The sequence below is a fragment of the Lolium rigidum genome, chromosome 2 (assembly GCF_022539505.1).
Source record: "Lolium rigidum isolate FL_2022 chromosome 2, APGP_CSIRO_Lrig_0.1, whole genome shotgun sequence".
Classification (NCBI taxonomy): Eukaryota; Viridiplantae; Streptophyta; class Magnoliopsida; order Poales; family Poaceae; genus Lolium; species Lolium rigidum.
The window spans coordinates 56,971,016-57,043,104 of record NC_061509.1 but is presented as its reverse complement, the minus strand read 5'-3'; the positions used below and the strand labels follow the sequence as shown (position 1 = coordinate 57,043,104).

At 44.0% G+C, this 72,089-nt stretch overlaps 1 protein-coding gene and 3 long non-coding RNA genes across 5 annotated transcripts; 2 read left to right on the top strand and 2 right to left on the bottom strand.

The window, feature by feature from the left end:
- The first annotated feature begins 36,212 nt into the window (after window positions 1-36,212).
- On the top strand, window positions 36,213-38,492 carry LOC124691782. Of its 2 annotated transcripts, none has more exons than XR_006999154.1 (3): window positions 36,213-36,329; window positions 37,573-37,836; window positions 38,106-38,492. It is a non-coding gene; the product is annotated as an uncharacterized LOC124691782 (long non-coding RNA). The 2 variants fall into 2 exon arrangements; XR_006999153.1 differs by lacking the exon at window positions 36,213-36,329 and adding an exon at window positions 36,744-37,108.
- Window positions 38,493-46,738: 8,246 nt separating this feature from the next.
- Window positions 46,739-49,759, bottom strand: LOC124689777 (CMP-sialic acid transporter 2-like). Its single transcript, XM_047223246.1, has 11 exons — window positions 49,735-49,759; window positions 48,667-48,786; window positions 48,516-48,579; window positions 48,317-48,427; window positions 48,128-48,208; window positions 47,956-48,031; window positions 47,766-47,866; window positions 47,268-47,339; window positions 47,115-47,163; window positions 46,825-46,895; window positions 46,739-46,745 (listed from the first exon to the last, which is right to left on the bottom strand). Exons 1-11 carry the CDS (start codon window positions 49,757-49,759, stop codon window positions 46,739-46,741), a joined length of 777 nt encoding a protein of 258 aa, XP_047079202.1.
- Window positions 49,760-49,842: 83 nt separating this feature from the next.
- Window positions 49,843-50,817, bottom strand: LOC124691784. The gene is made up of 4 exons (XR_006999155.1): window positions 50,552-50,817; window positions 50,390-50,432; window positions 50,188-50,305; window positions 49,843-49,895 (listed from the first exon to the last, which is right to left on the bottom strand). It is a non-coding gene; the product is annotated as an uncharacterized LOC124691784 (long non-coding RNA).
- Window positions 50,818-51,335: 518 nt separating this feature from the next.
- Window positions 51,336-52,038, top strand: LOC124691785. The gene is made up of 2 exons (XR_006999156.1): window positions 51,336-51,841; window positions 51,947-52,038. It is a non-coding gene; the product is annotated as an uncharacterized LOC124691785 (long non-coding RNA).
- The last annotated feature ends 20,051 nt before the right edge of the window (window positions 52,039-72,089 follow it).

Below are 72,089 nucleotides of genomic sequence, written 5' to 3'. Positions count from 1 at the left end.
TTATAACCAGAGTATGCATCCAAAAAGGAAAGACGTTCACAGCTCTGCCGTGGAGTCGATGATTTGATCGATCCTTGGGAGGGGAAAGTGATCCTTAGGGCAATGTTTGTTGAGACACGTGAAGTCGACGCACATGCGAAGGACTCGTCGTGTTTTTCTTTGGCACCATCACCGGGTTAGCTACCCATGTGGCTTACGTAGATATCTCTCCGATAAAACCAGCTTCCTCTAGTCGATTTATTTCGATAGCATGGATTTGCGGTTTGGTTCCGAAAAACGCCGCAAAGGTTGTCCGATTGGTTTCGCTTGTTGGATCCAAATTTAGGTGGTGCTCGGCAAGTTCCCCGGGTACTCCTGGCATGTCGGCTGGACACCATGCGAAGATTTTCCAGTTCTCACGGAGGAACTCGACGAGCGCGCTTTCCTATGCGATATCCATGTTGTTTGCAATAGATGTCGTCTTTTTTGGATCCGTCGGGTGAATCGCACCTCCTTAGAATTTTTCTCTGCGTTGAAAGTTGATTCTTTGTTTGGCCTTCCGACGTCTGGCAGTACGTCGTAATCAGTCATGCTTTTTGACGCCAAGTATTCAGCTTGCATCCCGAAGGTTTCTGATAACCGATGGAAATCCTTGTCGCACTTATCAGCTAAGGCGAAACTCCCTTTGACCGTGATTGGTCCCTTGGGTCCAGGCAATCTCCATAACAGGTAGGTATAGTGTGGTACTGCCATAAATCTAGCGTATGCTGGTCGTCCCAGCAAAGCGTGGTACTGCGATGGAAAATCCACGACTTCGAACTCCAGTTTCTCGATTCTATAATTTTCTCGGGTTCCAAACTGAACGTCGAGGTTGATCTTCCCCAATGGGTAACTTGGTTTTTCTGGTGTGATGCCGTGAAACCTTGTGTCCGTTGGCTTCAAGTTTGCTAAGGATATGTTCATCTTTCTCAACGTATCTGCATACATAAGGTTTAAGCTGCTGCCACCATCTATGAATACTCGAGAAACATCAAATCCTGCGATAACTGCTGGCAGTATAAGTGCTGACTGCCCTGGTCGAGGAACTTGCTGCGGATGATCTGCTATTGTGAAACCGATATCTTGTCCTGACCAATTAAGGTACTCAATTGTTGGTGGAGGCATTTTCTCTGCCATAAACACCTGTCGCGAGATTACTTTTTGAGCTCTATTAGATGGCCTTCCCTTCTGAATCATCGACACTGCTCCGTTGGAGTTAGGATCAACATAGGGTGGTGGTGCAGGTGCTGCCGCTATTCTGAGCTGGTGTTGATTGCCTTCTGTAATCGCGGGAGGTGGCGGTAGATGAACTTCGCTCCTAGGCTCCCGAGGGTTTCTCTCGTGTCTGCTCGTGCGTGAGCGTTTTACGCACATCTGAACATTGCTTGAAAATTTCGACAATCTTTCTGCAGGTGTCCTGACTGTCTTTTCCCATTGCTATCGAGGAAGAAATGCATCTGGCACGGTCCGTTCAGCATTTCTTCGGGAGACACAAAAGGTCGTGGAAACCTTGGCCCACTATTTTGCCTGTTGCGGGAGTCGTCCCTATTATCGCCTCGCTGCTCATTGCTTCTCCGATAATCGTCTCTATTGCTTCCTCCTGTATTTGACCGAAATCCTGCCGAAATTTGCCCCGGGGCGTCATAATTCGGATACCGCCGAGGAAATCGTCGCCTCGTCCGATAATTTCGACCACGGTCCTCCTCCGGCGACTGTGTCGTTTATTGTGGACAGCGTCTTCTCCGTCTGCCCATCTGTTTGCTATCTCCATCAATGCGGATACTGTTTTTGGATTGGTCCTCCCCAAATCCTCAACAAAATCTCCGCGCCTGATTCCTGCGACAAACGCATCTATTGCTCTCTCGTCAGATATATTTTCTGCCGAGTTTTTTATGATGTTCCACCTTTGGATGTATTTTCTCATTGACTCATCCGGCTTTTGTCGACACGCCCTCAGCTCTTCCAACGATGCGAGGCTTCTTGCATGTGGACCTGAAGTTCTTGACGAATACGTCCTCGAAACTTTCCCGGCTGTCGATGGATCCTGGCGGGAGTTTTTTGATCCAAGATCTTGCAGCTCCACTTAAGTGCACCCGAATACTTTGCATCGCGAGTTGCTCTAGTTCCTCCGGTTAGCTTCACCGTTTCGAGGTAATCAATTAACCAGTCCTCCGGATCTTGCAAGCCGTCGAACTTTTTGAAGTGATCGGGTAACTTGAATCCTGAGGGGACTCGAGTTTTTCGGACTCTTCTCGTGAAGCACGGTAGACCGCACATATCCTCATCATCAAGCTCCGGGGACTGCCGATGATCTCTTCTGCTTTGCCTTGCTCTATCGACCCTCGCTTGTACTCCTGTGTCTCTTGCTCCACTTGGTCCTTCCGGAGCTGCCGCCGTTGCTGCCGCAGGTCGTGGACTATTTTGCCTTGCTCGCTCCTTCGGGAGGCGTTGCTACGAACGCTGTCCCCATAGCTCCAACTCCTGCCAATGCCATGTTGTATAATGTTTCCCTTGGATCTCCTGGGGGTGGCACGGATGCGAGGATGTAAGCTTGTGTCGCCATATACCCAGCTTCTGGTGTCTTAGGGATAATATTTCCCCTTGTGTCTATCGACATAAAGGACATGTCGAGGTTTTGAACCAAGAACTCTCTTTACGCTTCGGGTATGTGTTGTAACCTTGATCTTCCTCTCGTTCCGAGCCTCCCTGTGGCTATCACCCGAAACTCTAGATTGTCCACTTAGATCTGCCCTTCTCCTCGCTGGATGCGAAGCTGCCTCCTTTCTCCTGTTCAACTCAGCTCGTCTGTTTTTCTATTTCTCTGGCAGTTCGTGCGAGCCTATATTGATAAGCCTGCAGTTCTTGAGTCCGTAGCTGTTGTCGTCATTGGTTCCGAACCATCTATGGCTTTTGCCGCTCTATCCCAGGCTGCCTGTGAAAGTTGGACTCTGACGCGTGGTGTGGGCCCGACATATTTAGTGCCCATACCTCTCCTTAGATCTGAGGGATCGACAAAAGGATTTCCCAACTCGTCGAAGGCCTCCGATGTTTCCTCTTGATCTTCGATAGCATAAATCTGATGATATTTTGTACTCGGATCTATGTTGGGTTCGGTGACATCATTGTTGAGATTGATGAAGACCTTGCCCACTGTGAGAGATTTGTCGATGAAGTCGTAACTGTCGACATCGCTTGAGCCATCGCTTATATATGAGTCCGCAGATGACTCAAACGATGCGTTGCTGAAGGTCTTGGCGAGTTTCTCTCTTGCTCTGATGCTGACGTAACGTGTTGTCGAAGTTTCTTCTTCTGACTCAGTTGACGATGCATAGCTTGAAAAATCAGAATCGACCGCCGACGATCCCGACGAAATCGGAATTTCGATACGATACGATCCTTCCTTCTCGACGCGAAAGTGGAACCTTCCGAACGTCATCTCCAAGGGCTCCGCCAGATATGCATATGCATCCAAACGGGAGGGTGGGTGAGGAACAAAATCAACAAGATCGGCAGCGATCCGTTTACCTCGATCCATGGTGTTGCTTCCGGTTGACGATGTCGAAGATCTTGAACGTGCCATCGAGATCAGCTCCTTACGCCTCTAATTCCCACGAGACGGCGCCAATTGACAAGGGATTAACTTGTCAATGCCTATGGATTGTAGGCTAGGGTTTAGTTAGAAGTAGAGGGCAAGTAGATCTCGAAGGTTTCAGCCGAAAAGTACTCGACGAATATGAAAACTAGGGTTTGCAGACAATGATTCGATCCTCTTCTCGTCCCTCGACCCCCCCTTTATATAGGTGGAGCCGAGGGATTCGTGCTATACAAGGATTACAGAGTCCGGGATGGTTTCTAACTCATCCCGCCAGATTACAAATAACACTTCCTATTACAACTCTATCTTTTCCTTAAATACATCTTGGGCTCTCGAGTCTTCTTATTCTTCGGGTAGTGGGCCTTCAATAAACCCCGGGTACTATATTCGGCAGGCCCATTTGGGATGCCTATGTCACTCTGCTCTAGATCATTCTCTTCATTGATCTCCACAGGATACAGGTTTGTGCGTACAAGGTTTCTTACTCGATTGATCGTCCCGTGTACGGGTGTGCTCCCTCTCCTTATATAGGGGAGAGGGTGGCTTACAGAGGAAGAAACCCTAATGGCATCTTTGACTAGACAAACTACTTTACAAAGTTACTTTAATCATAAGTGACGCCGGGGTCTTCTTTAATCAAGGAGGCTGACGTCCTCCGGCTTCTTTCAGCGTCACCTTCCTCTTTAGCGCCAGGGCTTCGTTTGAAGCTACTTTGTTTAGCTCATCTTTGTCCTTTAGCTCTGGAGAGAATCTTTGGCCAGTCTTGCCGACGTGCTACAGGGCACTTCTTACCGGTAGCCCGGTATCTTCTTTATCTGGTTCCGGTATACCCCTCTTGGGGATACCGGCTTAGCTTTACTTAGCCAAACTCTTAACTTTGTGCTCCGGTATAAACATTAAACCGGTATCTTGATGGCTCAAACCATCCGGTTTGGCATGCCTTTGGCATACCGGGGGTCATCCCCCCAACACCTATTTCCCTCCATCTTAAGCAAGCAATTGAGTTGTTGTGATCCAACCATCTATATTGTGATATACTTAATCATGCCTTTTATTCTTCCTTGTTCAGTACAAGTTTTATCTGAATGAATATAGCTTTGAAGATTATCGATGATTATGAGGAGATTATTATGATTGAGTATGCAAGTTTTGCTATAAGCTTTAATATAAGAGCGCTGCTCGATCAATAAGTACAATCTGTTAACTGTCCTTTGACCAAGAACGAAGTTTGCCATCACCAATTATGATTTCCTATGCACCTTTATTTGTGATTTCCTTCTACTTGTTTCAAGTTGAATTATATGAGGAAGTTGTTCACTAGAATGTCTTGTGTGAATCAATATGATGCTTCTTGTCCGTATTTTATTTTTATCGACTCTTCACTCCATAAACATGTGGTCTTGTTTACTGAGTTCAGTTTCGCTTGGGGACAAGCGAAGTCTAAGCTTGGGGGGAGTTGATACGTCCATTTTGCATCACTATCTTATATCATAATTTATCGTAATTCATTGATATATTTCATATTTAGAGATGATACTTATGTTATTTCATCTATTTTGCATGTTTCATGATTATTGGAGGATCATTCACCGGAGTCAGGATTCTGCTGGAAAAAGCACCGTCAGAATGCAATATTTCGGAAGATCAACAATTGACGGCAATTACACTGAAGATCTTATTTTTCCAGAAGACGAAGCCAGCCAAAAGGAGGGAACGAGGAGGGCCGCCATGGGCCCCCCCATAGGTCGGCGCGGGCCCTGGCCTGGCGCGCCGCCTTGTGGGGAGGGGCCCCATAGCCCCCTTCGGCCGCCTCTCCTTCGCGTACTTCTTCATCCCAAAAACCTAAGCTCCAGGGGATAATCGCGAAGAGTCACAGCCGCCTCTGCGGGGCGGAAAACACCAGAGAGAAAAGAGCTCTCCGGCAGGCTGAAATCCGCCGGGGAAATTCCCTCCCGGAGGGGGAAATCGACGCCATCGTCACCGTCATCGAGCTGGCATCATTGGGATCATCATCTCCATCATCATCACCGCCATCTCCACCGCTGCACCTCGTCACCGCCGTAACATCTAGGGTGGAATCTTGATTGTTTGGTAGGGGGAAACTCTCCCGGTATTGATTACTCCTTGTTATTGATGCTATTGAGTGAAACTATTGAACCAAGGTTTATGTTCAGATTGTTATTCATCATCATATCACCTCTGATCATGTTCCGTATGATGTCTCGTGAGTAGTTCGTTTAGTTCTTGAGGACATGGGTGAAGTCTAAATGCTAGTAGTGAATTATGTTGGGTAATATTCATTGTTATGATATTTAAGTTGTGGTGTTATTCTTCTAGTGGTGTCATGTGAACGTCGACTACATGATACTTCACCTTTATGGGCCTAGGGGAATACATCTTGTATTCGTTTGCTAATTGTGGGGTTGCCGGAGTGACGAAACCTAAACCCCGTTGGTATATCTATGCGGGAGGGATCGCAGGATCTCGCAGTTTAAAGGTCGTGGTTAGATTTATCTTAATTACTTTCTTGTATTTGCGGATGCTTGCAAGGGGTATAATCACAAGTATGTATTAGTCCTAGGAAGGGCGGTGCATTAGCATAGGTTCACCCACACATCACTTATCAAAACAATGAAGATTAATCAGCTATATGAAGCGAAAGCACTAGAATAAATTCCCGTGTGTCCTCAAGAACGTTTGGTCATTATAAGTAAACAAACCGGCTTGTCCTTTGTGCTAAAAAGGATTGGGCCACTCGCTGCAATTATTACTCTCGCATTTTACTTACTTGTACTTTATTTATCTGCTATATCAAAACCCCCGAATACTTGTCTGTGAGCATTTACAAGTGAATCCTTCATCGAAACTGCTTGTCAACACCTTCTGCTCCTCGTTGGGTTCGACACTCTTATTTATCGAAAATACTACGATACACCCCCTATACTTGTGGGTCAACAGTAGTTAGTCCATGGGTAGGGCAATTCTTTACCAAAGATTTCATTCTCTCCCATGCTTGAGCAACATGTTCATTATCCAATTGCTTAAAATTCATTATGCTACTTCTCAAAGATATAATTTTAGCGGGAGGATAATATCTACCAATGAAAGCATCCTTACATTTAGTCCATGAATCAATACTATTCTTAGGCAAAGATAGCAATCAATCTTTAGCTCTTCCTCTTAAGGAGAAAGGAAACAATTTTAATTTTATAATGTCACCATCTACATCCTTATACTTTTGCATTTCACAAAGTTCAACAAAATTATTAAGATGGGCAGCGAGCATCATCGAACTAAAACCAGAAAATTGCTCTCTCATAACAAGATTTAGTAAAGCAGGTTTAATTTCAAAAAATTCTGCTGTAGTAGCAGGTGGAACAATAGGTGTGCATAGGAAATCATTATTATTTGTGCTAGTGAAATCACACAACTTAGTGTTCTCAGGGGTATTCATTTTAACAGTAGTAAATAAAGCAAACTAAATAAAGTAGAGTAAATGCAAGTGATACGTCTCCGACGTATCGATAATTTCTTATGATCCATGCCATATTATTGATGATACCTACATGTTTTATGCACACTTTATGTCATATTCGTGCATTTTCTGGAACTAACCTATTAACAAGATGCCGAAGAGCCGCTTGCTCGTTTTCTGCTGTTTTTGGTTTCGAAATCCTAGTAACGAAATATTCTCGGAATTGGACGAAATCAAGACCCATGGGTCCTATTTTGCCACGAACCTTCCAGAAGACCGAAAGGGATACGAAGTGGGGCGACGAGGCGCCGCCACCATAGGGCCGCGCGGCCACAGGGGGGCCCGCGCCGCCCTATGGTGTGGGCCCCTCGTCGGCCCTCCGACTCGCCCTTCCGCCTACTTAAAGCCTCCGTTGCGAAACCCCCGAGGCGAAAAACCACGATACGGAAAACCTTCCGGAGACGCCGCCGCCGCCAATCCCATCTCGGGGGATTCGGAGATCTCCTCCGGCACCCTCGCCGGAGAGGGGATTCATCTCCCGGAGGACTCTACACCGCCATGGTCGCCTCCGGAGTGATGAGTGAGTAGTTCACCCCTGGACTATGGGTCCATAGCAGTAGCTAGATGGTTGTCTTCTCCTCATTGTGCTTCATTGTTGGATCTTGTGAGCTGCCTAACATGATCAAGATCATCTATCCGTAATACTCTATGTTGTGTTTGTCGGGATCCGATGGATAGAGAATACCATGTTATGTTAATTATCAAGTTATTACATATGTGTTGTTTATGATCTTGCATGCTCTCTCGTTATTAGTAGAGGCTCGGCCAAGTTTTTGCTCTTAACTCCAAGAGGGAGTATTTATGCTCGATAGTGGGTTCATGCCTGCATTGACACCTGGGACAGTGACAGAAAGTTCTAAGGTTGTGTTGTGCTATTGCCACTAGGGATAAAACATTGTCGCTATGTCCGAGGATGTAGTTGTTGATTACATTACGCACCATACTTAATGCAATTGTCTGTTGTTAGCAACTTAATACCGGAGGGGGTTCGGACGATAACCTGAAGGTGGACTTTTTAGGCATAGATGCAGTTGGATGGCGGTCTATGTACTTTGTCGTAATGCCCAATTAAATCTCACTATACTTATCATGACATGTATGTGCATTGTTATGCCCTCTCTATTTGTCAATTGCCCGACTGTAATTTGTTCACCCAACATGCTTTTATCTTATGGGAGAGACACCTCTAGTGAACTCGTGGACCCCGGTCCATTCTTTAATACTCGAAATACAAATCTGTCTGCAATACTTGTTTTTACTATTTTCGCTGCAAACAATCATCTTCCACACAATACGGTTAATCCTTTGTTACAAGCAAGCCTGGTGAGATTGACAACCTCACTCGTTTCGTTGGGGCAAAGTACTTTGGTTGTGTTGTGCAGGTTCCACGTTGGCGCCGGAATCTCCGGTGTTGCGCCGCACTACATCCCGCCGCCATCAATCTTCAACGTGCTTCTTGGCTCCTCCCGGTTCGATAAACCTTGGTTTCTTTCTCGAAGGAAAACTTGTCGCTGTGCGCATCATACCTTCCTCTTGGGGTTCCCAACGAACGTGTGAAATACACGCCATCAAGCATATTTTCTCGGCGCCGTTGTCGGGAGATCAAGACACGCTGCAAGGGGAGTCTCCACTTCTCAATCTCTTTACTTTGTTTTTGTCTTGCTTAATTTTATTTACTACTTTGTTTGCTGCATTATATCAAAACACAAAAAAAAATTAGTTGCTAGCTTTACTTTATTTACTGTCTTGTTTGCTATATCAAAAACACAAAAAAAATAGTTACCGGCATTTACTTTACTTGATTCATCATGTTTCCTTTTAATTTTAGCACAAAAAACATACCGGTAGGACGCGGGTCTATCATTGGGAGAAACAATATAGAAGAATTCTTCAGTCATGTTAGTACCGTTGAAGATTTTGAAGATAGACACTTGGTAGAACTTGCTCCTACTTATGAAATTGCTGCTGTCTGCTTTAGTTCGCATGTTGGAAACTAAATTTGTTAATCTCAATCCTATAATCCAACACATGTTTCTTACACTTGGTGATATGGAAGAGGGGAAAAGAAAGATTTTGTTTTAGAAACCCTTCTTAGAGAATTTGGTGGTCTAGCAAGAGAGGCTAGAAAGGTCTTCGCTAAATTTAATATGCTTGGTTCTCATACTAATTTTGTTAGTCTCCTTGAAAAAATGGACATGGATAGAATAAGGTACACTAATAATATTAATGATGGTGGGGAGATCAAAGCACCAATACCATGTAAACTCCTAGCTATGAATGATGCACTAGAACATAACTATGCTTGGCTTGTTCTTGAAAATTTGTTCGATGAGAGTATCAAGCCCAAGACTAATGAAAAGGGAGACGCTGAAACTTATGTATCCAATATACTATGCATGGTTGAGAAAACTCCAAACCCCGCTGTAGGTGCACCACCCTTCGATAACACTTGATATACACTTTTTGCGCCTAGCTGAAAGGCGTTAAAGAAAAGCGCTTATGGGAGACAACCCATGTTTTTACTACAGTATTTTTGTTTTATATTTGAGTCTTGGAAGTTGTTTACTACTGTAGCAACCTCTCCTTATCTTAGTTTTGAGTTTTGTTGTGCCAAGTAAAGTCTTTGATAGTAAAGTAAGTACTAGATTTGGATTACTGCGCAGTTCCAGATTTCTTTGCTGTCACGAATCTGGGTCTACCTCCCTGTAGGTAGCTCAGAAAATTAAGCCAATTTACGTGCATGATCCTCAGATATGTACGCAACTTTCATTCAATTTGGGAATTTTCATTTGAGCAAGTCTGGTGGCCTAATAAAATCCATCTTTACGGACTGTTCTGTTTTGACAGATTCTGCCTTTTATTTTGCATTGCCTCTTTTGCTATGTTGGATGAATTTCTTTGATCCATTAATGTCCAGTAGCTTTATGCAATGTCCAGAAGTGTTAAGAATGATTGTGTCACCTCTGAACATGTGAATTTTTATTATGCACTAACCCTCTAATGAGTTGTTTCGAGTTCGGTGTGGAGGAAGTTTTCAAGGATCAAGAGAGGAGTATGATGCAATATGATCAAGGAGAGTGAAAGCTCTAAGCTTGGGGATGCCCCGGTGGTTCACCCCTGCATATTCTAAGAAGACTCAAGCGTCTAAGCTTGGGGATGCCCAAGGCATCCCCTTCTTCATCGACAACATTATCAGGTTCCTCCCCTGAAACTATATTTTTATTTCGTCACATCTTATGCACTTTGCTTGGAGCGTAGGTTTGTTTTTGTTTTTGTTTTGTTTGAATAAAATGGATCCTAGCATTCACTTTATGGGAGAGAGACACGCTCCGCTGTATCATATGGACAAGTATGTCCTTAGGCTCTACTCATAGTATTCATGGCGAAGTTTCTTCTTCGTTAAATTGTTATATGGTTGGAATTGGAAAATGCTACATGTAGTAACTCTAAAATGTCTTGGATAATTTGATACTTGGCAATTGTTGTGCTCATGTTTAAGCTCTTGCATCATATACTTTGCACCCATTAATGAAGAAACACTTAGAGCTTGCTAATTTGGTTTGCATATTTGGTTTCTCTAGAGTCTAGATAACATCCAGTATTGAGTTTTGAACAACAAGGAAGACGGTATAGAATCTTATAATGTTTACAATATGTCTTTTATGTGAGTTTTGCTGCACAGTTCATCCTTGTGTTTGTTTCAAATAACCTTGCTAGCCTAAACCTTGTATCGAGAGGGAATACTTCTCATGCATCCCAAATCCTTGAGCCAACCACTATGCCATTTGTGTCCACCATACCTACCTACTACATGGTATTTATCCGCCATTCCAAAGTAAATTTCTTGAGTGCTACCTTTAAAAATCCATCATTCACCTTTGCAATATATAGCTCATGGGACAAATAGCTTAAAAACTATTGTGGTATTGAATATGTACTTATGCACTTTATCTCTTATTAAGTTGCTTGTTGTGCGATAACCATGCTTCTGGGGACGCCATCAACTATTCTTTGTTGAATATCATGTGAGTTGCTATGCATGTCCGTCTTGTCCGAAGTAAGAGAGATCTACCACCTTTATGGTTGGAGCATGCATATTGTTAGAGAAGAACATTGGGCCGCTAACTAAAGCCATGATTCATGGTGGAAGTTTCAGCTTTGGACATATATCCTCAATCTCATATGAGAATAATAATTGTTGCCACATGCTTATGCATTAAAGAGGAGTCCATTATCTCGTTGTCCATGTTGTCCCTGAGTATGGATGTCTAAGTTGAGAATAATCAAAAGCGAGAAATCCAAAATGCGAGCTTTCTCCTTAGACCTTTGTACAGAGCGGCATGGAGGTACCCCATTGTGACACTTGGTTAAAACATGTGCATTGCAAAGATCCGGTAGTCCAAGCTAATTAGGACAAGGTGCGGGCACTATTAGTATACTATGCATGAGACTTGCAACTTGTAAGATATAATTTACATAACTCATATGCTTTATTACTACCGTTGACAAAATTGTTTCATGTTTTCAAAACCAAAGCTCTAGCACAAATATAGCAATCGATGCTTTCCTCTTTGAAGGACCATTCTCTTTACTTTTATGTTGAGTCAGCTTCACCTATCTCTCTCCACCTCAAGAAGCAAACACTTGTGTGAACTCGTGCATTGATTCCTACATACTTGCATATTGCACTTGTTATATTACTCTATGTTGACAATTATCCATGAGATATACATGTTACAAGTTGAAAGCAACCGCTGAAACTTAATCTTCCTTTGTGTTGCTTCAATACCTTTACTTTGATTTATTGCTTTATGAGTTAACTCTTATGCAAGACTTATTGATGCTTGTCTTGAAGTACTATTCATGAAAAGTCTTTGCTTTATGATTCACTTGTTTACTCATGTCATTACCATTGTTTTGATCGCTCGCATCCACTACATATGTTTACAAATAGTATGATCAAGGTTATGATGGCATGTCACTTCGGAAATTATCTTTGTTATCGTTTTACCTGCTCGGGACGAAGCGTAACTAAGCTTAGGGATGCCGATACGTCTCCGACGTATCGATAATTTCTTATGATCCATGCCATATTATTGATGATACCTACATGTTTTATGCACACTTTATGTCATATTCGTGCATTTTCTCGGAACTAACCTATTAACAAGATGCCGAAGAGCCAGTTGCTCGGTTTCTGCTGTTTTTGGTTTCGTAAATCCTAGTAACGAAATATTCTCGAATTGGACGAAACCAAGACCCGGGGTCCTATTTTGCCACGAACCTTCCAGAAGACCGAAAGGGATACGAAGTGGGGCGACGAGGCGCCGCCACCATAGGGCCGCGCGGCCACAGGGGGGCCCGCGCCGCCCTATGGTGTGGGCCCCTCGTCAGCCCTCCGACTCTGCCCTTCCACCTACTTAAAGCCTCCGTTGCGAAACCCCTGAGGCGAAAAACCACGATACGGAAAACCTTCCGGAGACGCCGCCGCCGCCAATCCCATCTCGGGGGATTCTGGAGATCTCCTCCGGCACCCTGCCGGAGAGGGGATTCATCTCCCGGAGGACTCTACACCGCCATGGTCGCCTCCGGAGTGATGAGTGAGTAGTTCACCCCTGGACTATGGGTCCATAGCAGTAGCTAGATGGTTGTCTTCTCCTCATCGTGCTTCATTGTTGGATCTTGTGAGCTGCCTAACATGATCAAGATCATCTATCTGTAATACTCTATGTTGTGTTTGTCGGGATCCGATGGATAGAGAATACCATGTTATGTTAATTATCAAGTTATTACATATGTGTTGTTTATGATCTTGCATGCTCTCCGTTATTAGTAGAGGCTCGGCCAAGTTTTTGCTCTTAACTCCAAGAGGGAGTATTTATGCTCGATAGTGGGTTCATGCCCGCATTGACACCTGGGACAAGTGACGAGAAAGTTCTAAGGTTGTGTTGTGTCTGTTGCCACTAGGGATAAAACATTGGCGCTATGTCCGAGGATGTAGTTGTTGATTACATTACGCACCATACTTAATGCAATTGTCTCGTTGTTAGCAACTTAATACCGGAGGGGGTTCGGACGATAACCCGAAGGTGGACTTTTTAGGCATAGATGCAGTTGGATGGCGGTCTATGTACTTTGTCGTAATGCCCAATTAAATCTCACTATACTTATCATGACATGTATGTGCATTGTTATGCCCTCTCTATTTGTCAATTGCCCGACTGTAATTTGTTCACCCAACATGCTTTTATCTTATGGGAGAGACACCTCTAGTGAACTGTGGACCCCGCCTTTAATACTGAAATACAAATCTGCTGCAATACTTGTTTTTACTGTTTTCGCTGCAAACAATCATCTTCCACACAATACGGTTAATCCTTTGTTACAGCAAGCCGGTGAGATTGACAACCTCACTGTTTCGTTGGGGCAAAGTACTTTGGTTGTGTTGTGCATGTTCCACGTTGGCGCCGGAATCTCTGGTGTTGCGCCGCACTACATCCCGCCGCCATCAACCTTCAACGTTCTTCTTGGCTCCTCCTGGTTCGATAAACCTTGGTTTCTTTCTGAGGGAAAACTTGCTGCTGTACGCATCATACCTTCCTCTTGGGGTTCCCAACGAACGTGTGAAATACACGCCATCAAGCATATTTTCTGGCGCCGTTGCCGGGGAGATCAAGACACGCTGCAAGGGGAGTCTCCACTTCTCAATCTCTTTACTTTGTTTTTGTCTTGCTTAATTTTATTTACTACTTTGTTTGCTGCATTATATCAAAACACAAAAAAAATTAGTTGCTAGCTTTACTTTATTTACTGTCTTGTTTGCTATATCAAAAACACAAAAAAATTAGTTACCGGCATTTACTTTACTTGATTCATCATGTTTCCTTTTAATTTTACCACAAAAAACATACCGGTAGGACGCGGGTCTATCATTGGGAGAAACAATATAGAAGAATTCTTCAGTCATGTTAGTACCGTTGAAGATTTTGAAGATAGACACTTGGTAGAACTTGCTCCTACTTATGAAATTGCTGCTGTCTGCTTTAGTTCGCATGTTGGAAACTAAATTTGTTAATCTCAATCCTATAATCCAACACATGTTTCTTACACTTGGTGATATGGAAGAGGGGGAAAAGAAAGATTTTGTTTTAGAAACCCTTCTTAGAGAATTTGGTGGTCTAGCAAGAGAGGCTAGAAAGGTCTTCGCTAAATTTAATATGCTTGGTTCTCATACTAATTTTTGTTAGTCTCCTTGAAAAAATGGACATGGATAGAATAATGTACACTAATAATATTAATGATGGTGGGGAGATCAAAGCACCAATACCATGTAAACTCCTAGCTATGAATGATGCACTAGAACATAACTATGCTTGGCTTGTTCCTGAAAATTTGTTCGATGAGAGTAGCAAGCCCAAGACTAATAAAAAGGGAGACGCTGAAACTTATGTATCCAATATACTATGCATGGTTGAGAAAACTCCAAACCCCGCTGTAGGTGCACCACCCTTCGATAACACTTGATATACACTTTCTGCGCCTAGCTGAAAGGCGTTAAAGAAAAGCGCTTATGGGAGACAACCCATGTTTTTACTACAGTATTTTTGTTTTATATTTGAGTCTTGGGAGAGCATGCAAGAACATAGACAACACATATATGATAGATTGATAATCAACTTGACATAGTATTCCATATTCATCGGATCCCAACAAACACAACATGTAGCATTACAAATAGATGATCTTGATCATGATAGGGACCTCACAAGATCTAACATGATAGCACAATGAGGAGAAGACAACCATCTAGCTACTGCTATGGACCCATAGTCCAGGGGTGAACTACTCACACATCAATCCGGAGGCGATCATGGTGATGAAGTGTCCTCCGGGAGATGATTCCCCTCTCCGGCAGGGTGCCGGAGGCGATCTCCGAATCCCCGAGATGGGATTGGCGGCGGCGGCGTCTCTGGAAGGTTTTCCGTATCGTGGCTCTCGGTACTAGGGTTTTCGCGACGAAGGCTATCAGTAGGCGGAAGGGCAGCGTCGGAGGGCTGACGAGGGGCCCACACCATAGGCCGGCGCGGGCCCCCCTCTGGCCGCGCGGCCCTATGGTGGCGGCGCCTCGTCGCCCCACTTCGTATCCCTTTCGGTCTTCTGGAAGCTTCGTGGAAAAATAAGACCCTGGGCGTTGATTTCGTCCAATTCCGAGAATATTTCTTTTGTAGGATTTCTGAAACCAAAAACAGCAGAAAACAACAACTAGCTCTTCGGCATCTCGGCAATAGGTTAGTGCCGGAAAATGCATAATAATGACATAAAGTGTGTATAAAACATGTGAGTATCATCATAAAAGTAGCATGGAACATAATAAATTATAGATACGTTTGAGACGTATCAGACGTTCAGAAGCGTCCACCTCAACATCAGCGATGGTGGCGTTCTGTGGCTCCCGGACCCGATCACTTCGGGTCCTGCAGCGGCCGTGACTTCATTGACTGCTACGTACCACTTCATCACCAAACGTTGCCAATTTATCGGCAGCTACTTCAACAACCATTGCGCCACGATCGTCATCGTCACGCCACCCCATGTCCACCATGTCTGTCGGGTCTGATGATTCTGAGTCACCGGATATGACGTCGTTCTACTGCCTCGACTGCGACACCAGACACGATCTCGGTTCGGACGCTCCTCCCTTCGTGTGCGGTATCAAGTACTCCCCTAACAAGGAAAGCATCGGCAAGCGCAACATCCCTCTGCTCGCGGCACGACCGACGCAATACCATGTCTACGTTACCTTTGACTCAGAGGCCGGAACCGAAACTACTGCGGCCGACAACATTGCGCACGACGGGAACAATCAACAACATGATGTAAGAGCTAGCGATAGCAACGCCAACACTCTCAGACGTAGTGGGATGCAACGAAAATGTGGGTTCGACTAGTCAGAGAGCAATCAGAGCTCAATCGACGTCGGCTGGCAGCTAATCTATCGAAATCCATCACCAAACTGACGGAGACCACCAATAGCTGGGCTGATGGCGAAGACCACACGCGAAAACCCCGCCCACACAACAACGACAATGAGAGCAATCAAAGGTGCCCGAATAACTTCGGGAGCCGGCAGGAGCGCCGAAAGAGGAGAAGAGGTCTCGGCTACGAAGCGACCGATTGCACCAACATGGTCACCACCGATCACACTGATTAGCGTAGTGACCAATGCAGCGAACAATATAATGATCGACGGGATAACAGGGGACCTAGAAGCAGCTGACAGAACCATCTTTCACGGACACCCCACCAGCCAGCCATGGAGTAGCTAAATGCTACCTGTTATCTGCACGCCTACGTCGACTCGAAAGACAATATTAAGAAAGCATCTCACTTGCTCAAAGATTGTCGGCAGATCCTCGAGCTTCAAAAGATGTGCGACACATTGAGATCTGGCTCCAGTACACAAGCGCACCCGACGACACGAGATGCACCCGCAACCATTGAACCACCCACGCTGCAGCAGGATCGAAAAGCCTCTTCACACACACACCATATCTCCTAGCTTTGCATAGAAAGCCATATAAGTGGGTTATAGGGCTTTAGCGAATAGATAGTTTACCATCATCTCGTCGTGGCTTAGACACTCAAATACTTATCACATTGTACTGCGTTGATCCCCTGCACTTGGGGGTTATCAGTCGACATGCCGTATTAATGGTGCGGGCCATCCAAGTTGGGCCGAAGTTCGTTACGAACTAAATATTTATGGGCCTGATAGGAGGGATGTTAATTTGGCTCTCTCTTAGCATTGTGATCTCTCGGCCTAGTAAAAGTAATCTTAGTAGGGCCGCTTTTAACATTACGCTCTTTAGGGCCAATAAAAATGATCTTAATTGGGCCACGTTTTCTCTAATATTTACGGTCCTGATAGAAGGAATCTTGATTGGGATGGATTTTGCATTAATATCCACGGGCCTCATAGAAGGGATTTTAATTGGGCCGAATTCGTCATGCCACGTGCCGCACTTTCATTGGCGCTACAGGCACCTCTTATTGCCACGTGTCGCTTTTTCAATGGCCCATCTACACACATATTACTATTCCATTGGGTGAGAAAAATTATGACATGTGGCAACCCGCAACAGGGACACGAGGCGATATAGTAAACTCTCGAGTCTTACTCTGATTGACCCATTTTGCTAATCTTGGTTAGTCCATGACTGACATCATTGTAAACAATAAATGTGATGTCACCCGACAGACCGAACACCTCAATCATTAGCCTGCCACACCTGACGCAATTGTCACTGAACGAGGGAACCGACACCATGACGGTGTTTTTACGTCACGACGATATGAGTGGGCTTCAGTCTTAGGCGAATCATCACGGATCCATGATGGGATGCTCAAACCGTCAGCCTGGTCATCTGTGATGCGAGGTTGTCCATGAATTTCCAAACCATCAGCATCATGTGTCCATGACGGTTTTTTGACTTTCGCTGTCGAATTGAAATCGTTAGGGAACCCGAACTGGTTGTAGTGCCTCTCATGTTCTTTGCATCCTCGTGCCCCGCTGCATCTGTTCCCCGCTCCCCAAGTCGTCGGCCGTCGAGGTACGAACGTGCAGCCTGGAACTCGATAGGCCGCCGAGCTGCCTCTTAGGAGCTTGCCTTCCCGTCGGTAACCACCACTATCCTAGAAGGTCACTCGATCTCCGCCATGTCCCCGCTCTAAGCCGAATCAATCGAGAGAGCTTCTGAAATTGTTCATGCTGCTACTTCTCGCACGCGAGATGCGGTTCTGCTGGAGCTATCTCTCTCGTGCACTACTACTGCAGCTGCTATGTTCCTGTAGTGCTCTCGCTGCACTGGTTCTACATTGCTGGCTTAGCACAAAGTGCACAACACATGTTCGATATAATAGCCGGCTAGAGAAAAGATAGACTAGCTTAGTCATTGGAACCTTTCCATATTCATATATCATCATTTGTAGTTTCTTTTATCTATGTATATGATTTTTCATCCACTTATTTTGTTGCATGTCATTGCTCATTGTCACCTTAATTTTATTTAGCCAACTAGATGGTTATATTTACAAGACAAGTCACATGAGAGATTCAGGGGCAATATAGATATTACAGATATGATAAGCAAAAACCCATAAGCCTAAAAGAAGGGTCCCAACAATTTTTAGGAGCTTCTCCCTACCGCAGCTTATTCTCACTGAAATCCATAAGCCTGCTTCTTCATAAAGGGGTCTAATATGCGTGCCACAAATTGTTTTGCCGACATGGAAATTTTGAAGTCACTGACCATGTTGGTTGGCATTCCCTTGTATACAAGGTATGCCTTTATAATTTCCTTTTTTGTTTTACATAGCTACAACCATTGATGTATGCTATCTTGTAGTACATGTCAAGTATCAAGTCACTGAGAACTAACCTGTGGTTGGACGGTTAGGAGGGCAGTGGCACCCCAGCCCATTAGAGTTCAAATCCCAGATTTGACGTTTTGGTGTCTCATAAAAGGCGGGATTTTCTTCAGTGGGAGGCAGCATTCCCGTCGACAGTGAGGTGCGTGTGGTGACTTCGTCAATCTCAATACCCGTCAGATCAATTTCTTGGATGTAGTATCTTGGAGGTGCTCAAAGGGGTAGAGTATGTGTACGTGCGTTCATAGGGGTGAGTGCATGTACATATGTGCGAGCGTCCATTATTGTACCGTGTTTCGCAAAAATAATATCAAGTCACTAAGAATGTACATTAAAATTTCTATCTTGTTCATACTAAGACTAGAAAAGCATTCTCTGCTCTGTAAATTCTCAAGAAATGTCACTATAATATCTATCTAATTTGTCCTAATGTTAGAACAGTAAGTGCATGCTACGTAATTCATCAAAAAAATTAGAAAACCTACATGTTTGTTTACTTTTCTTGTTCACAAGTGACAGGTTGTGTGCAAGGACCATAACCGTCTTCTATTTTGTTGTTCATCATTGTTTTATATTCCACGATTCTCTGATCTTCCATGCATGTTCACAAGGTTTTACATTATAATTTCCCTCTGTTTTGTTGTAAACAATGACGGTAAATGCCAACTACTATTTCCTTTCTGCTATCCTTTTTCATCATGTAGTATGTTTGAACACATTGGTCTGGTACATTTATATTTCTGTTGTTGTTCTTCAAGAGCTGCAACACTAACTATTTTCTATTATTTCATGTTGCACTCTCACATGGAACACAATAAATCATGGAGTGAATCGACCCTATAATTTAGTAAGGTGCCTTTCATTTTTGTATTTAATTTGTACGCTCATCGTCCCGTAATCTTTTTGTGTTTAACACATTTAGTCTCCATATACATAGGATAACAGGTTCAAAATAAATCCTACTATTTATATACATCTTCGTTCATTTTCCTGCTAGGTTCTCAAAGTGGTTCTATTTCATATCTATTCTTTTTTAGTTGGATCATGATTAAACCAAATTAATGTTCTGCTTAAATGACCTGACACTTTATTCTAGTCACATAATGTTTGATTGCGTATGCACTTCCTCATACCGTCATGTCTTCTGGATTTCATCCATACATGATAAGACTGTTTTGCTAGGTGAATATGACTAAGATAATGATTCAATTGGTTATTAGTTCTTGCTTCATCGAGTTGAATGATGATTAAAACAAATAAACCTTGCGACTTTCTGACATGCTTGTTGTGGGATATAATAAGTATATTTATTTTCTTGTAAGAATTTTTCTGATTTTATTGTTGATTAATCGAATACCACCTTCACTAGTAGGAAATCCACCTTGAGTGGGCATCATAAATAAGATTTTTTGTTACTTTTTGGCTGACCCATCTATTATCTTTAGACACAAAATGGTTCATTTATTTATTTCTCCTCTGCTTCTTAAATTGGGCTCATGGGTTAAACATTGAAATAATATGGCAGTTTATACTAATCCAGAATGTTTGGTATCTAGTCTACCTTAATTGTTCCTGCTCGTATATTTGGCACCAAATGGATATATTTCTCGTTTATCTGAGGTATTCCCATAGGTGGCCGATAATTAAAAATAACGAAAACTTAAGGGGTTGGAGAATCTCCAACTGCACAATGTCTGGCTTGTTTTGTCAAGTTGACCAGTTTTCTAGAACTTAAAGGAACGCATGCATCCCTTCCAAACGTCAATTGTAGTTGATATACTTCTGTTGTGCAGTTTTCTGACTATTTTATGAGGCACAGACTGTCTAGTTAATTGATTTATTTTATTCATGTTTGCCAATTGGTTGGTCTGCCTATTGCATTGGGGTGTATAGCTCGCTTTGTAATAGCCTTGATGATTTGCGAAAATCTGTGACAACGAATATGGTTGTCTTGTATGCTTCTCTAACTTTCTCTGTCTTGTTTTCATCCCCTGAATAAAACAAAGGAAGACAGATGGCAGGGCATCTACATCAAGTGTCCATGCCTTCCACAACACAGTCGCGGAAATGCCAATTCATCTGATTGGCACAAGATATCTACTGACCCAGCCATTATAGAACAAACGATGGCTGCATTTGCACACCAATCAATTGATATAAAAAATAGAAAAGAGATGCAAAAATCATCATAACAATCATAACAGTTAGTGAGATACAGGAATTGAAAAATAGGAAAACTTGAACTAAGAAGATCCTTAATAATCTACTTAGTAGATCTAATGGTAAGCCAGGTGTTACTTGCGCTCCGACTTAACAGAAATGCAGCTTAAACAGGTATGCTGATGCGAGTTTGCAGCTTAAACCTAACCCACGCGACCTAACCCACGCGAGACGCGACCCTGGCGGCGGCGGCGCCGCGCCGCCCAGGGATCCGACGAAGCCTCTCCACAGCCCTCCCCATCGTCCTCTCTTCCCTTCGCCGCCGCCAAAGGCGTCGCCGGCCAAAGGCTGCACGGCGTGGCGGCGGCGGGGCGCCCGCTGGGAGCAGCCAGGGGTGAGAGGCGGCGTCCTCCACACCTCTGTATCTGCTGTGATGCGAGGCGTGACGTCAGCCAGAGCTGCGGTCGCGGTGGCGAGGTCTCGACCTCCTCTTTTCGACGGCGACGACGGCCGGCGGCGGCCGTCGCATCATCTGGGCGTCGGGGCGGCGGCCCCGGGCATGGCTGTGGCGCCTTTCTCCTTCGGAGTAGGATGGCCAAGATGGGATCGAGTGTGGTGGATCTTGGGATCCAACACTGATCTCCGGCGGTGAGGATCCTGACGGGGATGAGCTTGGAGTGACGGGGCAGCCGGTGAGAACCGCACCTGGACCTCGGTCTTGGTGGATGATGGCGGCGTCGCTTGACGTCGTTACCTTGCCGGAGGCATCATCTTTGCGTGTCTCGTCATTTCTCTCGGCTTGGCATGAATAATGGTGGATGTCCTAAGATTTCTCTCGCGCCAAGTGAAGATCAGTCGGATGCTTCTTCCTGCCGGGTTGGCTAGATTGTCATGTTCCGGAAGGCCCTGCCAGCGAAATTCATTGTGTGATCAATGCCTGAAGATTGTTGGATTGGGTGCTTTCGGTCGTGCGCTCCCATGTTTTTTATCTGACCGTTTGGTTTCAGAGGGAGCGTTTTGAAGCTCTGCTGGCTGTTAATATCATGGAGTTTTCTTTCCATGGTGCTGGCGGAGAAGGTCATGAAAGCCAAGATCGGTGGAAGAGCAACGGTGGTCGGATCTTGGTGGTGAGGTGAAATTGGCTTGGAGGTTCGTGACTTCGAACATCGACTTGTATGTGGGGGCGACTGCACAAGAGAAGTTCAGAGTTCTATCTTTCAGGGTGAAAATCCAAGGTCTGGCCTTAACTGGTTGTGCCTGACAATGTTCTTGTTGAAGGCATTGTTTTGAGAGAGAGGACCTTCTTCAGGGTGAAAACCTAAGATCTGTGATCGGGCGACGACAGTGTTTGTGCACTGTTTTCTTCTTGGAGGCGTCGCTTATGGAAGCTGATCTTCTGGTGTTGTCTTGGTGGTGTCAGAGTTGCTGTTTAGAGTTTTCGATCTCTGTAGCGGGGCTTTTCTTTTTTGTAATTCTTCTATCTTTTTTGGCCGTGTGCATCCTTTATGCCATTAGGGTATGATGTTGTTGCAGAGGCTGGGTGTAATTGGTATCTACATGATATTAATATATGCTCTTTATCGAAAAATATATGCAAAATTTCCTAGTTATAAGGGACTGGACAAAGAGCTTGTTAAATTAAAACTGTGTTGTATGGTAGTCCCATGTTCAAGCAGTAAAGGACGTAACATGGGTCCTGCAACTAATAAATTGGTTAGTCGATGGAATAAGTGGGCTTGCTTTAAAAACCAAATTAGCTGAAATCATGTATTTAAATAGTTGGTCAACGACATTTGAGAGGCCGGGGGTACCACTAGAAAAAGACCAACCTTTGCAAAGGGAAGTATCTCTCCACTCTTTGTATGACAGCTTAACACCGTGTCTCACTTTCCGTGCGGCAAACCCACGCGGCCTCACAGCGAGCGCGCATATTTCGCATCAAGTACGGCCCCCGCGCGGGTACGGCCAGGGAGCGAGTACGCGGCCAGCGACAAGTGCACCCACGCGCGCGTACACATCCTCCTCCTGGGTACGTATGCATGCATCTTAATTCAAAAGAACATTAGCATATCAAAGACACTTCTCTGTATGCAAGTACCGATATATTGAATACACGAGCACGAGTACTGTTTATGTATAGTATGAGCACAATGAAGGATTAGTATAGGTGTATGTAATATACGAGTCGCGTACAACACACGAGTACAATCACACAAACGAGCAGGTACAGTCACGCACAACACACGAGTACGGATTGAACACACATGCGAAGTACGAGTACAGATCACGCACACGGGCAGGTACGGTCGTGCACACGAGCGAGTACGATCACGCACAACACACGAGTACGATTGAACACACAGAGCGAGTACAATTACGATCACGCACACGAGCGAGTACAGTCGTGCACACGAGCAGATACAGTCGTGCACACGAGCAGGTACAGTCGTGAACATGAGCAAGTACATGTACAGAAGTACAGTGACGCACACGAGCAGGTACAGTTGCGCGTAAGTACAGGTACAGTCCCGCACACGAGCGAGTACGGCTAGCGAGTAAAGGAAAAAATTGCACCAAATACACTAAAAACAGAAGTACTTATCAGTTGAAACACGAGTACAGTTAGGTACACACGCAAGTGTACAATCGTAATATTATTGGAAGTACGAAAAAAAAGTATCTCCAAACCTATCAACATGGGATCTAGTTTTGAAGATCTCGACGCGAGGATCTCAAAAGTGAAAACGGTTCGCAATTTGGACTTACGGTTCTCAAGATATTTCATTTTGAAAAAACGAATCTAGAAGAAAAAGGGAAAACTGATACAACCTAGTCTTCTCTCTCCTCCCCCATCCCCACCTTGCTTCCCCTTGCGACACGTGGCAAGCAGAGAGACCACTTTACAGGGATTTTCTGGCACCACAGCGCACCACTTGTCGCGTGCGGAGCGAGTTGCCTTCCCTTCGCAAAGGTCGGCCTTTTTTTAACGATTTCGGCCAAAATAGGATAGTCGACTGCAATTACTACACATATTGACGCAATCTATTGGGCCAGCTTGCGTATCTTAAATGGATGGCCCACTCTACTAATGGGCATGTATGTTAACTAAATGACACTTCAATCTGCATTAATGGGCTGACATGCTTCTACGAACGGGCGGTCGTACATCTAAGTTCTCCGGGCCGGCCTTTTGAGTATTTGGCCGGTCACAGCGGGATATTTGCCCCATCCCGCGTGCTAAATGGACGGCCTAGACAACAAGTTGACTTTTCAAAATAGCCTAACTGGCCTGGCCTGCGACTTAAATGGGATGAACAAGGTAACAAGTTGACTTGTCAAACCAAGCCAACCGGCTCGGCCCGTGACCAAGATGGGCCGGTCTAGTTATTTTGTTGAATAGTCAAACCTTGTCACGCGGCCCGACCCATTCTGTCTCAAAAGAAGTTGGCTCAGGCCACAAACTAAATGGGCTGGCCCAGTATTTCCAATTGGGCCGGCCTGCTTGGCAGGCCTTGTATAGGCCTACCATCTACCACAGGTTTTTAGCCGGTTGACGGCGTTACCGGTCAGTTAACGACGTCTGCCATGTATCAGTTAACATGACGTCAACAGTCAACGGCCTCCCAAAAATCTTTTGCAAGGGATTTTTCATGGCCAAAGGGCACCTACACGCGACGAACCGAAAAATATGTGGTGCATCCTTAGGTGACACGATATGCACCACAGAACCCATATCGTCGGCTTAGGCTCGTAGGCAACGAAAAACACCCCTTAGAGTATCTCTAACAGAACCCGTAAACCCCGATTGAACTGAAGTTTTTCGACGGATTTACGGATTCGGGCCGAATGCGCTATGGACTAGAGCCCGAAACAGCGGCCCGGCCCGTAAAAGTTTCTTGGGGACCGAGAAACGCGAGGGTCGCCCCGTATTAAAAATGGGCCACGGAGGGGAGTTCGGTTTCCAAACCCTACTTCCCTTCGTCGCTGCGGCCCGCTCCGCCGCCTCGCTCCACCTCCTCCGACGAGCAATCCGCACCTCGCCAGCACCGCTTCACCGTTGCTCCACCTCCCCATGGCTAGCCGCGGTAGCTCCGCTAGGGGAGGCGATGGCTTGGGCGGCGGGGACTCGCAACCGCGGTCCCCCCCCCCCGTTTCCACACGGAGGCGAAGCGGCACAAGTTCAACCGCTCGGAGGGCGCGCGCCAGCGCAACGCCCGCCTGTGGACGAACTGGGAGCTCACGCCCCCAGGGAAGCTCGCCAAGTACGCGATCGGAGGCGAGGGTCCTCCTTCGGCGGGTCATTCCGCCCCCTTGCCCGCCCGTGTACCACACCTCATCGGAGGAGGAGGACGCGGCGCCGGCACGGGAGCCAACCTTCTCCACGGGCGACTACATCCACGATGACCAGGAGGAGGACGCCGTCATCGCGCAGGTGGCGGCCATCTCTAAGGCGGAGGCGCGAGCACGCTGGCGCCGGGAGGAGGCCGACGCCGTTCACTAGGTCTGCGAGTACGAGGCGGCGCACTGGGAGGAGCGTGTCCGCCGCGTCAAGCTCGAGATCGTCGAGCTTGATTCGGAGTAGGAGCTCGACGCCTCGCCTTCCTCCGCCACCTTGCCTTTTCCACCACCACCGCCATCGTCGCGTGCAGAGGCCCTCGGGGCCGCATGTTGGTCAAAATTAGGTCGCACGGTGGTGGTTGTTAGTTAATTTAGGTTATTAGTACAAATTATGTAAAGTTTCATCATCAATCGGAGCATCAACTATCATCTATATGTGTTCATCGATGAATTCTCACGCGAGAATTTAATTTCGTGTTTTCAGTTCCGATTTTACGGTTTCTGTTATGCGCGAGTGGCAAAATCAACCTAACACACATTTTCGGGAGATTGAATTAGACTTTTTCGGTTCCAACTTTTTTGGTCTCTACTAGAGATGCTTTTAGCCGATAAAAATTTAATGTTGTTGATAAGAACTTTTTTTATAGTGGAGACGGGATAGGCAGAGTTTAGAAGGAACCCATTTGTACCGCGGATGTTGGGAAAAAAGAAGGGCACGGGAAGAGGAAGCCAAGGCTCCAAGTGGAAGTCATTGCAAGACGAATGCTTGTGCAATTCTGGGAAAGTCTTTGGGTCTATACCCAATCACCAGTTCCAATCAAACAAGAGGATCAAACCGAATCTGTTGAGTGCAATTTCACCGACAAAGAGTACCCCAAGATACACATGAGCAGGAGTGAAAATGAGTGTTATTCAATTGTTGGCCAACAAATTTCACAGAAATCTTGAGACGATTCACGGAAGGAAAAAAAAGTGGCAAGTCTCGCGCGTAAGCTCAAGTAAGTGATCCACTTGTTCAATTTGACCTCCTCAACTACGAATTGATGTGTGTATTTTTCTTAGTTGATAGATGGGTTTGACATGTTTCGACGTGCCAACGAGGACAAGGAGATGGACACGGAGGTGAAGGAGTGGCATATGGAGCAGCGGGCCGCCATCTTCCAACGAAGGAGGGCACCGACGGCAACAACGTGGCAACACCAGCGATAGAAGAGCAATCTTCCATGGAAGAGTCCGCGCCAACAGCGGAGGAGCCACCTTCCATTTGATTTTGATACTATGCATACTAGCAGCATGCCAGCGTGTTGGTGCGAAACAACAACATATTACATATGCTCATATGTTTCCACATTTCACATAGCACCACCTGGTGTATTTGTGTGTCGCATGTCTACACCTTACCTTTCACCTATGCACTGTTGCGTTCCCGTTTTTGCTCGTCTGCGCTGCCATACTCTCATCTTTTTATTGAGGGGCCACTTCCCGAGAGTGGATTTTGTACACCCACGCATGGGTGTGGGTGTTTCCGTCACCGTCCATTGTGCTTTGAGATTCGGATAAAAAGATGAGAGAGAAAGAATCTTTTCATATACTATGGTGGGCACGAATCTCGAGGAATAAATGAACGGTGACGAAAACACCCACACCCATGCGTGGGTGTACAAAAGTATTTCCGGCCACTTCCCCCTCACCTTTCTTAATCTCTTCGTGTGCTGCCTTGCTCACGAACTAACGGTCTACAACGCGCGTCACGCTGCCTCAGTTGTTGGCCACCCGTGTTAACTCCCCACTCGTTTCCTACAGAAGCATTTTAATGTGCGTAGTCCTCAACCCTCACATCTCAAGGTCGCCAGCTAGCAGAAATTGAGTCACGTAGCAAGGAAGTTAGCAGGTAGGGTCGCCTATGTAATTTGTGTTTCTATAGTGATTGATAGATAAATTAAACTATGGCGTAAAAGATCATAGTCCACACAGATAACCGAACGAAAGTGCATCTTGATTTGACTAATTTGACTGAATCAATATTTAGTTTTAAACATACTTTAATTGTTTTTTATCACGTATTATATATAACGCTTATAGGTGCAGCAAAAAATAATACTCACTCCGTTAAAAAATCTGTGTCACACTTTTATGTAGCTATAGATGTATGTGCATGGGCGGACCCAGGTTAAAATTACAGTGGGGGCAGAAATGTGCTAAGTAGTGAAAATATATTTGTTGAGTGAGGGCAAACCAGTCTTTAGCCTAACTAATTACAAGGTGAGTGAAAATTGAGTGGGGGCAGCTGCCCCCCTTTACTATGTGTTGGATCCGCCCATGTGTATGTGAATGCATTTTAGCTAGAGATACATCTGTATCTAGATAAAATTGAGACACCTATTTTTTAAACGGAGGGAGAGAGTAATACAACTTATTTCCTGTGCACTTTAGTATATGGTTTATCGTACCTCAAAGAAAAGTACTACCGTACAATGATCCATTCGTGTAAGTTAATTTCAGCCTGCTGTGCTGCTTAACAATTTTCACTGAGGATTTATATTCCGATTTCAAAGGGGCTAAAATACAAATTTGATGGACGTACCACGGTCGCTTCGGCGTTTATTAGTACAGATGGCGTTGTAATATGTGGCTGGACATGACAGTGTTTTGGTGGTCTGGATTTCGATTTTATGGGGGGAGACTATGTGGTTTTTAATTTGTCTAAGTTTGAAATTTCGGCGCGGCCGGAAAAAGGCGCCCCTTACGTGGCCACCGGTGTCGGTGCCCCCATATGCCGACCCGGCGCTATCGTGGATGTTTTACAGGGGCGCGGCTAAAGATGCCCTCACGTTTTAAAGTTGAATCACAGTAATTTGGTGTGTTTTAGTTGCGGGCGTCTTGCATTGCTACAATTTAACTTGTAAGGTATCAAAATAATAATATCCTACAGCGTGTTGGAGCGGCCGGGTGCTAGTTGAGAAGTGCAGATGGTCCAACGGGCAGCAGCAGCCATATCCTTCGCCTTACAGGTAAGAGGGCAAAAAATTGGATAGTCAAAGGTTGCCTTTCTACTAAGCAGGGAGAACCAGTCCCACAGAAGAAGTAAAAGTTAAAACAGTCTGATATCAGCATTTCCATCCTTTTATTTTTTCTAAGCTTTGCAGTTCCATGTTTGATCCAGCACGTCCTCATATTTCGCATAATACTCCCCACCTAGTCCGAAGAACATACAACGAGCTTCAACTCTCTTCTCTTCTCCTCTCTCTCTCTCTCTCAATCCCAAACTCAATCTCTCCTCCGGACGATCATGAGTAAGATTATTCTTCTCTATGCCAAAAGCAAAATGATAATTGATACGCACATTTACCTCTTAATTAGAGGTTAACTTGATATTTGTTGTTTGCATTTTCTTACAGGTGGCCATGGTGATGGTGAATGGAGCAACGAGCGGGAGTACGCCGAAGAAAAGGAAGTTGAAGAAGAGGAGGACGTTGAAGAAGAGGAGGACAGCGAGGAGGACGACAGCTACGAAGAGCCAGCGGAGACAGATCTAGTCCGTCGTACGTTCGCAAACCACCGGGGATCCGTGGTCCGCATACTCGCCCAAGCTGGACAGGAACTCTCACTGGGTACTGGCTTTGTTGTGCGCGGGGATGGATCAGCATGCCTTGTATTGACCTGCCATCATGTCGTAGAAGGGCTTGGCCCCGACGATGTGGCTATGGTCAACTTCGACGGTATGGCGGATGATGTTCCTGCTAAAGTGGTGCGTTTCTCCCAGAATAGAGACCTTGCGTTGCTTAGCATCGTTGGTGGTACGGCGCCGCACTCTGCTCCACTGGTGCTCTCCGATGAGGTCAATCTATCAGGAAGGGATGTAGTTACGATTGGATTCTTCGGAGTCGACAGCCAAACAATGCTTGTTGACCCGAGCGCATCATTTGGCCGCATAATGTAACTTGTTTTTTTCCAGAAATTACTTGCGCCTGCTGCATTCCTTGTCAATCCATGGGTGGCTAATGCGTACTTCTACTTTTGTTTCTCGCAGGTCTGAACCAGCTGTCCAACAAGAGGAACCTGACTTGCTGGAATTCATTATCGTCAACTTCACCACAGATTGTGGCATGTCAGGCGGGCCTGTCATCTTGGACGACGAGGTGATTGGGTTGACGGCTCAAAAAAACATTGGAACTACCAGAGCTATCACTGCGGCAACAGTGAAATCGGCGCTCAAAGAATGGACTGCGCACGTTGGCGTATGTATATTGGACTCTGTTATATGTATGTGAAACGTATTTCTTTCGCATGCAGTTTCTCACATTAACATTCATGTTTGAGTTTTTTAGGATGACAACATAACGTTCCTGGAGATGCTTGATGAGATCGCCGCTGGAATCTAGGAGATCGATGCATCATTAGGTAAATACATAAATTGCTCTTTCACAACAAATCTTCTCCATTCTAGGACTCCTACCATAGTATCAAGATCAAACGTCCACATAGCTAATCTAGCATCTGCATAGAGAACACTACTTGTTCAAAGTCTTTTAATTTGGTTCATTGTCTAATATCGCCTTTTACCTCTCCCAAAGCAGTATTGGTGAAGCAAGGACTTGATTAGAAGCAACATCTGTCAGAAGCTATGAACATCAAGTGTGCACTGACCAAGGGAGAGTTCTAGTGCATTTTAGCGTATTTAATAGTGGCATTTTGCAGGCCCAGTCTACCAGTTTAATTGCAGATTCCGAGTGTTGCATGCTGCCTTGGTTCCTTTGATGTAATTCTGCAAGGTGTACTGAGTTTACTTGTGTGATGATTCAAGTCTGTAGCTTGCATTCTATAAGTATGTTGAACTCAGATTGCATCCTTATTTATATTTATGGACTCCTGTTAAGTTAATCCTGCCCTTGCTTCTTCTCTCCATATGCTCACATTTGCTTCCAACTAGGAATGTTCCGGGCCTGGGGCAGGGCAGCCAGGGCAACCGTCCTAGCTGAAATATTCTTATAGGACCTCTTCTATTTTACCATCAGTGTAGTATAGACCACCTCCAGCACACGACAACTGTCCTCGCAAATGTCAAAGCACCTGGCCCTATTAACCATTTCATTAGCTAGACAGTTAATTCTGATTCCCAGATTGCTAATTGTCGATTTCCACCGATTCCTGGTTCCCACGTCCATGAGCTGTACGTTATCTGGAGATAAGCATGAAGTAGATGTTGATGATGATGAAGATATATCATCCCTCAAACCTTGATGAACTAGTTCCTTCGTTGAAATCCAATCGACGAACAAGCAGTGTTGTCGTGGCATTTCCATGAGCTTGAAGTAGTAATCTTGTAAATTCTCCTTGGATAGGCTGAGTGAAGCGACCCAACATATTACAAGATAGTAACATGAAAGTCTTCGACATATTGCAAGGGAAGTGAAGTATCTCGAACAATATGCCGATCAGAGTAGCACAACGAAAGCAGTGGAGCGTCCACTGTACGAAATTATATTACAAGTTCTGAAGAAGCTCTAAACTGAAACATATTACAAGGTCCTGCTACCAAGTACAACAACAACTCCAAAAGAACAAGGAAATTATAACCGAGTTCATACTCAACAACACTCTCAACTACTATCTTGCCGCAACCCATACTACCAACTCTACCGATCAACACTAGGTTGCCATTGAAGTCCATGTAGCAGTTGACTCCTCCTTCGGCGGTTGCCTGCTCATCGATCTTCTCCTCCTGGAGGTCCGAATATTCTACTCCCGCATCCACCAGCTCACAATCTAAGAAGGGGGATTTTGTAGGAGGGGATGAGTACACGAAGTACTCAACAAGTCCAGGATATATAACAAAACAGTTTTCATGCACTATCAACTACTAGGACCAATGGTCCATCAACTCACAAATTTTCGAAAACATTTTTGAGGAAAGAGTTCAATTTTTATTTCTGAAATCTATGATCTTTTTGCCTCACGAGCTGTTAGAATCCCCTATGGATTCCTTTCTCGCCACGTTCGCAACTCCTTCCCGGAACAGGGAGTGACAATGCCACAATTTTATACACTCTGCAGAGGTGCGTTACTTTACCGACAGACGTCCATGGTTGTGTTTCCGAGGTAGCTAGCCCCATTCACACACCGACACGAAGCCTTTTCACCCAACTTCTTTGACATATCTCACATCGTAGCTGCCAAAACCAGCTACCTGCCCGGTCAGTTTAATGCCTTCAGTAGAGGCCTTTAGTTTGTTTAGACAGTTGGTCGCCTACCGTATAGGTCACACCCGAACTGCCATCCTTGGGAGATATGCCGTAAGATGGAATTACTTCAGCTCCGCCCTTCCCAGTCAGGGTCATATGGTCAACGCGGTCACTACGACGCTTGAGCTCAAGAAGGCAGTTGTTGATTAAATCCTAATGGTGATATCCCTTGTAGTCGAACCCGCCTTCCAATGGCTTCACAGCCTCCACACAGGGTTCGACTACTAGCCATAATAGTTCACCGACTGCTCCATCAGCCAGTCAACATGCATGTCATATTATTTATAAGATATTTTTTCTTTTATGCAAGTGATATACAATAGTACATTGGCAAATACTTTGATAAAAATAATCAACGATATGCAAGAATGGACTTGCCTGAGATACCCACGAGCAATCAGAATCATTGAAGGTCAATGCTGAAGATTCAATTCAGCCAAAAGAATTCCAAGGAAAATCCAAACTGGAGAATGCAAATAGAATCCAATCACCACTAACACAAAAGTGCACGTCACAGGGTATTATGCAGATGTATGTTACAGCAGCTAATCAAGTCTGGATGACGAACTCATATCGGCCTTGGTTGTTCATTATATCTTGCACATGACATTACATCAAACAGAAGCAATTCTTTCATGTAAACTCCCGAAGGAATTTTGTACACACAAGGTTTGATTCAAATATGATGCTTATGTTTCAGATTTATTAGTACAAATAGTATTTAAATCATTGGCAGATTTACTTTAAGTTATTTACTTGTTCAGAAGAATTATTAAGAACCCAAAAGAGGTCTGAAGGTACCTGCTGTTCTATAAGCATTGGAGTAAATCTAACAATAAAGTTTTTTTCGTGGTTCTTAATATGTTTAACTGAAGGTCCTTGACATCTATAGTTCTTTGATCATATATGATTATAAATCTGAACCAGCATAATCAAGTCACTGAGTTGATCATTTTAACTACATGAATGGTGTCATCCAAACTCCCACTGGTAAAAGAATAGTTTAAGTCTTTAGGCAACACTACTGGCACATTATAACAGGAATGTAATAACTAAATCCCAAACATCAGCCAAGCTAGCTTATCTCTCTTAGGTGTAACCTGATGGTTTACCGGCTAGTTTATCTACTGGGACCTGAGGATATACTACAGATATAGTACTATTTATTTGATAATGGTCATGTGGAGACTAAGTCAAACATATATGTAATACTGATCACGGCGAAGTATTAATTTGCTGCTCCAGAATTATAGGTTACAGTAAAGCGATGCTAGGTTGTGAACCTGAAGCTAAAAGTGCAAGTATAAAAATACATGAGAAGCATAGTTCCGATGCCACACTGTAGTTTCTAAGTTCAGGAAAGTGTGATGTAATAAGCTACTACCAAACCTACACCGGCAAGCATGAATTTACTAGACAGTAGCATATAGTTCTGACATTCAGGGGCATGGTTTCATGTATTTTCAAAGATGATCATTAGCAATTCCGTTTAGTTTCAGAACAGCCACTGTATACGTATTTGCCAGAGATCTAACATGCAGATCTAGCCTGGTCATCTCCTCACTCAAATGCGTGTGTACTAGATGACACAAGCAAGGTGTTGAGCCTATAATCATTGGCATAACAAGCTGATGCATACGTTTTTACCATTATTGGCCATGACTAGAACATAAGTGCATGTGTGTGTGTGTGTGTGTGTGTTCGTTCCTAGGCCCAAATATAATCTGGGGAGATCTCTAACAATGTCTTATGAATACCAAACGAAAATAGAAGTTGGACAATCCCTTTCTCCAATCAAAATATTCTCCAACTCACATTGCTAGGCATTCATTTATGTATTACCTTTTCACCTCTAATAGCAATCTTCTTATCAGCTTCTAGTTCTTTTCTTCTTAATATAGAAACGATGGATCTTATCTAAGGTTTCATCCTAAGCGTATAATTTACATAAATATATACAGAACCCTGTTTATGGTCATATGGTCGTACTAAAATTCTGAAGTGTGTTTGCCTTTACATGTATGTTTATTTATAGGATGTCAGACTATAAGTATGAAAGTATTCATACAAAAAGCTCATATACCACGATGATTAATCCAGACTGAAGATCCCCTTTTCTATCTATATCCATATTTTATACTCTCACAACTATGAGGCAGATCAACACACAAGCAACCCGAAATCAACTTTATTTAGATTCTTGGTGCCCTTGAAGTGTAATGTATTACCTGACTGATTGGGGATTTGGAACATCTCGAATTAGTTGGGGATGGACTTGGTCTCCTACGCAATTTCTCATCTCTAGCGTCGGTATGGACAGCGGGTGCCGACAGGCTCGGTGTGCTCCAGGGGCGATGGCGATAATGCAGCGCCAGGGACGCATTTCTTGGTTATCAGGTTGTCCACCACGGTGTTTTCCGCTTGCCGCTACTGACGGCTGTCCACAGAATCGGCCACCAGCGAACCCGAGAGCAGTGGTTCCCCTCCAGAGAATCGCTCTGCTTCCTCTGCTTAGGCTGCAGTGGTCTCCATCCTTAATCCTGCTACCTGGTGCTTGGTCGGCCATCTCAGCACCGTCCATGGCTTCTAGGTTTTGGTGCTTCGTGGGGGAAATGCTACAGAGAGGAGAGGAAGAGGTGTTGATGGCTTAATTTGGCTAGCTGGGTTGTATAATCGGCCAAATTAATTTGATAGTCTATGAAGCTAATCAGTTGTTGGTGTTGTGGGTATCGTTAGATAGAGACCAACCTTCCCAGAGGGAAGTTGGCTCCCGAGGGCTTGACGCGTGGCAGCACCAGCCAGATTCCGCGTGCGGCAGGCCTTCTCGCGTGAGTATCTCGCGCGCGCTGGCCGGGATGCCGTAGACGTACGTACTCCGCTCCGCTCCTGCACTAGCCATCTATCGATCAACACCTCTGTTTGAAACGAGTACGTCCCTGCCAACACATGCATACAATCAATCCGGACTTAAACCAAAAAAGCTCAAGCACGCATCCGTGTGCGGCCGACCGGCCAACACAAGCAACACGCGCGAGCACATGTTCAAACATAAAAGTACGAGTACACCTCGCTTATAACTCGAGTACAATTAACAACAATACACAAGTACCTCTACGTACAACACACGAGTACAGTTACGTGTACAACACGAGTACAGTCACGCACACGAACGAGTGCAGGTACAGTCGCACACACGAGATAGGTACAGTCGTCCACATAAGACAGGTACAGTCGCGCACAAGAACGAGTACAGGTACAGTCGCTCACACGAGACAGATACAGTCACCTACACGAGTAAGTACAGTAACCTACACGAGCGAGTACAGGTACAATCGTTCACATAAGACAGGTACAGTCGTGCACACGAACGAGTACAGGTACAGTTACTCACACGAGTAAAGGGAAAAAATGCACCAAATACATTCAAAACAGAAGTACTTATCACTTCATGCACGAGTACAGTTAGATACACAACACGAGTACAACCATAGTAGTATAGGAAGTACGAAAAAAAAGTTTCTCGAAACCTATCAACATGGGATCTAGTTTTCAAGATCTCGACGAGAGGATCTCAAAAGTGGAAACGGTTCGTCATTTGGACTTACGGTTCTCAAGATATTTAATTTAAAAAAAAAAACGAATCTATGAAAAAAGGAAAAACTGAGACAACCCAGCTCTTCTCTCCTCACTCATCCCCACCTTGCTTCCCCTTGCGACACGTGGCGAGCAGGGAGAGTATTTCCCAGGGATTTTCTGGCAGCATAGCGCGCCACTTGTCGCATGCGGAGCGAGTTATCTTCCCTTCGTGAAGGTCGGCCTTTTTTTAACGATTTCGGTTGTTGATTTGTATTTTACTTAAAAATTACAACAGGGATTTTCTGGAAATAGAAGATACATAAGAAAGTCCTAGCTAGATTTACAGACATGTGGAACTACGGCGATGATGCCTGGAACGTCGCAATCGGCTCAGGTGCTAAGTTGAAGGTATTTTTACAAAGGCCGTATTAAAGGAATAATGTGGCACCACGTTTGATTTGCAAGTCTCATTATTATCTGGTGATATAAGCACCATGGCGAAGGTATCGTATTATTTTTCTGTAGGCCCATAAGTATTTGTACGTGACTAGTTTGGAATGTAAACAACTTTTATGGTAACCGAATCAGAGAGAAGATTTCCTATTCGGTTTTAGCTTCAGAGTCCTAATATTATACGCAGTCCAGCGTGCCATATTATTAACTATATAAAAGCTGACCCCATATGCTAAAAGGAGAACGTTTTGGGCACTATTCAAGGCCTCTTTTTCTCTAATCAAGTATTGCCACGTCCCCTTTTTTCACTGTAGATGGCAAGTTAGTTACGGTGGATCCAGTCCACTGCAATTTACTTCTTAATTTTTTCCTTTAAAAACCCCTGATTACCGGCCACCTCTCGGTTACCTTCCTTATAGCACCCTTGGCTGTTGCCGGTTGCCACGCGTTATTGGCCTTGGGATTGTTTTAGGCAACCGGCCACCGCTTACTGGGGATTGGATATGCATGTCCCCTATCTAGAATTGCCCCGTGCCCTCTCCTCTCTCTCCCAGACAATCTCTCCCTTTTCCTCTTCTCTCCAACCAACAGATGGGCTTTCTCCTCCCTCCCGTTCACCGCCTCTAGCGGCCGCACAACGATGTTGGAGATCTTTTCCTTCTCAAGACCGGCGCCCTCCTCTATCTCCCTACCCGCCATGTATCTCCCTGCTTGAGTTTCACCCTATACATGCCTCTTTTCTCAAGGGTCCTTCGCAGCCGAGGTTTAAGGATACCTACTGGCCGCACCTTTCTAGATCTCGGTGAGAGGCGTGAGGCGGCCGTTTGGTGCCTGCTGTCTGGGAGCTTGGAAATCGTGACGCCGGTGGAGATATGCAGGTGGGTCGTCCTCGACGTGCCCCTGCATGGCTCTGGCCTCCGACCAGGAAGGGAGGATCCCGCTCCAGTCTTCTCGGTCTGAGGAAACAACTAAAGAAAATTGTAAGGTATATAAAAGCTGACCCCATATGCTAAAAGGAGAACGTTTTGGGCACTATTCAAGGCCTCTTTTTCTCCAATCAAGTATTCCCACGTCCCCTTTTTTCACTGTAGATGGCAAGTTAGTTACGGTGGATCCAGTCCACTGCAATTTACTTCTTAATTTTTTTCCCTTTAAAAACCCCCGATTACCGGCCACCTCTCGGTTACCTTCCTTATAGCACCCTTGGCTGTTGCCGGTTGCCACGCGTTATTGGCCTTGGGATTGTTTTAGGCAACCGGCCACTGCTTACTGGGGATTGGATATGCATGTCCCCTATCTAGAATTGCCCCGTGCCCTCTCCTCTCTCTCCCAGACAATCTCTCCTTTTTCCTCTTCTCTCCAACCAACAGATGGGCTTTCTCCTCCCTCCCGTTCACCGCCTCTAGCGGCCGCACAACGATGTTGGAGATCTTTTCCTTCTCAAGACCGGCGCCCTCCTCTATCTCCCTGCCCGCCATGTATCTCCCTGCTTGAGTTTCACCCTATACATGCTTCTTTTCTCAAGGGTCCTTCGCAGCCGAGGTTTGGGGATACCTACTGGCCGCACCTTTCTAGATCTCGGTGAGAGGCGTGAGGCGGCCGTTTGGTGCCTGCTGTCTGGGAGCTTGGAAATCGCGACGCCGGTGGAGATATGCAGGTGGGTCGTCCTCGACGTGCCCCTGCATGGCTCTGGCCTCCGACCAGGAAGGGAGGATCCCGCTCCAGTCTTCTCGGTCTGAGGAAACAACTAAAGAAAATTGTAAGGTATAATCAGCATCCTTTTAAGATTAAGAAATTTGTGATGGTGCAAAGAATCTGCCTTATTTGCAAGGATGCATGTTTGACTGATATTTAGTGCACATATGTGGTAATGCACGTAGTAGCTGTGTGCCTGTGTCCGTGTTGTACTATTGGCATGCTTCTCTTCATAGCATATAAAAACTGTATTGTTCTTTTTTGAGAGAATAAAAAGTTCATTGTTAGGCATGGATAGTGCAGTGGAAAGTCTGATGCTTATAGCTGAATGATGTTTTTAATTGGTTCCTTACACATTTATGTGGTATGGACATTTCTCCAAAGTTTTGATCTTGCTGCCTTGAATATGTCATTCCTCATGTCCAATAATATTGGAAACTTTCTACTTTAGTCTGAAGTGCTATGACCATTTCGCCAAATGACGTTTCGATGTTTCATTGTGCCTGATCTTTCTAATACACTTCATGGTTCAGTTTGTAGTTCTACACAAGAGGATTCGAGTAGGAAGTGATATAAATCATTGTTTTATGCCTTCAGTCACGACAATTGGGTTACTTTCCAAAGCTGGTTACAAATCAGGTTGTTTAGAATTTTAGCTCCCGAATGAAGTCATATACTCCGCTGAAACATCTCGGTTTACTGAATCATGCACTTTCTATTTGTGGATGTCAAGACTTTGATATGGTGCTTTAATGCCAATGGAGGACCCAGAGATTCCCCCTCCCGACAACTACTTGGTGAGCTACCTCTAACCTAAGATGCATATTATGAGATTATGTGCCACCATCTACTATAGGATTTTTGACATGATGTAGCATTAAGTAACTATGGACGTATAATTTGCTCACCTATGTCTTTATTTGTCGATGAGTAGCTGTGTGATGTCTCTGTATAATCACGCCAACTTTTCTCTTAGGTCTCACAGTAGTTTCTGGACACTGATTTAGAATGTTAGGCCTCATGGTAGTCAGTCTAACAATACTTACTAAAATATGCTATGCTGCAGGGAACCTAAGAGAGTAGCAATGCGAACAACCTTGGTGAAAAATTTCTCATCTCGAGGGTCTCAACGGAATTCTGTTGTGCGTGTCTCGCGGATCTGGGAAAACAAGGATCAAGCACAAAAATGGGTATGAGTTGGGATTCATTGTCATTGACCAACCGGTGCTTCCCGGACATTCAAACACTTGAATACTTGATCCAGCTCGCCTACAAAAGAATCCATGCAGTTAGTTTGATCTACTCACTAATTATCTATCGATGTTTACTCTGGTTTTTCTGCAATGTACCCAACCAGATTTACCTTTTAGTGTATTCATCGTCATTTGTTAACTGAATATCAGAATCTTGATTCGGCTAATATCATCTGCACCCAACCAGCTTTACTCTTCAATGTTCGTGTGGAAGCATAAATCTTAAACTTGCTAGGTGATTGTCTAGCTTACCTGTAGTTGCAGACTTCTCATTTCGTGATAGCAGAGCAAGCGTTTTACAGCCTGTTTTCATTGCAGACTGTAGTTGCAGGACGAGGCCAGAACAATTGCACCATTTCTCGCTAACTGAACATTTTCTTTCTTGGTTGGACCATTATCACCTGTGCATAAAATGCATGCAATCGGCTCAACCTGTATGCTCCATTTTTGGGTTTTTAGAAACATGATGCGGCCAGCAGTAAGTTGTACCTTATAGTGACGCTGATTATTATAAGAGCTATTAGTTGTTTACCACATTTATCCTAGACTGAATGATGCCACATGGTATACATGGAACAAGAAGCCTATGGATCAAGATTAGATTGATCTTACTTGGCCATGACTTGATGAAAGTTTGGGGGCGAGGGGAGTTGCTAGAGCTCTACCTAAATTATGTTCAACTAGATGACCCGTTGCGCTATCGCGCAATGACGGAGGCTAACCATAGGGTTTCGCTTATTTTAGTACCGAAGGTTGGAGCAGAGCTCTTCCATCGAGTACAATAGTATCCGACATGCGTGTTATCGCATTGCTCGACGACCCTTGTACTTTCATGTGGGTAATGCTCTCGATATCTCTTCCACTTTCCTTTGCGTAATCCACTTGCTATCACGGGTATTATGGTTAAGTGGCTGCGATTTCTTATTTCATCACTTGCATATTTGTCTTTCATCGCAGTGTTTAAGTGTACCTATGCACGGCGTTTTAATAACTTTCAAATAATACCCGTTGCGCTATCGCGCAAATGGCGGAGGCTAACCATAGGGTTTGGCTTATTTTAGTACCGAGGGTTGGAGCAGAGCTCTTGCATCGAGTACAATAGTATCCGACGGGGCGTGTTACCGCGTTGCTCATCGTAACCGTTTGTTTATTTCAATACTGGAGGCTCGGGAGCGTGTAGCTCTTTCGATGGCCGTCCCATGGTGAGCTATAGTAGTATTCAGCGTGTTTCGTTGGAGGAATCGCCCTCGACGGCCCTTGTACTCTCATTTGGGTAATGCTCTCGATGTCTCTTCCACTTTCCTTTGGGCAATGCAGTTGCCATCACCGGAAAGTGGCTGCGATTTCTTATTTCGTTACTTGCACATTTGTCTCTCATCGCAATGTTTAAGTGTACCTATGCACGGCGTTTTAATAAGTTTGAAATAATTTCTAGGAATAGACGCCGCTTTAATAAGTTGCCCAACTAATAAGTTGCCCACGTACTCTCGGAAAACAATTTCGCTTACGCGCACGCAGTTTGGTGTCACTATTCGCTCCCTCTAGACAGATAACGGTTCCGAGTTCCTCAACAAGACTGTTGATAATCTCCTCACCACCCACGGCACCGCCCTGCGACTATTATGCTCATGCACTTCCCAGCAGAACGGTAAAGCCGAGCGTGCCATTCGTACCATTAATGATACTATGCGCACCCTTATGTTCCAGGCTCACATTCCAGCTCCTCTCTGGGCCGACGCTCTGGCTGCTGCCACATACCTGCTTAATCGTTGTCCTAGTACAACCATAAAGTCCCAGGTTCCGTACACATGCCTCCACGGTCGTCCTCCCTCATACATTGATCTTCGTGTCTTCGGTTGTCTTTGTTATCCTAAAATCGCGTCCACCGCTCCCATAAGCTTAGTGCTCGTTTCATGGCATGTGTCTTTTTTGGGTATCCCTCTAACCATCGGAGTTACCGCTGCTTTAACCCTGTCACTGGAAGAATACTCGTCTCGCGACATGTTGTCTTTGATGAGAAGGTTTTTCCTGTTCAGCATGCAGCTTCGTCATCCGCGCTTGCGCCTCCTGCGCCGCGCGGACTCAACGACCGCTTCGGCACGCCGCCCGTGCCGCCAACGCGAGCTCTTGCACCGGCCCCGCGCACCCTAGCGCCGGCCACAAGTGCGCCGCCTCGACACCGCCTCGCCCAGCAGGGTCCTCTGCCGCGGCAGAGAATTCGGCGTTTTCTCTGCCGCGGCAGGCTGCCGCGGCAGGAATTCCGGCAGTTTGTCTGCCACGGCAGGCAGCCACAACAGGAACTCCTGCCGCACCTCGCGCTCGGCCCGCCGCCGCATGCCCTGCCCCTGCCACAGCTGCTGCTGCCGCCGCCCCGACGGTCTCCTTGAGTGGGGCCTCCGACCTTCGGCCTACGCTCGTCTCCTCCCAATCTTGTCGCGAGGGGGAGGATGCCGGCGCTGATTGCCTTAAGGAGGTAGGAGGTGAAGTCGGCCTTCTTGACGTGGTTGAAGCACTCGTCGCGGGGCACGTAGAACTACTGAAGCACGGGCCTTATCTCAATAGCCATTCAGTATTACGATTGTTTGACATATGTACTTATCTGCAACAATATATTTTATTTTGTTTCCAACTAATAAGTCACTTGGCGCAACCGTCAATACTTAAGCCAAAAGTTTTGTTTTCCATGCTCTGCGGTTACTATAATTTTGAGGAAAGAAAGTGAAATAAAAAATGAAAATGGGTTATACACAATCAAATAAGCTGTGTTTCTTTTTCTATACATGTTCTATATGACCAAATTAAAAGACTATCTCATTAATTTTGGTCAAAATAAAAAAAGGTAGTCTCAACATTTCAAAAAAAAAAACTAAGAAAACACATGATGTTGTTTGAAAACCCTAAAAATAAATCAACATAAATAATAAAGGCCGTACCAATGCACGCACATTCAACTAAGCAAACACTTCAAAAATCAAACTAAGACTTAAATATTTTATCAAGACCAAAGAGTCGGGATACTATCCACATGCTATCGTCTAAAATTTTACACACACTTTACTGTGGTTGAAATAAGCTAATTGCTAAGAGTCTACATGTTTTGTCGCTTATCTGAAAATTAAAAGGAATAAACACGTCACACAATTGTCTGTAGACGGTGTACCGGTCACTGACCTTCCCCTTTCTTCTCCGGTGGTCTCGTCTTGTCCCCCACCCAATTCTCCAATGTGTTGCGGCTATGCCCGCGAATTTCTCTCCCCGGCCACCTTGGACTGACTTCACCGGTCCCAATCCCTCGTTCTACCGTGTCTCAACCACGCGACCCAATCATCTCTCCTTAGTCCTCTGCCCAGCTTGATTCTCGTTGGTGGCGCCTGACACTCACTGCGTGCCTCTACGCCGCATAGGCGCCTGCCGCTCTAGGAAGCTGCAGTGCCAAGACAAGCCGCGCCCTCGCTGCAGATTTGCTGGGATCTAACCAAGGATTAATTGGTGGAGCGGGAGGAGAGGAGGACGGGTGTGTGTGTTCTCTAAAATAAATATATTAAAGTCAAATTTTTAAGAATTTGCTCAATCCCCACCGGTCTACTCCTTATCACACATAGTACATTTCCAAACCAGTTTTCAAAAATAGAAAAAACTATACTGAAATATACTAACAAGGGCAAAACGAAATAAGAAGTCACGTGCTTCCAAAGCAAGAAACGGCTATGGCAGAATCAATTCATAACTACCAACCATGTGCTTCCAAAGCAAGAAACGGCTAAATCAGTGCCAACAAAAACATGTTAATATGCCAATGGATGCTACCATTTATAGGATGATAATTTAACAATTAATTTATTTCCATACTTACATCTTTACTTGCTATACACATCAATTATAACGCTTATTTCTTATCCCTTTAAATTTGACAGCTAACCCGTTGCACCTCGACACAAAAGCTGAAGCTAGCCATTCCAAAATCATAAGCCTTCCCTTAGAAGATGACGATGTATTAACACATAGAGCCCCTCACATGTACATTTAGAGTTACATGAAATCAAAAATAAGGCAACACGGTGATACAATTTATTGTACATGAGGTTGATCGAAGAAGCTTATATGATATAGCTTATACATTGTTTGGTCATCAGATTCATCAAGAAGGCACTGGTAGCAAAGTAGGGTTAAGTACATTGGACAGAACTAAAACGTGGTAGCATGGTAGCTTAGAGAGACAGAGTGATTACAATGGCTATCAAGCCACACTCATATCCGCCGCACAAACCTACAGGACCAGTACTCCCTGGTACCTGCCACCTCTGGTACCACCTCTCTATCCACTGTCCGTTGTGCAAATTGAGCTAACACAAGCCTGAAGACCCAAGCTTCAGGTCCATCCTTTGCAATAGGTATTTCAATAACCCCTTCCTGTTATTGCCATGTGATCAAATCTATGATGAGTATTGGGGTACACACAAGAGAATCCATGAAATGAAAAATGCATCATACATAATGGGCACATGAAGGAGAAACATACCTTGCCAGCATAAATGGCAGAATTATGAATGTAGTATCGCCTGGATTTCCTACTTTAATTAATGATGAAGTTCTTTGAAAATGGATCACGCTTCCCAACCACTGGATTTTCAGAAGGGCCTTTGGTCCAGAATTGAAAATAGCTAGACACAATTTGATCAAATATTGCAAGCCCACCTATGATATAGCTTGAACATCAATGTTACCACTGTGATATACTTTTTATTTTTCATAGAGTTCGAACATCATGATAATAATGAAGTAAATGCAGTGCTTGCTCATGTTAGCTAATTCAGAAGTGGTTGTAGCTTCAGCAAGAAAAAACAAGTTAGCATGAACCCCTGAGCTAATTTAGAGCAGTATCATGTTCTAATTAGAAAACAAGATAAAGCTAGAGGCCCTAGTAATCAGATAAGAATCATGGGCATAGAGAGAGAACAATTTGGTTAACATATATATATGCAGGAGCTAGGAAACGGCATGTGTTAATATCAGCATCCATGGCTTTATGTAAGTAGATGTAAGGCTCAAACCATGGATCCTGCTATGCAATAGCAAACCTCAAGCCATCATATTTGATAAATAATGTTTTTCAGTGCATGATTGATACAGAAACACACCACTGCAGGGTTTTTTTATCAACCATGAACACTGTCTGCTATCATTTAAACCTATGTTTTGATTTAACAAGTCGACATGTATCCCATTTATGAATCAAACAAACAGAAGAGCATAACCTTCAAGAGGATGGGCTCAAAATTGCCTAAATAATCTCAGAACCTCACCCAATGTACCTCGTCAGGCTTGGTTGAATTTCTCCTTCTTCTATTTGATCAAGATTTTTCCCTCCCGGTAGCATCCAGCCTCCGGGCATGAATATTGTGCCTCATCTTGAAATCAAAGCAAGGAAATCAGAAATCCAGATGGAAGAAGCGGAAAAGGAAGCTAGATGTGAATACTAATGGGAAAAGAAAAGAATCAGTCACAAGTGCAGTTGGTGAGGAGCAGTATCCCACCTGGTGAGGAGCACTATCTCACCTGGACCAGACGGAGACGAGCATGTAGGGGGACGGCAGCGCGCAGAGGTTGAAGACGAGACGGGTCCACAGCCGCCGCATCCCTTCTTCCTCCTCCATCCTCTGTCCTCCGTCAGCCACCACCGCACATGTTTTCCCTCCTCGTAGCATCCAGCCGCCGCCTCCTGTCGCTGTGCCGGAAGACGACGTCGAGGCCGGCGGAAGAGGAGAGGACGAGGCGTCGCCGCCGCCCTCCTCCGTGCTCCTGCTCCACCTCCTCCAGCCCACGACCGCGGCCGTCCTCGTCCGGCTCCATCCCGACGTTGGCCCATCGAGCGAGAGGAGCTGCAGATTGGAGAGGAGCCCGGCGCCTCTGGTCGCCGCCGCCACCGCCGCCTCCGGTCATCGCGGGTCCGTCCCGCGTCGGCCCGTCTGTGGCCGCGCCCGGCGCCTCTGGTCGCCGCCGCCATCCGCCCTCCTCCTGTTAAAAGTTAAATATGTGGTTATATGTAGAATATGAGCATTTCCTAAGCATGGGATTGGGATAAGCTCACCATGGTTCATAGGCATTGACAAAGATTGTCGTCGTTCCGAATGTGTCTCTTCCTAAGCCAGATATGCACTGATCTTGACCAGCATTCCGGCAGCCCCTCCCAGCAGGTGCATCATGCTTGTTGTCACTTGAGCTAGCGTCGGACACTCAATTCGCCCACCATTCTTTCGTGTTGCCAGGGTACTGATCACGTGGAAGAAGAGAGGGCTCGCGAAGCAACATCCGCCACCCGCTGTGCCACATGCCGTGCTCAGCCATCGATAAATCGTCGATGTCCTCAGCCTTGCGAAGGAGTCCATGGAAGAAAACAAATTGTCAGTACTAAACAAGCAAATCCATGCTCAGTTTATTATAATACATAACTCAACCATTATACCATGCTGCAACACCAAGAAGAAAACATATGCAAACCTTGGGCAAGAAGGTAACTCTAATCCTATGACATAACAAGCAAGGCTTGCAACAAGAGAAGGCTGACATTGCCAAGAGCAGTACACATGTCCTCCGAAAAAAAATCTAGAGAGGGCATGCACCCATGAAATAATTACAAAAGGAAAACACGATATCATTTTTCAATGACATAGAAACATGAAATCAGTATAGGACTCTCCTGAGCATCTGAACCATAGGTGCATGGTAGAAATTAAGTTAGGGGTAAAGGATAGGAAGGAGGAGCTCACACAAGGAGGTGGAGCCAGAAGCATAGCAACGTCTCAATGCTGGCCACCAGAGACCCTCTTCACAACCTGTGTAAACCTATTCATGCAAAGCAAATGTGGCAATAAATATATTATGGTGATAACAATGTAAGAGTCAAAGTGACAACACCCTGATTATCCAAGGGTATTAAATAGAAAATAAACTGATTGTAAAGGATCCATCACAAGAATCAGTATTATACCGAGCATGACAATAGAGCACACGCATTGCAAATTCCTTTGGGAGATCACAAAAAAATCAGTATAATATCGAGAAAATGAACAACGTCCTACATATCTTCTGCAGTTCCCGTGGATCAGATACAAGGACCTGTATACCCATTTGCATCCAGTTTTCAGTCCCCGAAACAAAACAAATGAGGCATAAGAAAATAGAACCTTTAGGCCAGTGCATGATATTGCTTTTCATACAGGAACATCTTAAATGAACTCAGAAGGTATATTTTAGAGAAACACTCAAATACTCTATTTATTGCTCTCATGTGAGAACCAACTCCTATAAATCTGTTTTATTACCATATAGCAGAGACGCCACCGAGAGCACACCAAACAATATCGCAGCCTTGAATTTGGAAAAACTGGACAGTATCCTACTGGAAAAACAATATTGCAGCATTTGGTAGTCAATCTAGGTCAGAACTCATTAACTCATACAATAGGTGAGATTTATACAATGCGGAATATCATGACTTCATGTAAACAGATATATACGCTGATATTTTTTTGCTTAGGCACGTGCCTTTCCTTGCATACTCCAACAATTGGGGCGTGTCTTGTAGCTATACAAGTCAATAAATAAAAATGCATTAGTGAATCATACCAAAAGAGAAAGAGCCTCACTCGTGCAGGGGTTAATCAGCCTACATAATAAAAGTACCATTCCCGTAAAACCATATTGCCCTCTAGAGAGCACAAATCCTATATCAAATAAATTTCTCGTCTTTACCATAACCATTAAATCAATCGACTAACATATACCTGGAAGTAGGTCTGCAAATACCAAAGAAAACTGCAGCAGAACAGTTTAAGCGAACATGTCCCAGGTTCCCATGACTATCACAAAAACTACAACTTTTATCCCTCTCTTAACTTCACCGACTTTTATCCTAGTAGAATTCCACCTTCAACAATGTTCAATCCAGCCAAGATTTTGTCGGTACACATGATGTGCACCGGTGGAAGATGTTTGAATATATACAAATAATGAGCATAACTAAAAGCAGCATAATTTCTATAGAAGAAATTCAACAAAGAAATAAAACAATTGTGTCTAAGAGCAGGTGATCGAGCAGGTGATCTTGTAGAACTCAAATGACACCTCCAATTGGAGACCTGCTTCAATTGCTAAAACAAAGAGAGGAAATTAAATCAAACGAGCGGTGTTGAGCATATGCTCAGCTATGGTGAAGATCAAAAGAACACATCAACTCACGTTGCGGCCTTCCTTCCCGGCTGTAGCGCATGATGAACACTTGATCTACACATCACATATAGTGTGAGAAAAGCGATTGAACAACCTCGTAGAGAAGATGACATGGCGCCACCTACATGTACAAAAGAAATTTCAATTCCAGTCGGACATTACAACAAACATGTGGTGGGGAAACCAAAAGGAAGTTTTGCCACCTCTTTAGCCAGGATCACATCCTGAGATACAAGAGAAAGAACAAAACCACTTCTAAAAATCAAAAAATAAAGAGGAGAAGGGACGGCGTTGATTGCCTACCTTGCCAGGGCGAGAGCACCAAGCACTGCCACGATGAATAGTTGCAGGCCACTTGCCTTTTCATCCAACGCCTTGCAAGCATATTTCACTAAGCATATAAAATTGTCCAAAATAACATGGTGATACTAACCTACTGCAACAATCTAGTATACGCCACTCATCTAGCTGCTGTATTACTAATTTGCCTCAGCCACCTTATTGACCATGATAAGCACAACCACATGTTCCAACATTGCTCGATGAAATTGACCAAAAGAAGGCATCATGATTTTTTTTTCTTGCATGCTTACAATTGCCATCATCCAACCTTGAAGAGGGGTTTGAAGAACATGGTCTGATCTGAAAGGGGCATATTATTTCTGTTAGTTGAACACTTGAACATATTGATTAGAGAAATTATGAAACAATGGCAGTGGATTTTTTTAAAAATTTATGTTTCTTACGAGGGATTAAGCTGAGCAGTAGTGCAGCCAGCACATAGAAGAATAAATGCAGCCCACTGAATTTCACTTAACCTGGTCACAAAGCATTCAGTATGGAAATAGATTCAACAATCACTATAAACGATGGAAAACAGGTGATGCCTGCTGGGGAAGAAAATGTCATGAAGAGTTCTGTAAAGAATGAAGATGAAATCGATGAACATTTAAGGCACTTAAAGAACACATGAATTACAGTGGCGAGCTCATGCTAGGAACTTATTAAAAAAATAACAGGTTATCACATTTCATGTTTGTGTCCTGCATAATGATAAATGTTTGTGAGCAGTTGAATTATACTACACCAGTTTTGTACAAAAGTGCCTTTCCGCAAGAAGAAAAACAAGTAAATGAAACTAAGTAGATGCAATAAAAAATGTTGGCAACAGTAGTAAAAAGAGCAGAGATGATCATATCCCTTTATTCCCAGCTTCCAAGCCACATTAAGTGAGTAGAGCTTACTTCTTCTTTAGAATGATACGGTATAAGACACCAGTGCTAATAATATTCAGGTTCTTCAGGATCTGGTAAGCTGGTGCATCCACATAAGCAAAGATGTAATACTGACAGGGGGTAGAAGCATGTGTCAAGCTTTTTGTTGTTGCAAATACAAAATTATTTTATTGCACAAAAACTTGACAAGTGGGAATACCTGCAATAGATTCTTTACCATGTAAAGTGCGGCGGGAATAGGATAAACACTAACTTCATCTAGTGAGGTACTTAACCTGAAAATAAAGAAGGTATATCACTTGATGACTGCAGAGTACTGAAAATACAGTAAATAATCGAATTCAATCAATACATAATGGTAGAATGGTCACCTATTATCTTCTGTAACACCTTGACTGTTCCATGTTCTGTACAGGGCTACAAGTGATAATAGACATTTCAGAGCTTCCACCTTGACAACAAGAATTAGATAGATAATTAAAATCATGGTATCAAGAGAACAAAAGGAAAAGCTCCTGCCTCAACTGTTACTAAGAGAAAAATAATTCAAATACTCACGAGAAAAATTTGCTGTTGTGACACTATACTCATACTTTCCAGCTCTTTTTGACCACACAATCAGTATTGCCCGGGAACTTGTTAGTAATGTCAATGCAAGCGTAACAATGGACCTGCCACAACGAACGACATTTGCCGATAAATTTTCCGATCTTCTGAAATTATGTGATGTGGCGGAAAGATTGGAACATTAACTCTTACTTTTGCTTCCAGCTATGCTTGCCCTTCAAACCTCCTGCGTCGCCAAGCGTGGAAGATGCTGCAGCTGTATATAATACATGCATTAAAGAACGAGGTTCCTGATTATAGGACATTCCAAAGAGAACATTTCAGTGATGAACCGGGAACTTACTGCTAGAAAGGGACCTCCCATCAGGGCTTTTTATGTCCTGAAATATGACATCATAAGTCTCCTTTAGATTGCCAGGATAGTACAGCTCGTCAGCACACAACACAATTGACAAGCATAAGTCTATTATAACACACGGAAGTTCCAAGTTCAAACAGATAGGGCAAGCCATTGCCAGAGCATGAAAGTTTTAATTAGTCCTAGGCTACCAGGGAGCGATGGTGAAGATCAACATGATAAAGTGACTGGACAACTTTAATCATTTTCAAAGGTAAGTCATAGTATGGTTTAACCTCTGCCATAATATACTCATAAAACTTGCTATGAACAAGTTACTTCCAGTAAGATGCTCCAGTGTTAAAGAAGATCAATGTGCAAACTAATAAGTTCATAAATGGCTGAAAGTTGTAAATGACCCTATGTTCAAATACTCACCCTTTAAAAATGCAAATGTGGTTTACCAACCGATGTTGTATGTTATAAGAGGAAACATCGGTCACCTATAGACTGACCTACTGTCAGTTGTAAGACAATCTGGCAAGCATGCCTGAACCTTGTAATAACATACTGAGTAAAAAGAATAAAACCAAGAATGGCCACAAATGTATTAGAGTGTTGTTCTCAGGTGTGCTGGTTTGTACATCAACATTATCATTAATCCACGGCGAGCATTTGTACAGGTTTAATTCATCAGTCATGTAGTATATAGGTTAGAAAACCCCAATGGGAGCAATAACATACGGAGTAATACTCTTCAGCCAGTCACCAAAATGTCCAAAATCAGTTCGCCGCGACCTACTATTGAACTTTACAACAAACTGAAGTCAATCACCAACGAAACACTGCAATGTTCCCCTAACTCACTTGCTGCGGAATTCTAATCCAGAATTACAATTGCATCCACGCACCGGTCACACTACAAAACCGTCTTATTGGGCACTAACCAGCAACCACAATTATATGATGACGACCGACACCCTTAGCATTCCAAATGTCCTTAATCGAATTAATAACAAACAAACGCCACATAGAGCAGAGAGGAAGAGACAGAAAGGGGAAGGAGATGCAAACCTGGACGAATCTCGGTGATGCCCATGCCGCTTGACCCTGAATCGCCACCGGCTCCTGCCACCCTCGGTCCCCAGCCACCTCCGTCCCCCACCTCCTCTGCACCTCCACCTCTCATCCTCTTTTCCTTTTCGTACAGAACATGGCAGTTCATTGAGGTAATCCTAACAACAAAACGAAGGAAACATTGGTAAACCAACAAGAAATGCAAGTTCTGTGAAATGGTGATGCAACAACAAACGTCCAAGTTACAACCATATGCTTTCTAGCTACCTCGTTTGGTTACCTCGTATGTTTTCTAGCTACCTCGTTTACTTCATTTCAACATACCAAACGTCAGAGTTACAACCATATACGCACAGTGCTGATATTTCTGAATCGTGTGAGGTAAAGCACAGTTATGTTGGCGCCATATGGTTGGGGGAGCTGCAAGCATGTATGGAGAACAAAGAATACCTTGCACTGCAGTACATGATGTCAATATGAAGTGAGAAGCGGTCGATATTGGCATATTAATGATTTTGGTATCTTGAATAATCACAGGCTTGTCTGGGTTAGCTGCAAATTATCACAACTGAAAAAAAGATCTAAACCAATCAACAACCTTACACCTCTGCACTATTACGCATGAACTAATCCACCAAAAATCAAGACCAACCAGGTGTAGGATCGTGTAATACTGACTTGTTGCACTTCTTTTCCTGCATACAAACAACAAATGGGGAGGTTGATTAAAGGTGGATTGAGAACCAGAGAGGAAAAAGAGAATACACCAGAGAATACGGCAAATACGCCCAGAACATGAGAAACCCAGCCTCACCAGTGTCACGCTGCCTGGGAACCGCGTACCATGCTAGGACGAGGGAGAGAGGCGTGACGGCAGATGATGAAGAGCGAGGGCACGGCTGAGGGAGCGCGGCCGACACCGGTCGGCCTGCCACCAGAGCCCCCTTCACCCAGCGCCATCCAAGCCGCCGCCCGTCGCTGCTCCTCCACCTCCGTCCCAGCACCACTCCTCAATGCTCCTCCACCTCCGTACCAGCGCCGATCCTCGCTGCTCCTCCACCTCCGGTGCTAGGTAGGTCGAGGGAGAGAGGCGCGACGACGGCGGCTCGGGGTCGTCGAGGAGGAGGCGCGAGGCGGCGAGGCAACGCGCCACGCCGACGCTGGGTAGGTCGAGGGGGGAGGCGCGACTGCGGCGGCCCGGGCTGCCGTCCGCTGGCGACATGAGAGAGCTCGGCGGCGGCAGCGACGCGGCGGCTGGCGCGGTTGAGGGACGGAAGAGAGGAGACGCGGTGCTGAGAATGGGCCGGATATTTTACGATCTAGGGTTTTCACCCCGGGCGCAGGCACGGGCGTTGCCAGGAGAAACGACTGACTCGGAGCAACAGCACCCTACCGTCTCGCAACTGGCCCCGCACGAAACAGGCCCACGCGTCATTGACCATAAACGAGGAGGCAGAGGTAAAGAAAAAATGACCACATCCAACGGCCAGGGTGAAAATTGGGCTCAGTTGTTTACCAACGGGTGAACCAGATTCGTTTGCCCCTCTCAGACCCCCTGGTTGAGAGGGTAGTCTTTGAACATTTATAGGAGAAATTTCTGCATCCTCATCATACCTACAGTAAACAAATGAGGTGCTCCATGATTACAGTTTGAGAAAAATAGTTAAATGTTGTGCCCAACCAGCCTAGCTTATTCGATTACAACCAGTCCATCAGGTTTAGCAACCAGTCCATCAGGTTTAGCATCATGACGTGTTTTTTGGCTGCTATTCTTATGTGGCTCAGTAGCTACGAGATGTTGAAATAATGTCTAATGATTTCACAGTTAACTGAAAGACTAGGTACTGCTTCTTGCATTGCTATTTGACTAAGATGATAACCATCAACCCAAGAGTTATACATTCTAGAACGTACCTGGACAGGACGAAATCAGATATCTTCGGTATCGTCTTGCTGCCAAGACAAGAGAGTAAGATATTCTGCAACATTCAACGCTTCCATCAGTTCAAAACATTATGGTTAGTTTCCAAACATCACACACAAATACATTAAGAAGTGATTTCAGTCCCTGGACCTCAGGTTTCAAGTCCAGGTGGATGACATGGTGCGCTCATTTTCTTTCACATTTCTTCAACAAGTTGCTACACGACTAGGCTTTTGTTTTTTGATCATTTGGCATAACCACATACTCATGTTTGATTCTTGGCAGGGCTAATATATGTACAGTTCATGTTGTGATGGTTGTGAAGGACGTGGGTGGTAGGTAATATGATCATGGACAACCCATTTAAGATTTTTCCGGTAAGCGAGACCTAGCCTGTGTGCCATGGGGTTGATCTGTTAGGCTTTCGCGTATTGTGGATTTGAATGGCGGCATCACTATACATATGTTCATGAATCCAATAAAAATGCTTTGAGTATGATAACTTCCCAGTGTCTCTATATTGCTCTTTCAAGAAGCTATGCCACTACCTTCGATAGATATTTTTACTGATTTTTCGATAGATATTTTTACTGATAATCTGCACTGTCATTTAGCTATCTTTAACATGTGTCGAAACATAGTATAGGTCGATGTATATGAGGTTTAGTGGTAGATATTGTATGTTCCTCTAAATAAATTAATGACCACATTAAGATATATTTGCTTAATAATATGATTAAACGAGAAGGGCAACCATCAGAACAAGTTGATGTCGCGTGTTTATTTTGAAGTCAGCCAAACTGAATAGCTTTTAATTAGGAAAAATAATGGGAGATTTTCCCTCTGCAATTTTATTAATAATTAATAAAATTACGAAGATAAAAAGTTAACAGTATGTGTACGAAGGATTAAGAAAACAAAAGGATCTAGGTCTGAGTCTCTAACCACATGTCAAGTTGTTCTGCATATTTTCTTTTATTCTGTACTTCAGCTAATTCAGAAAGTGCTTTCTACCTAGATGTTCTACGGTAGATGTTTTCTACCTAGATGTTCTACGGTAAGTTTTTATAAGTTAATCAATGTTTGATTTTTAATGCTTTGCATAAAATAGGGGCTGGTTATTTGAACAACATCGCGGAAGCAGGACTATGCTCAGGGAATTAACCTGTGATATCCACAGATGTGAACTGAAAGTATTTGATGCTTAGGTTAGCTATAGCATTTGATGCAGTCATGGATAGAGCGAATTACTTAAGATGGAGATGCTACTATGTTATATATTTGTTCTTCTGCCAGCCGATACTACTTTGTGGCACATTGACGCTCCTTCGGTTCAGAGGAAGAAAAACATAGGAATAAATAACTACACAGGAATTGAGTTGAAGGTTAATAGAAAACCTATGCCATGTTCGATTTGCAGGAAACGACACCCGTGAGTACGATGGAGGGATTCATGTTCTTACTTATGATTATATTATTTTGTTCTTCTAAAAAGTGATGACCTCTCGCAACTCTTTATGCAGTTGCATTGTTTATTCGGCTGGACCACCTAGAGCAAGTGTTTAGCCTTGGGCCTCTGTGAGAACATGAGTTTCTACTGGATTTTTGAATTCTTATAAAAATTACTGGTTTGGATGACTTTTCGGTGGAATAAGTCACCGAGATTCCTCCAAAACGAATGCACTGCGGCGGAAACTGATCCTCTAAAAGTTCTGCGAAATTTCTGTATACCGAACGCAGCCTCAGTGTTCTCTTTTATGATGTCTATGCTGTTCAGTGCGGAAGACTATTTCTATTACCTACGATTTGGTTCTATTGGTTTACCCAACATTAATCTACAGCTCCATCTGATGGTATATTTCCTTACCAATCCAGTCTCCAATATTCTGCCAAAGTCTTGGCAGAACAACATCTTCAGATTGTCTATATTCGGTTCTATAGATTTACTTAATACGAATAAGTCTTTGAAAGATCGAGATGTCGCCTAGAGGGGGGGGGTGAATAGGCAATTACAAACTCTTTCGGATTTGTCTTGTAAGAATGCGGAATTAAACTATCATTTAGTTTACAAGCACAAACCCTAAATATGCTAAGCTCAACTAAGTGTAACAATAGCAACTAGAGCTAAGCAAGATAGGCACAAGAAATATGTAGCACAAGTGATAGCAAGATATATGTACTTCAAACACGATGGCTATCACAAGGAAAGAGAGCTCGGGTATAGAAATAACCGAGGCACGCGGAGACGAGGATGTATTCCCGTGTTCCCTTGCTTTGCAACAAGGTACGTCACGTTTGGAGGAGTGGAGGTCCCACGAAGGATTCCCGCGCCACGAAGGCTCACCCTATTCTCCGAACCACACCCACGAAGGATAATGGCCCTTTCCTTATGGTAAGCTTTTCCTCCGCTCCGGAGATGGCAAGCTCCACAACCACTTCACAAGCTCCACGAAGGAGAAGCCCGTGCCTCTTCACAATCTTCTTGAAGAGATCACCGGAGCACCAACCGCCAAGCCAACTAGGAGGTCACCCTCCAAGAGTAACAAACTCACGGTCTCTCACTCGAACAAATCGTGGTGGAGAGCTCAACACTATGCAATGATACAAAGCAAGAACACTAGAGGTGTTCAAATCCTTCACTCTCAAATCCCACCCAAACAACAAATGCTAGGATGAGATTGGAGAGGAAGAACAATGGGGAAAGTCAACAAAAGACTCCAAGATCTAGATCCCAAGAGTTCCCCTCACTTAGAGAAGAAATGGATTGGTGGAAGTGTAGATCTAGATCTCCTCTCTTAGATCCCTCAAGAAATAGCAAGAGTTATGGGAGGAATCAAAGGGGAGAGCAAGTTCTTCAAAATGCAACAATGGAGGAGAGAGAATGGGAAGAACTAACTAGCTCAAGGTGGAAGAAGAGCTATTTATAGCAAAGGGGGCAAAATAACCGTTGGGGGAAAAGACATAAAAATGCACAATGAAAAACGCCCAGAAAAATCGGCCCAGCCAGCCCACAGGCCGGTCGACCGGAGCTGGAGCCGGACTGGCCGGTCAGCAGCCCGGCCGAACCGGATCTGGGGCCGGACAGGGAGGCAGGCCGCGCGGCGGGCAAGGCGGCCCAGCCGGTGCGGGCGAGTGGGCCGCGCGGGGAGATGCGGCCCAGCAGGCGGCGCGACGCGTGGGGGCGAGCGGCCGCGCGGGGGCGGCGCGTGGGCGGCGCAGAGTGGAGCGGGCCGCGTGGGCCGAGCGGCGGGGAGGCCGGTCCGGCCGGGGCCAGCACCGGGTGGGCCGGTCGGCGACCGGTGCCTGGGCTGGACCAGGTCGGGGCGCCTCAGTACGCCGCCCGGTCGGCGTCAGCGCCCAGGCCGGTTTCGACCGGGTGGGCCGGCGGCTGGGCCGGTCCGGCCGGCTGGCCCCTTCCCCTTTTTTTTCTTTTTATTCTTTTTCCTTTTCCTTTAATAACTAGAGCTCCCGAACTCCGATTGACATGAAACTAATTTCGTTTGGAAGATAACGACAAATGCTATCCTATAAAAAGTGCAAACTCAAGAATCTGTAGGAGGGGATTTTATCATGAATATAAAAGGGTAGAACCTTATATCATGAATAACCGGTAAAATCACCCAACCTCGAAAACGCAATAGAAGATGCATGCGAACTCCGTTTTCGATGAACTTGGGCTTGTTGTAAAGCTAGCAACAAGCTCAAGAACCTCACATAGAGAAACACCAAGAAGCAATAAGGATATGCAAAGTATGCAAAGGATTGAGCTCCCTAAGACGATGTGATCAAGTTACTCAACCGAAAGCCCCTCTTAATAGTGCGGCTATCTATCCTATAATCCGGTCTCCCAACATCCACCTTGAGACCGGTAAAAGGAAAACCTAGCAAGGCCATACCTTTGCCTTGCGCATCCCGCTTGATCTTGATGATAGCTCTTCAAGCTCCACTCAAGCCGGAATGCCTCACTTGATCATCGTCGCTTCGTGAAGACTCACAAATGCTCCCCCATACACCATGATGGGAAAGCTCTATTGATGCACATCTTCACATGTCCATTATCACCAAATGGACGGCAAGCTTCAAGCATGTGATCCACTTGAGATGCTCATCTTGAACTTGCCCGACTTAACCTTGTACCTTCTCATACTCTCATAAGATAGAGCATGGCTAATATTGAGTTCCACATAAGAACTACATCTTCATTTCTTCTTCTTGATCATATCACATATGTATCTTCAAACCGATGATCTTGATGCCAATACACAAGGTATACCTTTATCTTCATGGCATCCATACTTGAATCCAACACATGGAATACAAGTAGTACCTATGGAATATTCCTTCATATAAACTCAATGAAAACATTAGTCCATAGGGGTTGTCATTAATTACCAAAACCACACATAGGGGCAATGTAGCCTTACAATCTCCCCCATTTTGGTAATTGATGACAACCACAATAAGAGGGTTTATATAATGAATATTAGAAACAAGTACTCAACTTATCCGAGAATAAGTTGTATACAAGAGGTTGCATTTGATATGGTCAAGTAACACAAAGCTACTAGCCCATATCAAAACCGGCTCTACTCACACAACTACAACAAATGCAAGAGATGTGAGTAGAACCAATATATATAGTGAAAACTCCCCCACAATGTATGCACGTGTGATGAACATGAATTCATTGCATATATTGTCAAGATTAACCTTTGGGATAGTTTCCACTATATATATATATAACCATGCAAGACATATAAATATGGAATGCATGAGAGGCAAAACACTTAAGCACAAACCAAACTTAAGTATAAAACCATTCCCTTAAACCCTCTAAACTTCTCCCCCATTGGCATCGATTGTCAAAATGGGTAAAAATTTTAGAAGGCCAATATAATGTGAGTTCCTCCCCAAAGTGTGCACTTCTCATAATTTGAGTGGAATCAAGTGCACATATCCAATGATGAATACTTGAAGGAAGTCAAACTATATTGAGGATCAAAGATTGCATAAAGATAACATGGTGAAGTGAGCTTCAACAAATAAAGCAAGCAATCAACGATCCAATTGGACAAACAAAGATATCATGATAAGAGAGATATAGTGCTCTAAATAAAATAAGAAAGCTCCCCAAGGTTCGTGCACAATTTATAATGTTTGCATTTGAATACAATATGCACAAACATGGAATCCTCACTCCCTCTATATCATTTAGAACGCAACTAAGATAAAGAGAATATGCTTATCAAGAACAACTTTAGTCCAACAATTACGAGATATGAGTGCAAGAAGGAAAACAAATAAACCAAGCACTCATAAATCTCCTTTACCAACACCACTAAGAAACAAAGGATAAAAGATGGTTGGCAAGGAACAAGGATATCAAGTTGATGGATTAACGCTCTCATGTATATAAGTTTCTAAAGTGGACATAGTGATCCATAAAGGAACATGCACACACAAGAGGTTAACAAAATAAATAAGACATGATATCCAAGATGAAGTCATAAAATATACCAAGGATGTTTGCTTAAAAAGCATATATAGCCTATGGCTCCAATTTACACACTTGTGGTATATGAATGAGCTTCAACCAAGAAAATCTCAAAAACATCACAACTAACAATAAGGGAAGTAAAGCTAGTTGGAACGTTTTGAGAGAGGCAACAAGTATCACAAATACGGATTTATTTCACAATTTCATCAATATTGTACACAAGAGCTCTTTGAGGAATTGATATGCAATAAATTTCTAGAGGGCATATTTGTGATAGGTGAATCATAAATATGATATATATATATAACCTATCATATGCATCTTCTCAAATTACTCAAATGTACAATAAGAAGTTTTCTTTAAAAGGATTTTTCAAGAATCGCAATATTTTCGAAATAAAGAATTTCATGCCAAGATGCAACCTACAAGAGGTTGGATGCTATATGAGTATGCATGAATAGGATACTTGTTACCGAGATAGCAATGGAATGATGTAGTAGATAAGATTTCATCGATCATCCTAGCTTGACTCCAATTATCATGTGGTGACAACACCTTCCTTATAGATGAGACAAGCCTCCATTGCATCTCCAATGTACCTAAAACAACATTCAAGTACATCTTGGTCCCCAAACTCATTGGGTCCAACATGGTTAGACTAACCACAATATATAGGACACACTCCATATAAATATGTGCATATTTAGATGAAATTTGAATTTCATGCACATCTTAGCCATTTAGGATTTGATGGAGTATACCCTATATAATGGATCAAAGAAGGCAAACATGCTACAAATATAAACAAATTACATATAAGCACACATAAAGACTTTAAAGATCCAAGAAAAGATATATTTTGGACAAAACACCAAATGAATTGAAGAAGGCATAAAGGTGTGAACAAACAAATTTGTTGTCCAAAATATATCAAAGACGCAAATCACAAAAGATTTGTTCAACAAAGTTCAACAAATGAACTAAGAAGAAACCATTGAGCATAAAGGATAAAATAAAGCAAACATGCTCAAAGTTTTATCTCATTTAAGCAAATAAAACATGTAAGAAGGAATGAGATAGCAAAACTCCCAAAAGAGCAAGGTTCAAACAAATAAACCAAACCCTCTACACTTTTCACAATGGCACAATGTACCGTAAGGAAAAGGTTTGTCTTCCAAACCAAACACTTGATATGAATTAAGAGAATTTATCAAAAGGTTTTTCAAAGGGACAAGGAAGACACATGGGAGCAACAAAGATTTCTTGGAAAAATAAGTAAATAAGAAGCAATCCAAGGTGAAGATGATCCATGAATTCAACCACATACAAGGTTATCAATTGTCAAAGACAATGGGTATATTGGAAATAATTTCCGGTGGTGAATTGACAATGATAGTAAGGATCAATTTTATAATAAAAGGCATAGGATAAGTATATAGAATTAAGCACTATGCACGGATGAAGATTCTTGATAGCTTCAACTAGTCAAACAATCACGTACGGCAATGATTAGAATAACTTGAAGCAAACGGTGTCCCAAATATGATATAGAGATATGTATTTGAGGAAGAACCGTACCAAGAATTTCTTACTCAAACAAGAACCAAAAGATGAGCAATAAAAGCTTTTTACTACAAGTGGAGCTTGTTTGAGCAAACATGCCACCTAGGATCAAGATAATTACGTGTATCAACACTAAGTGGCATAACCTCATATGTTCACATTTTCTAGGCTTGTGATATGTACAAAACATATTACTCCCCCATAATGTGATAAGTCATTTCTTCTAAAAACAAGAGGCAACTAAAATTCGACTAGAGATGATTAATGGACATTTAGAATTTGAATTTCTCATGAGTATGACACACCACATAGTGACTAGATAATCTTGTAATATCAATACTAAGTGGTGGTACCCATGTACACACATTTTAGAGAAAGAGAGATGCACAATGCATATCACTCCCCCAAAATGGGATGTTCCATTAATCACTTAAAGAGAGCCAAATAAGATGTCATCAAGATGCATTAGGCTCACAACAATACACAAGTATATGATGAGTCAAACAAACATACTTGAATACACAAGATAGGTAAGTAAGACACAACACATACACACACATATTTGATACAAAACCAAACATGCAAAGGGGCAAGTAACTTACAATAAATATGAAGAGTTGAAGTATAAGTTACCACAAGGAGGAAGATTGGATATAAGATAGAGATAATGATCCATACGACTTGGCTTGGTCAAAATATAATATATGAAGATCCCTTAAATCTTCATGAATTAGCCAAGTCTCCAATGACCTCCACATGCACCTATTGATCACGTTTGAGCTTGTTGGTCCCCAACCAAGTTGGGTCCTAAGAGGTTAGTCATAATAGGCTTGGCAACCCAAATGGTCCTTTTCTTGAGACCACTTTGAGTTCCAACAAACTTGGCAAACACATTGCCATCCTTATCCTTCCCTAGAGAATAATCATCATCAATAATTATAGGGTTAGATAAGGTACCACCTAAACATGAAGAAGCAAAGTGCCCCTTCTCACGGCATAAGTAGCAAGTGTTCCCCTTTCTCTTCTTTATTGATTTCTTCTCTTGGGGAACAATGTCTTAATTCTTCTTGGGAAGTGGTCTATCTTCAACTTGAGGTCGAGCATGAGCTTGAGCTTGACCTTGACCTTGTGACCGTTTCCCTTGTTGTTTCTCACTCAAGTGCTTCTTCTTCTTCAATGGGCATGATCTAACATGATGCCCTTCAACCTTGCACTTGAAGCAAACCAACTTGGCCGGATCCTTGACTTTGTCTTGGCCCTTCTTCTTGTTGCTCTTGCTCTTGGACTTGTTCTTGTTATTAGAATTGAATCCAAGTCCACTTTTGTCATTGGGGGATTGTTGCATACTCAACATCTTGTCAAGTGCGGATTTCCCTTCATGACGCTTTTCCAAGTCTTTCTTTAAAGAAATGACTTGGGCCTCGAGCTCTTTGATTTCCTCTACATGGTTAGTAGAAATACAAGTACTAGAGGAAGTAGAAGCTTCATTGTTAGAGCAACAAGGCAAAGCAAGTAATCCAACACAAGGTGTATCACTAGTTTGACTAGATGGACTACTAGAACTAGCACATGGCAATATAGCATTTGTAGTAGAGATTGTGCTAATGTCCACATGAGGCTCACAAGATGTTACCTTAGTGATACTAGCCTCATGAGCTAACTTTAGCCCATCATAGGAAATTAGAAGGTCATCATGAGAGCCCGAGAGCTTTTTATGACTTTCTTCCAATTCCCTATAATTGCTAGTTAGCAACTCAAGTTGAGCCCTTAACTCAACATTCTCCTTTAAGATAGATGCTTCACAAGAGGTAGAGTTAGTAGCACAAGCATCAACAACATTTTTCTCATTTTCATGCATATAGGATTCAATTTTTTGTGTAAGCATAAAATTAGTATGCTTCTCATCTTTTAGCTCATGTTTGAGGAGAGTGAATCTCATTTCCCCATTTTCAACATGGGTCTCCAACTCCACTATGGTTTCCATATATTTACTCAAGGTATCCATAGAGTGTTCGAGATTAGCACGAGCCTCTTTATTACCATGAAGAGAAGCATATACCATTGCCATATTATGCACCAAGATATTATATTCTTCATCATTATCATCATCATCACTCTCATCATTAGAGGAAGTGTTAGGAGTCAAAGTAGGAGATACCTTTGATCCATTTGCCATAAGGCACATGTGCATACCGGAGGATGAAGATGAAGAGATTCTTGAATCCTCATTTGAAAACATGTCTTGATCCATAGAGTGTTCGATTTCCTCTACATTGTTAGTCAACAAACAACTAGAGGAAATAGAAGCATTTTGATTATGGGAGCAAGACAAGGCAAGCATATCATCATGGGATTTATGTACGCAATTTACACATGATATGCAAGGACTATCAACACAAGCATGTAGAATATTTTCAATGCTAGATGTGTTTAAGTCCAAAGAGGAAGCATTGGAATGGGATAGAGATGAAGAATCATTACTATTGAGCACAATATCAACATTGCAATTTTCCTCACCACTCACCATATCATTACCTCGTGTCTTGCTACATGTTGGTGAAGTGGAAGAAGATGATAACTCATCACGACCGGAGGTGGAAGCAACTTGGAGCTCTTCATGATGTGAAGGAGAAGAGAGCTCTTCGGAGTCACCACCGACCAAATGAGAAGTAGATCCACCAAACATTTCTTTAAGCTTGATCCACATCTCATGAGACGACTTTCGCTTTATATATATCAAGAACCTACGAAAATCGGGTCTCAAAGAGAATAAAAGCTCATTAGATACTAGAGCTTCAAGATGTAAGTTTTTCTCATCCTCTAAAGATAGATTTTGAGGATCCATCGGAGGAGAAAAACCTACATCTAGAAATTGCTCAATGTTTGGACACAAGGTCCGAAGATTGCAAAGCAAGCAATTTCGCCACAAAGGATAATTTGTGCCAACAAAGATAATTGTGTCATTGTGCACTAAATTACTAGCCGACATCTTTACTCTCAAGGCGGTGAAGCCTTAAACAAGGAGAGATCTTGCTCTGATACCAATTGAAAGATCGAGATGTCGCCTAGAGGGGGGTGAATAGGCAATTACAAACTCTTTCGGATTTGTCTTGTAAGAATGCGGAATTAAACTATCATTTAGTTTACAAGCACAAACCCTAAATATGCTAAGCTCAACTAAGTGTAACAATAGCAACTAGAGCTAAGCAAGATAGGCACAAGATATATGTAGCACAAGTGATAACAAGATATATGTACTTCAAGCACGATGGCTATCACAAGGAAAGAGAGCTCGGGTATAGAAATAACCGAGGCACGCGGAGACGAGGATGTATTCCCGTGTTCCCTTGCTTTGCAACAAGGTACGTCACGTTTGGAGGAGTGGAGGTCCCACGAAGGATTCCCGCGCCACGAAGGCTCACCCTATTCTCCGAACCACACCCACGAAGGATAATGGCCCTTTCCTTATGGTAAGCTTTTCCTCCGCTCCGGAGATGGCAAGCTCCACAACCACTTCACAAGCTCCACGAAGGAGAAGCCCGAGCCTCTTCACAATCTTCTTGAAGAGATCACCGGAGCACCAACCGCCAAGCCAACTAGGAGGTCACCCTCCAAGAGTAACAAGCTCATGGTCTCTCACTCGAACAAATCGTGGTGGAGAGCTCAACACTATGCAATGATGCTAAGCAAGAACACTAGAGGTGTTCAAATCCTTCACTCTCAAATCCCACCCAAACAACAAATGCTAGGATGAGATTGGAGAGGAAGAACAATGGGGAAAGTCAACAAAAGACTCCAAGATCTAGATCCCAAGAGTTCCCCTCACTTAGAGAAGAAATGGATTGGTGGAAGTGTAGATCTAGATCTCCTCTCTTAGATCCCTCAAGAAATAGCAAGAGTTATGGGAGGAATCAAAGGGGAGAGCAAGTTCTTCAAAATGCAACAGTGGAGGAGAGAGAATGGGAAGAACTAACTAGCTCAAGGTGGAAGAAGAGCTATTTATAGCAAAGGGGGCAAAATAACCGTTGGGGGAAAAGACAGAAAAATGCACAGTGAAAAACGCCCAGAAAAATCGGCCTAGCCAGCCCACAGGCCGGCCGACCGGAGCTGGAGCCGGACTGGCCGGTCAGCAGCCCGGCCGAACCGGATCTGGGGCCGAACAGGGAGGCAGGCCGCGCGGCGGGCAAGGCGGCCCAGCCGGTGCGGGCGAGTGGGCCGCGCGGGGAGATGCGGTCCAGCAGGCGGCGCGACGCGTGGGGGCGAGCGGCCGCGCGGGGGCGGCGCGTGGGCGGCGCGGAGTGGAGCGGGCCGCGTGGGCCGAGCGGCGGGGAGGCCGGTCCGGCCGGGGCCAGCACCGGGTGGGCCGGTCGGCGACCGGTGCCTGGGCCGGACCAGGTCGGGGGCGCCTCAGTACGCCGCCCGGTCGGCGTTAGCGCCCGGGCCGGTTTCGACCGGGTGGGCCGGCGGCTGGGCCGGTCCGGCCGGCGGCTGGGCCGGTCCGGCCGGCTGGCCCCTTCCCCTTTTTTTTTTCTTTTTTTTCTTTTTCCTTTTCCTTTAATAACTAGAGCTCCTGAACTCCGATTGACATGAAACTAATTTCGTTTGGAAGATAACGACAAATGCTATCCTATAAAAAGTGCAAACTCAAGAATCTGTAGGAGGGGATTTTATCATGAATATAAAAGGGTAGAACCTTATATCATGAATAACCGGTAAAATCACCCAACCTCGAAAACGCAATAGAAGATGCATGCGAACTCCGTTTTCGATGAACTTGGGCTTGTTGTAAAGCTAGCAACAAGCTCAAGAACCTCACATAGAGAAACACCAAGAAGCAATAAGGATATGCAAAGTATGCAAATGATTGAGCTCCCTAAGACGATGTGATCAAGTTACTCAACCGAAAGCCCCTCTTAATAGTGCGGCTATCTATCCTATAATCCGGTCTCCCAACATCCACCTTGAGACCGGTAAAAGGAAAACCTAGCAAGGCCATACCTTTGCCTTGCGCATCCCGCTTGATCTTGATGATAGCTCTTCAAGCTCCACTCAAGCCGGAATGCCTCACTTGATCATCGTCGTTTCGTGAAGACTCACAAATGCTCCCCCATACACCATGATGGGAAAGCTCTATTGATGCACATCTTCACATGTCCATTATCACCAAATGGACGGCAAGCTTCAAGCATGTGATCCACTTGAGATGTTCATCTTGAACTTGCCCGACTTAACCTTGTACCTTCTCATACTCTCATAAGATAGAGCATGGCTAATATTGAGTTCCACATAAAAACTCCATCTTCATTTCTTCTTATTGATCATATCACATATGTATCTTCAAACCGATGATCTTGATGCCAATACACAAGGTATACCTTTATCTTCATGGCATCCATACTTGAATCCAACACATGGAATACAAGTAGTACCTATGTAATAGTCCTTCATATAAACTCAATGAAAACATTAGTCCATAGGGGTTGTCATTAATTACCAAAACCACACATAGGGGCAATGTACCCTTACAGTCTTTATAGTTATATCTTTTCTCACCTCTCTGGTATTTCATTTAGTTATTAGTCTACGAATGATGCAATGGAGGTGGGGCACTAACGAATGGAGCTAACTGATCAAAGCCGTGGCTGAAAGGCAAAAAGAAAGTTTATCTTCTCTTCTTTCCGAAATTCATTTCCCCTCAAGAGAAGAATGGACCATTAAAATGCTTACACTGGCTTTAGCGAGAAATAGCTTACCAATCCTTGATCCGGTTCCACCTTAGACCTCCGTTTTAACCAAGCGTTGCAATAACAAAGCACCGAACATCCGCCCATGCCGAGTCGCCGCCCTCCTTCCCCACGCTTGGGCACCCTTTCGCCAGAGCGCGAGCTGGTGTGGCCGCTGCGTGGCCCGCCATGGCCAACAAAGCGCTCCCTATCACCACCCTCTCACGCCCTCTGTTTCTTCCTCCTCCGCCGTCTTCCATGGTAACGAACAAGACTGCCAAACCTCGCCCGCCATAGATCCAGTGCCCAGTGAATAAAGACTAGTAAGAGACACGTGCATTGCACGTCATAAACTTGTTTCTGTCTAGTGCAGTTTAACAAAATTATTCAATTACAATAGCCTCCCAACGAAAAGCGCATGCACAATCAAAGCCACCCTAAATATAGTGTCAGTGAGGACATCAATCTGGTCAAGCATTTAAACCAAAAATACAGACATTTATTTGAACTACAAATTCTTAAACAAACTCAAAGCCAATCTATAATATCTAAATTAGAGCTACCCACTAAAGATAATTCTCTCAACATGCAAGCTATCCACCTCATCAAGCTTCTCCAACCAATCATAACATGCCATGTCATGCCACTAACTTATTTTGCAACAAACGCAACTATGCCATGTCGTCCTTTTTAATTGACCTCACAGCCTATGTGTTACTAATCACTATAAATAGCATTGCGTTAACAATATATTAATTAATCCCAAACACAACACTCACACATGTCTGTTAATCCCAAACACAACACTTCATTGCGTTAACTATGCCATGTCGTCCTTTTCAATGGAGAAGAGGAAATTGAAAGCTGCTGCATGTGGTGGCTGCTTCGGACGCATGGGTTTTCGATTGCGAGATGGAATCCGGTTATCAAGCTTTCAGGCAATTTTATTGAGCACCGTCGGCATTTCTTTTTTGCTTCTGGCTGGTGCTTTCTAGGTAGCTCTTCCCTCAAGTCAAACTGGGATTTACTATTTTGAAGTTTCTATTTACTTTTTTACCATTGTGGTATAGATAATATTTAAATTGGAGCAACCCACTAAAGGTATTTTTTTGCAAGCATGCCACATCACCTCCATCGGTTTTACTTTAATTGTCTGTTTATTTTTTTAGCAGCAAATCATCACTCTTTTTTACAGATTATTTTTTAAAAGTTCCACTAGAGGCTGCGCTCCTTCCTTTTCTTAAGAGTCTTCTCATCTTATTGTCAAATCTCTTCCTCTCCTCCACTATCTACCCACGACAAATGCAAAAGTGACGCATTGATTCTCTATTCATCTTCTTCACCAAATGAATGCAAGGGTAACTAATGGATCTGCTATGCGTTTTAAGTACCAGAGCTGCTCCGTTCCTGTCATCTCCACCTCATTCCTCATGTTTAGCTTGATACCGATGGATGAATTTGAAGCCGACACCCTTGAATTCCGTCGCTTGCTGGTGTTGCGCTCCCATGGCTTTACTGCCAACGTGTTGGACCAGATGCATCACCGGGCCTTCAAACTCATCTCACCCTGGATGTATTAGCCTCGATCTCCAGCCTATATTTGGATTTCAGTCTTAGCCCAACAACATCCAGATACAGATGTAGGTAGTATTAGATTGCCTCCATTGGAACTTTTGCAGGCTGTAAAATTGCATGATTCAGTTATTCAAAAAAGTTGTTTTATTTTCCTACTGTTGTTCAAAGATTCAGATGTGGATAGCTGGTTTCATATGCGTCAGTGAGGTTTTTGTTCCTCTTAACATTCAGTTGATTTTCCAAGACTAACCCGTTGATTTTATGTGATAGGGAGGGAGATGGAAGACGCCGAACATGCAAAGCAGGAAGTCCAATCGAAGAACATGGAAGATCTGTCCAATTAGCGTTCATTAAGCAGAACGAAACAGTTAAACTGGTCTTGCCTTCGTTAGCTCGTCATGGTACATTCTCCCTCATTTTTTTTATTTACTCAGTTGCTTGCCTATCCAGTAAACCCCTATTATATGAGACCATGTTATAGCTCAGATGTCTCGACTATGCCAACTAATATAAAAGGTGAGTTTTTCATGGAATACTCTCATGTTCTTTCTGTTTCATGGAATTTTTACCTAATAAAATAAAATGTAGATTATCAAATTTGTGCTAATTATTTCATTTCTAAATTGTTAGGTCGGAAATTGTTGGACTACCAGAGAGTAATTCCTACAATAGCATACTTTGTTATGAACAAGATTAATGTCCATGTTCTAGGCAAGGCAACAAACGAGACAATAACCACTAAGTTTATCCACATCAGTTCAAGCAGTATTTCTTTATTCTTGTTTTTCGTAGGACGGTTTGATTACAAATTAAATTGGAAAGTCAGAAATATTATTCAGGTGTCTGTTGAGTTTGTTGTGCAAAGTAACGCAACCTATGTAGTCTTCCACGAAGATGGGCATATATGTGAGAGATATTTCGCCATGTAACAGGTGTACATCGGAGGCAGCTTTGAAATTGCAGAATGCTTGCAGCTAAATTGCTAAGTATAGACAAATTTATGAGTGTAAAGTTATTTAAATAATATATATGTGCCTAATATAATCTTTCCATAGTCCATGCGTCAACTTCACATATTGCTAATATTTCAAGTATAAGCTTTTCTGAATATATTTTCTTTACCATATGGTTTCATGTGCTCAAACTTCACCTTTTACTATTCTTCTACTAATATTTATGTTTACAATTTTTTTCTTTAAATTACCGCAGCAACGCGCGGGGTATCATCTAGTTATATACATGCTAGTTGCTAATTATACGATGTAAAGTTGCATGCTTTTTTTGCGGGTAAAAAAGTGGAATATGTTAAGCAATTGGGGCTACAACTCGGTCATGGTTTAATACCTAAACAACAATGCTAGGACAAGAACCTAACCAAACATCAGTATGGCAATCTACTCCGAAAGCCTTCGAAAGCAATCCAAGATGTAGCACTAAATCACATTTAATATAGTTATCACCAGCAAGCTTATATTTCTTAAGTAGCACATTGTTAATTCTAAAAATTGTTGAAACACTTCATAAGAGCAGGATCCTCATAAAGTTGTGCTATCATTTTTTGGTGTATCCAGTAGCATGCTAATGATATCTTCCTGAAGTGTGCAAATGATCAACACCGATACGAAAGGAGTTTCCATTACTGGGCATGTCCACTTCTTGTGGATAATTACAGAGGATAACTATTAAATCTATATATTCACTCTATATCAACCATCCATACAGCAGAAAGCTCTACCTAGCATGTTAGAAATGTTTCATCAGTTTATGCTGATGCGGTACCATTTAGCAAAATATAGGAATACCAAAAGTATATACCAGTGCTGATCTGAGACAAAAAAAAATGTTCAGTTCAAATTGGTACGTCTGGTTACAGTGAATGTATAATGGGAAAAGTATAACACTGGATACAAAAGTATAATATCACTCCAGCAATTATAAATGAGACTCTAGCAAAGAAGACATGCAGAACAGGTTATCACAAGAGGACCTTGTCCAACGCCGGACGGGAGCTGCCAATTGACTCACAAACACATAAATCACTGTTCATTGATTTACACGTGAGAATGTTCAGTAGTTCCCAAATTCAATTCAGTGCTTCACCAACGAAGAATTGAGAACAATTATGTTCGCCCCAAAGCCATTTCAGGTTACTGTATGTATCACGTAATTCAGAGTCTTCCAGGCACACATGGAAAGAAAAAGAATTGAACGAATCAATGTTTTTCCTCTTTGCTCGTTGAACTAACCACATGAGGGAAACGCTTCTGGTTCGCTGTTCTTTGGCCAACAACGGCTCTAGAAAACATCAGGGAAACACCCACACATTCTTTCCAGATTGCCCCTCAATTAAGTGATCAGCAGAGAACAGAACCATGTTTGATGAAAAAAAAGGATAAGATCAGCGAAGAAACCGTACATGTGATTCTCGTGAAACAGAGCGTGGGGCGGCCCGGACGATACCAGCGGTGTGGGATGGAGAGGGAGGCCGTTGGAGTAGCCTGTGGCGGCGGGATCCGAAGTGGAGCAATCCCCCACACCTCCTCAACCCTGCGAAATCCGAGATGGCAAGGAACATGATCCCGCCCTGGCCCGACGCCGCCGACGCACCACCAGGCCGCCGGCTTGACGCTCGAGCCATCGGCGCTGTTCCCATCGTCCATACTACTGCCGGTGATGGCCTCGTCGTGCCCGCAACCCAGCCTCGTCCTGCGCGTGCACCTGCGGTGACCGCTGCCGTGTTGCCTCGAGGAAGGTGGGCGACGGTTCTAGAATATCGTGGAGGCAGCTGCTTTGCACTGTTCACGCGAATCCCAGTGTTCTCAGCCGTTAGATTTAGGAAATCAACGGCTATACTTGTTGCTTGAGATCCAATTCAAAACTGGCCCATTATATAGTGGTATAGAAAAACAGGAATAGGTGGCAGCGCCAGGTACCTAAACCGTGGCCCCTTGCAGCTTCCGTGCCCAGGATTTTCTCCTGCTCTGCTCCTCCACTACGGCCGCGGATTTTCCAACTCCGCTCCGGTGTGGCGGCCGCAACTACTCTGCTGCCCTGGGTTGCTTGCCTCATTCTGCTTTGTCCTCTTTCTTCTTTTTGTTGCTTTCGCCTCCAGAAGGTTCAAAAGGATAGGAAATAGTCGAGAATACAGTAAGAAAACAGATGGACCAAATTTCACTAACCTAACCCATCCGTGCGAACCGGTCTCGTACTTCAAAAGGTCGTTCAGTTAACCTACCGATCAAATATATGGGCTAGAGTTGCCAAAGCATCCCGTTGAAAACTATATCTCTATAATATTTTTTTAACCTTCCTGGCCTTCCAGCATCATTTAGATTGCAGAAGTGAAAATGAATCGTTGTATCATGGTCTAATGGAATGCCCTTTGGCAAAATACTTTTTGAAGATATGAGAACCTTGATGGCCATCATTCTCGCTCCAATGCATGATTAGTTGGTGACATAGGCATCCCAAATGGGCCTGTCGAAGATAGTACCCGGGGTTTACTGAAGGCCCATTACCCGAAGAATAAGAAGATTCGGAAGCCCAAGATAGTATTAAGGAAAGCTAGAGTTGTAATAGAAAGTCTTATTTGTAATCTTACGGGATGAGTTAGAAACCTCCCCGGATTTTGTAACTTGTACAGCACGAATCCCTCGGCTCCGCCTCCTATATAAGGGGGAGTCGAGGGACGCAGAGAGGATCGAATCATTGTTTTCTAAACCCTAGCTTTCATATTCGTCGAGTACTTTTCGGCTGAAACCTTCGAGATCTACTTGCCCTCTACATCTAACAAAACCCTAGTCTACAATCTGTAGGCATTGACAAGTTAATCCCTTGTCAATTGGCACCGTCTGTGGGATCTAGAGGTTGCAAGGAGTTGATCTCGATGGCACGTCCAGAATCGTCGACTTCGTCGGTGGCTAGCAACGCGATGGATCGAGGTAAACAGGAAAAAACTGATCTCGTCGATTTTATTCCTCACCCGCCCTCCCGTATGGATGCATGTGCCTATCTGGAGGAGCCCATCGTCATCATGTTCGGAGAATTCCGATTTGGTGTCAATAAAGAAGGATCTTACCGTCTCAAAGTTCCGATCTTGCCGGAATTTTCGACGGACGATTCTGATTTCTCGTCGAGTAGCGATGAGTTTTCATCGACAAGCTTCATCGACACCAAGGCAAGCGGAAAGCTCGCCAAGATCGTCAGCAACACATCTTTCGAGTCGTCTGCGGACTCCGTTATAAGCAGCGACTCCGACAGCAGCAACAGCTTCAACTTCATCGACAAATCTGTTGCCATAGGAAAGGTCTTCGCCAATCTTTATGATGGTGTCACCAATCCCGATAAAAATCAATACTCAAAATATCATCAAGTGTATGCAATCGAAGAGGCAAGCCGAGCAGAACCGGAGACGTCAGAGGCTTTCGATGATTTGGAAAACCCATACGTCGATCCCGCTGATCTCAGAAGAGGCTTAGGCACCAAATATGTCGGGACCTCACCTCGCGAAAGAGTCCAACTTCCGCAAGCAGCGTGGGATAGAGCTGCGAGAGCCATGGATGGATCAGAACCAATGACCACCACCGCCACTGTCGAGGAGTTACAGGCCTATCAATATAAACTTGCTCGTGTGAGTAGGGAGTTGGACAAACAGACAGCATCCTTGAACAGAAGAAAAGAGGCAGCATCCGCGTCAAGCAGGCGTCGAGCAGAGCTCAGTCAACAGTCAGGAACTTCGGGAGATAGTCACAGAGAAGCTCGGAGGAGGGCAATATCTCGGCTGCAAAATATACCTGAAGCAGAGAGGGGCAACATAATTCAAAATCTCGACATGTCTTTTATGTCGATTGATACAAGGGAAAATATCATCCCGAAAACGCCAGAAGCAGGATACATGGCGACGCAAGCTTACATCCTAGCGTCTAGACCACCCCCTGGAGACCCGAGAGAACCATTGTTCAATATGGCAATGGCTGGAGTTGGAGTCATGGGAACAGCATTCACAGCTACACCTCCCGAAGGAACTGCAAGACAAAATAGTCCACGACCTACTGCTGCAGTACAAGATCCAACAAGTGGGGCAAGAGATACGGCAGCTCAAGCAAGGGTAGACAGAGCGCGGCAAGAAAGAAGAGAACAACGGCATTCACCAGAAGTTGCCGATGAAGATCTGTGCGGGCTTCCGTGCTTTACAAGACGAGTCCGAAAAACTCGAGTACCAAAAGGGTTTAAGATACCCGAGAATTTCAAAAAATTCGACGGTCTGCAGGATCCCGAGGATTGGCTCGTCGATTATCTCGAGATGGTGAAACTGGTAGGAGGAACCAGAGCAACAGCCATGCAAAGTATCCAAGTCCACCTGAGTGGTGCCGCGAGATCTTGGATAAAGAAACTTCCCCTAGGTTCCATCGACAGCTGGGATAGTTTTGAAGATATTTTCGTGAGAAACTTCCGATCCACCTGCAAGAAACCTGCGTCATTGGAAGAGTTGAGGGCGTGCCGACAAAAACACGACGAGTCGATGAGAAAATATATACAGAGGTGGAACATTATCAAAAACTCGGCAGAAGATATATCTGACGAGAGGGCAATAGACGCGTTCGTGGCAGGAATCCGACGGGCAGATTTCGTCGAGGACTTAGGGAGAACCAACCTCAAGACAATATCAGCACTGATGGAGATAGCCAACAAATGGGCAGATGGAGAAGACGCAATATATAACAAGCAACATAGGTCGCCAGAAGAGGACCGCAGTCGAAATTTTCAAAATAGAAGGCGATTTTCCCGCCAGTTTTACAACAACGACACTCCCGGCCACATATCGGCTGGCTTCCGAGGAAATCCTGGAGGAAATAGTCGAGATGACTACCAAAGAAGTAATGAACAACAAGGTGACAATAGAGGTGATTCTCGTGGTCACATACAAAATAATGGACCAAGGTTTCAAAGACCTTATGTGTCCCCCGAGGAGATGATGAATGGACCATGTCAGATGCACTTTTTTCTCGATAACAACGGAAAGAGACAGTCAGGACATCTCCAAAAAGACTGCCGCAACTTTCAGGCAATG

Bases quoted from the DNA above. Each gene is read 5' to 3' on its own strand.
- LOC124689777 (XM_047223246.1), bottom strand. From the start codon at position 49,759: ATGGGCATCACCGAGATTCGTCCAG. The intron at 48,428-48,515 runs GTAAGAGTTAAT...TCGTTGTGGCAG, and splicing joins AAGCATAGCTGGAAGCAAAA to GTCCATTGTTACGCTTGCAT. The intron at 48,209-48,316 runs TCGTGAGTATTT...TCTTGTTGTCAA, and splicing joins GTCACAACAGCAAATTTTTC to GGTGGAAGCTCTGAAATGTC.